The sequence below is a fragment of the Protopterus annectens genome, chromosome 5.part0 (genome assembly GCF_019279795.1).
Source record: "Protopterus annectens isolate FY-2018-M chromosome 5.part0, PAN1.0, whole genome shotgun sequence".
NCBI classification, from domain to species: Eukaryota; Metazoa; Chordata; order Ceratodontiformes; family Protopteridae; genus Protopterus; species Protopterus annectens.
The window spans coordinates 107,289,201-107,361,289 of record NC_056735.1 but is presented as its reverse complement, the minus strand read 5'-3'; positions in this window follow the sequence as shown (position 1 = coordinate 107,361,289).

Sequence of the window (72,089 nt, the reverse complement as noted above, 5' to 3'; positions counted from 1 at the left end):
TGGGGAAGCTCTGCATACCTTAAGGGAGCATTTCCAATGGGAGAGTCTGGACTACCCTCAGTCTAAAAAGATTCTCAGGGAATTCCTAGATCTTCCACAACACAGACCCTTGGCCATCCCCCCAGTCCTGGATGTGGTGGATGATGTTTTCCTTGAATCCAGCTTGACTCCTGATGCCCTACCTCCTCCTCCTAGAAAATCAGATGGGTACTACAGAGTCCCTGACTCACACAAATATTTTTTAAAAATCCAACATCTGATCCTGAGATCATTTCTCAAGGGCCAAAAGGGATTAAAGCAACCTCTGCTAAGAATCCCACCCCCTCAGACAGGATTCCAGACCATTGGACAGATGAGGTAAAAAAGTATGCACCTCAGCTACTCTTGCTATCAGGGCAATAAATTATCAGTTCCATGTGCTTAAATATCAGCAACATACCTTAGAACTCCTTAAACAAAAAAATGTCTTCCTTTCCTGCTTGGGCAGAATTTAAAGATTTATAAGACTTCATTCATTCCGCAAATCAAGTAACTAAACACACTTTGCACTGTGGTTTTGATGCCCTAGAAGCTTCTTTCAGGGCAGCAGTCACTGGATCTGTCATTAGAAGACATGCATGGCTTAAGGAACAACCCCTGCCAGACCATGTCAAATCTAAATTTTTGGATGCCCCCATACACAAAGATAGCTTATTTGGCACTAAGGCAGAAGAGGTCTTAAAAAAGATGGAAGAAAAATCAAAATCTATGCAAACAGTTAAAGATTTCTTACAGGTCCAGCCCTTTAGGTTCAGCAGGCATTGACCCTCCAAGCACTGGTCCTTTCCTGCTCCGGGTAGACAGGCCCAGCCTAGGCCCCATCAAAACAGACCCCCCCAGACAGCAGCCCCATGGAATGCAGAGATCTAAGCAGTGGCCTACCTCCACTTCAAAACCAGGGAGTTCTAAGCCACTCCCTTATGGTAAGAACTCACAATGACTCACCTCCTCCCAACCTCCCCTCTGCCCACCTTCACTTACCCCTAGGAGGAAAACTCTCCTTTTACTCAAGCACCTGGAACACCATTACCAAAGACCAATGGGCTCTGAACATTGTGTTTCAGGGTTACAGTATCATTTTTCTGTATTTTCTTGCTGCCTTTAGCTAATTCCGCATAAAACACCGATTTTCTAGAGTTTCTGTGATTTAAAAAGCTTGTTTCAGCTACATAGTGTACTTATTTTACTGCCTGCACTTTAACAAAGTCATTTTTGTGTTTAAATTACCTGTTTAACTGTTGTAGGCTACACACTCAAGTGTGATAGCCATTTCTGTGCATTTAAGGTGTTTTTTTGATTGTTTCTGCTTTATTTTCTGAAAAAATATATATACTTGTTTTCCCGCCTTTCTAAGCTAGCTTGGTCCAGTTTTCAGGTTAGAGCTGAATTCAGGGCTGTGTTACAAGTTTCTGTGTTTGCCCATACCTTACTTGGATACAAGGAAGTTTCTCTCGTCATTGTGAGAGAGGGAGCTTTGAGCAGCCTATCTGTCCCTGGAGGAGTGGTTTCAGCCCAGAAATTAGTAGTTTATTGGCCATTTTGGGCTAATTTCTATCTCTTTCATTTCCCTGCTATAAAACCCACATTTGCAAGGTTTTTGTGCTAGCACACAGCTCAGAAAGCCTCTGCCTGGTGCCCTGCAGAGTTCTACAGCAGAGAGACAGAAGAGAGACTTTGGAGTGATTAAGTATCATTTTTCTGCATTTTCTTGCTGCCTTTAGCTAATTCCACCTAAAACACAGATTTTCTAGAGTTTCTGGATTTAAAAAGCTTGTTTCAGCTACATATTGCACTTATTTTACTGCCTGCACTTTAACAAAGTCATTTTTGTGTTTAAATTACCTGTTTAACAGTTGTAGGCTACACACCCAAGTGTGATAACCATTTATGAGCATTTAAAGTGTTTTTTTTTTATTGTACCTGCTTTATTTTCTGGAAAAAAAAAACAAATACTTGTTTTCCTGCCTTTCTAAGCTAGTTTAGTCCAGTTTTCAGGTTAGTGTTGAATTCAGGACTGTGTTACAAGTTTCTGTGTTTGCCCATACCTTACTTGGATAGAAGGAAGTTTCTCTGTTCTCTGTGAGAGAGGGAGCTTTGAGCAGCCTAACTGTCCCTGGAGGAGGGGTTTCAGCTCAGAAATTAGTAGTTTATTGGCCATTTTGGGCTCATTTCTATCTCTTTCATTTCCCTGCTATAAAACCTGCATTTGCAAGGTTTTTGTGCTAGTATACAGCTCAGCAAGCTCCTGCCTGGTGCCCTGCAGAGTTCTACAGCAGCAGAGAGACAAAAGAGAGACTTTGGAGTGATTAAGTATCATTTTTTCTGCATTTTCTTGCTGCCTTTAGCTAATTCCACCTAAAATGCCAATATTCTAGAGTTTCTGTGATTTAAAACGCTTGTTTCAACTACATATTGTACTTATTTTACTGCCTGAACTTTAACAAAGTTGTTTTTGTATTTCAATTACCTGCTTAACTGTTGTCGGCTACACACTCAAGTGTGATAGCCATTTCTGTGCATTTAAAGTGTTTTTTTTATTATATCTGCTTTGTTTTCCGAAGAAAAAAAAATACTTGTTTTCCTGTCTTTCTAAACTAGTTTAGTCCAGTTTTCAGGTTAGTGCTGAATTCAGGGCTGTGTTACAAGTTTCTGTGTTTGCCCATACTTTACTTGGATAGAAGGAAGTTTCTCTGTTCTCTGTGAGAGAGGGAGCTTTGAGCAGCCTATCTGTCCCTGGAGGAGCGGTTTCAGCCCAGAAATTAGTGGTTTATTGGCCATTTTGGGCTAATTTCTATCTCTTTCATTTCCCTGCTATAAAACCTGCATTTGAGTGGTTTTGCACGCCAGGCAGCACTGCTTAGCTAGGGTATATCTATTCCCGGCTCCACAAAGTCTACTCTTCAATTTTTACTTGGAACTAGACAAACTTTCAACTTAAGCACTCAGATCATTCACTTCTCATCCCGGCACTTGCCCAAAACCCATAGCAAGCACTAATAAACCTTAGCACTCAACCCCCCCTATACTGTAGAGAAGGACAAGGCTTTCTATTCGACCTTACAAGCCAATCAGTAAAACAGTTCACTGTACCTATCCAGGCATGTCCAAAGGGCAGTTTCAGGTGTACTCTCCAGTCCAACTGGTGAATCTGGGCATTTTGAGGCAATGTTACAATTGCCTCATGTACAGAGACAACCCTCTCCTCCTTCCACCAAGCACTAATACATGCAAGGGATGCAATTATACAGCCAAACTGGAGGCTAAGCTCTCTCAACCCAAGACTGGACCAGGCAGTCAAGAGGAGAAGAGAATTACTTGCTTCACACCACCAGGTTCACATAGACCTATGAAACCAGCACTGGCAAAAACACACATAAATACACTAAAACATACTCGGAGGCTCTAAATAAAAATCTGCAAAAGCAACAAAGACCTCCAAAGTAGACATCCAAGAAATCTCCACCGCCCAACACAAACCATGAAACACATACTTCACAAAACCAGTGTGTCACACAATCACAGCCCTTAAGGCAAAATAACATACCCAACACACTAGTAATAGGTGACTCTATAGTCAGGCATACTGACGTCCCACTCACTAGGCTGAACAAGGAGAAGGTTACTGTTAGTTGCCTGTTGGGTGCCAGGATCCGCCACATAACACAAGCACTCAGGTCACTCCAGAACAAGTACAAAAATGACTGTCATTGTCCTTGTTGGTGTGAATGACCTGAGCTGTACCTCCCTGGACTACATGAAAAGAGGCATGGAGGAGCTCTATGATCACGTAGCCCAGGCTGGTATGATCCTGACCCTGAGTAGCATCCTGCCCTCACCAAGAATTATACCATGGTATAGAGAAAAAAATATAAATTTCAACAATTGGCTAAGCTTCTGATGTCATTCAAAGGGGATCCAGTGTCTGTCAGCCTGGGAAGACATGCTCGACAAGCCACATTGCTTTGCTAGAGATGGCTTGCACCTGTCACCCTTAGGCTTTCAAATACTGGCCAAGGCTCTTGCCACCCCAGAGTGCCTTTTTTAGGCAAGGCTCAAAGGACAAACCCACCACTGTAAATAGCACAAGTAAAAAAAAACTGAGGGTAATGCTGCTCAATGCCAGAAGTCTAAACCTCAAAATGCACGCACTCAAGGCATTCCTCAGTATGGAGAAAATTGATATATGTGAAGTAACAGAAACCTGGTTTAAGGCTCCAGAGAGAACCACAGCACTACCAGGCTACAACTCATACCATACATTTTGACCACAAAACCCGGACCGAAATACAAAAGGCGGGGGAGTATCCATATTCATCAAGGATGCCCACACCTCCAGGTTAGTGGCACAGCACGATGCTTCAGAGATCATCCACGTGCAACTAACAAGGGGCAAAACTGCTATTTAATTTATAGCTTCCTACAGATCACCCACCATGTCTCAGGACCCCCACTCCACATTCCTGGAAACAGTGGGAAACATAAAGGTCCTACCAAACACCCTGATATTGGGTGATTTAAATTATACAAACATTGACTGGGAGAACTACTCAAGTAAGAACTCCCTGGCCCAACATTTCCTAGAATTTATAAACTCAAATGCCCTGGATCAACTGGTTACCAACCCCACCAGGGGTGACAACATACTGGACCTGGTCATCACCAACATGGGCGACCGGTGTTCCACAGCAGAGGTCAACCCCTCGCTGGTTAGATCTGACCATAAACTAATTACCCTGGATATCCACATTATGCCACCACCCCGGTCAAAGAAACCACCGTGAAAAACTTTTCAAAAGCAAACTTCACGTTACTTAAGACCAAGGTGGGAAGTTTCAAAGCCCCCATGCTAAAGGATAACGCTGCCCAAGCTGCAAAATCCTTTATTAATGCACTCTACGGGCAACTACAAGAATGCATGGATCATGCTATCCCAAACAAAACCAAGACTCACTCCTCCAAGAAAAGGAAACCAGTCTGGTGGACCCCTGCCATAAACAAGCTATACAATAGAAGGAGGAAACTAGTACAGAAAAGAGTAAAATCCCAAGAAGGGAAGACATCCCTGATCAGTATCAGCAAGAAACTATGTTCCCTCATAAAATCATCCAAGGCTAGCTTTGAAAGAAAAATTGCCATGGACTCCAAAGATAACCACAAGGCATTCTTTAGCTATGTCAAGAATCTAAGTGGCAATTCTCAGATCTGCTCGGAGTTAGTGCAGAATGGCACAAAATACACTGAGCCAACTGATATAGCCAACATTCTGGCTGACAGGTTCAGTGAAACTTCACCCCCCCCACCCCCAAAAGGGACCATAACTATACCAGAATAATGTAGTGCCCCTGAAATCACAGACACTCAGATTAAAACAGCCCTTTCCAAAGCCAAAAACACAGCATCAATGGGACCGGATGGTGTCCCAGGCTGCATCCTACACAAGCTCAAAGATGAACTAACCCTCACCTAAACACACTGTTTAAACTCAGCCTCTCCACAGGCTATGTGCCCAAAGAGTGGCGCACAGCAACGGATATTCCGCTCCACAAAGGTTGAGCCACAACAGAACCCGGGAACTATCGCCCTATAAGCCTGACTAGCTTGGTCTGCAAAGCTATGGAATGCATCATCATGGATGTAATTAACAGAGACACTGGAAACCTCCAAACACTGGACCCAACCCAGTTCAGCCTTGTTAAGGGCAGATCATGCCTCCTAAACCTCGTGGACTTCTTTGAGACAGTTACCAAGACTATAGATGAGGGAAAGGTGGTCCACACAGCCTACCTAGACCTCGCAAAGGCCTTTGACACTATTCCCTACTCAGGTATTATAGACAAGCTTACCAGCCTGAACATAAACCCCTACGTCACAAGATGGGTTGCCAACTGGCTCACGGACAGAACCCATATGGTAAGAGTTGTAGGAGCTAGGTCTGAATCTAAACCTGTTACAAGTGGCGCTCCCCAGGGCTCAGTCCCAGGACCCCTCATGTTCAGCATATACTTCTCAGAAGTACAGACAAGCAGAGGAGGACTATGGCTCACCAAGTTCGCAGATGACTGCAAACTAGGGGCTATAATTGACTCTCCAGCTGACACAGACATCCTCCAAAAGGGTCTCACTGAGACAGATACCTGGTGTCAAAACCATGGTCTCAAGCTAAATGACAAAAAGTGCATATTCATCCCCTTTGGAAAAAACAAAGTACCCACAAATGACCACATAGGTGGTAGCCCCCTAAATACGGAAGACATAATAAGGGATCGGAGGACCCAAGTAGATAGTACCCTCTCCTTTGATAATCACATTGCCAAAGTGGTTAGAAAATCATGCTATGTGGCCCACCTAATCATAAAAGGGTTTGCATCCAGATAGAAAGAGGTCATTGGGCCCCTCTATGCATCACTCATCAGACCCATCATAGAGTACAATGCCCCATTTGGGATGTACCTTACAAGACACCTGCAACAACTGGAAAGGCCATAGAAGTTCCTCACCAAGAGAATCACTGGCCTCAAGCAGATGCCCTATGCAGCTCGACTGAAGAAACTCCAGCTGTACCTGGTTGCATACCGTCTACTCAGAGGTGATCTCTGCTTGACATACAAGGCCATGTCCAACCCAGAATAGATGGACATGCTCCACCTAAAGAAAACCATATCCCCTCAAGCCACACGCTCCAGGGATCTAAACCTCACCACAACAATAAATAGGACGTGCTGGAGGGATAGATTCCTGTCCCAGAGACTTCCCATGCTCTGGAACAAGATTCCAATCTACATTAGGCAGAGCTCCTTGCTAACCCTCTTCAAGAGAAACCTTGACGAGTGGATGGGAAACAGAAAGTTTTCCCGAGGGATCACTTCAATGGCTCTGCAGGACAGAGGCACAGGGAACTAGTCTAAGGGGGTGGTGAAAGCCAACACATTCCAGCTAGGCTTATAAATGCCTTTGGGCAGATAGCCTAGTACCTACCTATGAACCTATAAACCTATGAACCTTCCACACCCTTCCAACCTCAAATGGGTTCTCAGATCTGCCACCAAATCAGTGGGCAGAGGCTCAAAAGCAAATCCATTCCCTTCTCTCTTTGAGGGAAGTAGAGCATGTTCCTGCAGAACAGGCAGGCCATGGCTTCTACTCCAGACTTTTTCTGGTGCCCAGAAAAGAGGACACCTGGTGCCCCATCCTCAGTCTATCCATTCTAATATCCTTCCTGGTGACCCCAAAATTTAAAATGCTCACTGTCCAGCAGCTGCTACCCATGCTCTCCAAGGACACTTGGCTAGTCACCCTAGAACTAAAAGAGACCTACCTCCACATTCCTATCAGGGAATCATGCTCAGGGCAGGATCTCAACACTCTCAGTTCTCTGTGCTTCCCTTTGAATTATCTACTGCTCCAAGAGTTTTCACAAAATGTCTGGCTCTGGCCATTGCCTTTGCAGACAAAGAAATATTCATATTTACCCCTACTTAGATGACTGCCTTATTCAAGCAGACTGCCAGGAAAAGCTGCTCAAGCATCTTGCCTTTATAAAGACCCTACTAACCTCCCTAGGGTACACAATCAACGAAAATAAATCAAAACAGGTGCCCAATCAAAGGATAATTTTCCTGGGAGCAAGTCTGGACACAGCATCCCAGATGGCATAGCTTACACCAGAGAAACACATTTTCACTGGCCACCAGGCCCCAGCTTTCTGCAAGGAAGATCCTGCAAGCTCTGTGGTTCATGGCATCTTGCATACTACTCATTCCATGTGCCAGACTACATATGAGGAGACTTCAATTGTACCTAAAGAGCCTTTGTGCCAACACTCTCAAGACCTGGAAACTCTTCTACCTATAATTCATTGCCTCAGAAAGGAATTTCTTTGGTGGGCAACAGCATACTCCCACAACAAGGGACTGTCATTCTCCCCACCCCCACCACCCAGACCCTCACCACAGACACATCAGACTATGCTTGGGGTGCACACCTGGATGGCAGGTGCATACAGGGCCAATGGAACCCACAGCAAATCCCACTGCACATCAATCAAAAAGAGATGATGGCTGTGCAGCATGCCTTGATAGCTTTCAAACCACTTCTCTCTCCAGGGGTCCTCCTGGTCAAAACAGACAACATCATTGTGATGTGGTACATCAACAAGCAGGGAGAGACTCACTCCTACTCTCTGTGCAGGCTGGCCATGATCCTTTGGCTCACAGCCTCTTCCATGCAACTACACCTGTTAGCACAATACCTACCAGGCTCTCTCAACTCCCTGGCAGACTAATTAAGAAGAAACCTTCTGGACCCACACAAGTGGCAAATCAACAGAAGTAACTTCACCATAATAAATCAGAAATGGGGAACCCTGGAGGTCGACCTCTTTTTCTCCCACATCAATCATCAGCTCAGCAAATTCTGCACAAGGGAGCATCACTGCATGGCTTGGAAAATGGATACCTCTCAACCTGGAAACATCAAAAATCTGGACAAGGCCCATGAAAAATAGGTACAAATCTGTATGCTGATTAACATAAAATGTGCATACATAATTAAACAACCCCACCCACTCCAATGGAATTGTGGGATACCAACTTTGAAACGCAAAGTGTAAAACAGAACCAAAATATAACACCAGAGTCACCCTGCAGCAATTCCAATGTCCAATTACCTGGCTAGTTCACCCCATTTACCATAAACACTAATGTGTGCATACTGCTTTGCTTCTACAATGATTATTTGGATTTTAGTTTTTTTAGATTTTATAGCACAATGCGCAAACACTAATAGATATCTGCTAAACAAAACTATACTGTCTAACAATGAAAACAGACTTGGCATTAAAACTTCTCTCATGTTCATTGAAACAGCATTGAAACCCACACCACATCCAAAGAAAATGCATCTGGCCAGTGGTGGATAAAGATTACCTTTGGACTGTTTTCAAATCAGAGGCCTCTTGCACACAAAACAAGAAACATACATGCATTCTTTGATACACCTTCCTGACTTTATTAAATTATATTGCTTGTATAATACAGCACACTTGTTAGACTTAAGTTAAAGCGCATTTTAAATTCATTGTTTAAACATTTTTCCAGTAAGCAATGAAACAGAAATGCATGAACCAATGACAAAACTGCCCTAGTCAAAACATTTCCATGACAACAGTCTACTTCCACACACAATATATATATATATATATATATATATATATATATATATATATATATATATATATATATATATATATATATGGGTCTACTTTCATAGACCGAAGCGCCACGTCACCGACACCCGGAAGACCGAGACGGAATGACCGAACAGGTAGGTTACCGAAAACGCGAAATCCCGACGGCTGAGAGACCGACAATGGCAGAGTGTGAGCGCGATACGGTAAGTGTGCGAAAGTGAAAGATGTAGTATTGGGGAGCGGACAGGTAAGTGTACGATAGTGAGGGATATTAGGATAGGGTGTGGGAAAGGTGAGTGTGCGGTGCTGTCGGACTAAGGGTTCCGGTGAGGTAAGTGTGTGGAAGTGACGTAGAGCAGTGTAGGGTAGTGTTAAGTGTGTCAGGGTTAGAATGCGGGTGGAGTGAGTGTGCGATAGTGACGGGCTGAATGTTTTAGGGTGGGTTAAGTGAGTTAGGGTTAGGGTGCAGGTAGGGTAAGTGCGGTAGTGACTGTGTTGAGGTTTAGGGGTGGGTTAAGTGAGTTAGGGTTAGGGTGCAGGTAGGGTGAGTGTGCGATAGTGACGGTGTTGAGGTGTAGGGGTGTGTTAAGTGAGTTAGGGTTAGGGTGTGGGTTGGGTAAGTGTGCGGTAGTGTCGGACGTTAGGGTTAGGGTTTAGGTTAAGGTTAGTGGATATGTTGTTGTGTGCAATGTGTACTTGGCGTTTTTTGTGTCGGTGTTATGGTGTTCGGTATGTTGAGTTGTTGGTGTGGTGTGTTTTCGGTTGTTTGGGGTCGGGAACATGTGTGTCGGCGATTCGTACGTTCGGTCTATGAAAGTAGACCCATATATATATATATATATATATATATATATATATATAGAATCACAGTACTGTAAGCCATAGGCATGTTGCACAGCTTATTGCACTTATTTCCAATGGGGGGGGGGGGCAAAAGGCCAAAAAACAGGGACACATTTTAAACATTGCTTTTATAATTTTGGAAAGTTGCTTGCATAAAATGTCTTACCACCATGCATTTCACTGCCAAGTCTTGAACCCAGAACCATGTACACTCCAGTCATAGTAACATACCACCAAGCTAAATCAGCAGTTGCCTGAAAGACAGGAAGACAAACTTAAATGGCTATCATTTGGTGAATTCAGTTCTCACTTCTCCCCATAGTTCTCAACCTCTAAGCAGAAAAATACATAAAGCCAATAATGGGGGAATACAGCCCCAAAATAGGGACACATTTCAAATACTAATCTTATAAAATGAAAGGTTTTGTTTTACCACTCCTGAAAACCAGAGATTTAATGAGAAACAGAACAAAAATGCGAGACATAAATTCATAAGTGATGATGGCTAGGGACTTTAGGCCAAATGTCTACTTAAAAAGCAAAGACATGTTGCTACTTGGACCACTGATTTTTAAACTGCTCAGACTAGATTCTTTCCTATTATTTGCTTGTTGCCTCACCATTCAAAACTTCTAAGACCAAATCCCTCCACAGGACCTTCCTAACAATCACCTCTCCCCAACTATGTCAAGTCCATTACAGTGACTTTTTTGCATTATACCCTTTAGCTTTGGTCTTATTTTCAGCCTCAAAGAAACCATTCTCATAACTAAATGCCAGCAACAATTGAAGAATTACATATCAAAACACATTAAATGAAAGAAACAATTATCTTGACCTTACTACACTAACAGCTACAGCCGCATTATATTAAAATAAGGTTTGCATTAAACATGCACCCTGACCAAATACATCTTGGCTCACAGTACAGCTGCTTCATCATCTTGACAATACATCTCCCATTTCCTTTCTTATTACACTAACCTCTGTTCCTCTCAGACTGCTTTTTCTCTTTTTTCCTGTATAAATAAATATTTTTTGTTATGATCATATTTAGCTTTTGTCTTACCACAGACAATAAAATGTACATATAGTATTGTAATCATTTACTTCTGTTGTACTTAATAAGAGACTACAGAAATGTTTGTTATTTTGTAGAAGACTAACCACATTTTTAACAATAACATTTGTTGTAGTTTTTTTGCACATTATCTAACCTACCTACTCCATATGCCCCTGGATCAGCCTGTGAAATTTCCCGGGGATCAGTGCTGTATTCCACTTATAGAAAAATAAAGTATAATTTCTAGTGAATATCTTATACAATGAAGGGCATATTGTGCTTAGATGCAGAGCTTGCTATGATTAGTAAGGGTTTCATAACTTTTCAGTACAGCTATGAATAGCTATTAACTGCCAAATAAAATATGACTTGCTCTATGAAGCTCTGTATAAAAGAGAATCAGATGCAAATGTGTTCAAAAATTAATCCATGCCTTTGAATTTGGCATGTAACAGATTCTGGAAGTCAGACAGCCCAGGTGAGCAAAGGGGACAGGCTGTCTGTGCTGGCAAAGTGTCTGATTTCTGCATATTTTGCTTGGCTGTGTGCAGTCACAAAAAAGAGCATACATGCAGCGGTTGCACTCAAGTGTTCTGCCCAATTAAGAAGCAGACATAAAACTGAGATATTATTTTCCATAACACAGTCCTACAGATAAAGCCATCTGGCTTTTTATGGACTCCAGAAGGATTCTTATAAGGCGTTTCTACTTAAAGAAAAGAAGTCTAAGTAAGAGCGGAATCTTATTCCAAAATAAATGTGTACTAAGATTTCACCTCATCACATGTTGGCTCCTAAACAATGTCCTTCTTTGTTGGGATTCACAGAGCCTTCTGAAAATGTTTACAGAGAAAACAGACCATAAGAAAATACACACACACACACACACACACACACACACACACACACACACACACACACACACACACACACACACACACCTACCTTCCTTAGCGCTCAGCAGGTAAAAGTGCATTTGCTGAAGTCCGACATAGTAAATTCTGTGTTCTGACCGAACAACAGAAGTACATCTTAGATGCATGTGGCTGGCTTGGTAAAATCTTCCCCCTTTGATAGAAACAACAGTCCTCTTCCCAAATGGCAGAAAGTAAAGCAAATCCTATGTTCTGTAAATCCATCTTAGATGCATGGTGGCTCCTATTCAAACACACACACGGAATGCTGAAGGAGCTGATGTCATCGTGCACGTGATGATGTCACCTCCAAAAGTGCAAAATTTTAAAAAATAGATCTGAAAAATTGGAAATAATGGGGTACCACTTGGGAATCGTGGCACCCCATTATTGGGACCCCAAAACTCAGTAAAAACTGAGTTATTCAGGACAGTTGAGAGGTATGCCTGTCCTTCCCCTGGGTCAACCTCTCAGTCTATGCCTTTCCACCCCTACCTCTCATCCCCAGGGTACTGCTCAATATAAGGGAGGAAAAGCCAAGGATCATTCTTATAACTCCAGACTGGCCCCAACAAAACTGGTATCCCTTGCTGCACAGCCTGTCCCCACTGCATCCATGGCATCTTCCTCAGATTCCAAACCTCCTAACCCAAAGGGAAGGGGAATTCATGCATCCCCAATTGCAGACACTGAGTTTGGCAGCTTGAATTATTCCTTAACCCCGAACCAATCTGCCATCCTCTGTAAACAGGTTCTGGATGTTATCCATGAGGTCAGACGCCCTAGCACCAGAAAGTCTTATGCAGATAAATGGAAAAGGTTCAGCACCTGGATCCAGGCTAAGGGGGCCAATATGGCACAGCCCTCCATCCCTCTCATCCTGGATTACTTAGCTGACCTACTACACAGTAGTCTCTCTTTCTCCAATATAAAAATTCATGCCTCTGCTATTTCTGCTCATTTTCCCACTGAACAGCCCCTCTTCTCCCACCCTTTGATCAAACAGTTCCACAGAGGGGCTAGCAACTTGAGGCCCTCCAGAAAGGCACCAACACTAGCTTGGGACCTTAACTTTGTCTTGGAAAAGCTCACCCTGCCTCCTTTTGAACCAGCTTCTTCTGCAGAGCTAAAATTTCTCTCCTGGAAGACAGCATTCCTTCTGGCCATCACTTCAGCCACAAGAGTCTCTGAGCTGCAAACACTTATGGCTGTGAAACCCTTCATCATCTTCCTTGCAGACCAAGTATCCCTCAAAACTAACCCATCCTTCATGCCCAAGGTGGTGTCCAGTGTGGCTCTTGACTAATCATTTAATTTGCCCACCTTCTTTTCTAATCCCCAGAACAAGGAGGAAAGGATTCTTCACTCTCTAGATGTGCACAGACAGCTCAGATACTATCTGGACAGGACTAAATCCTTCAGAAAGTCTGATCAATTGCTGGTTAGCTTTGCTACAGGAGCATAAGGCAAAACCATCTCCAAGCAAACCATTTCCAAATAGATAGCACGCTGCATACATTTCTGCTACAAACAGCATGGTAAGCCTCCCTCCAAAGGGGTCAGGACACACTCCATCAGAGCAACCTCCACCTCTGCAGCTTTCCCCAGAGGAGTCCCCACCAGAGACATCCTGGAGGCTGCCACCTAGACATCTGCTCACACTTTTACCAAACATTACCACCTGCCTCTCTTCTCCAAATCCAGGGCAGGGTTTGCCTCTGCAGTCTTGCAGGACATCCTAGCCAGCCCTAGCTTCCTTAACTGCCTCCACCCATTTTCTCAGCTTTGGGAATCTACCAAATGTGGTGACTGCAACAGTGAAACACGAAGAACATAGTACAGTTGTGTACACTTACCATAAATGTAGATGTTCGAGTGTATTCACTGTTGCAGTCCTGGTTTCCCTGCCTCCACCCCCATTTTTTCTCTTTCTCCTTCTGTTACCATTTTTCTTTGTTGTTCTCCTTTACTTACAAGGGACATATTGGTATTTATTTTCCACTGGTGGGGTTCTTCCACCAGAATTTGGCTCCTGACATTTGGGGCAAGAAAAACTGATGTAATGGCATCGGCTGCCTTACTTTACACTACTGATGACTTGACATCAGTCCTTAAGCGACAGCAACCAACATAGAAATACTAAGTCTCTGGTATTCTGGCCGGCCAAGGGCTACCCTGACAGGGATAGCCCAAATGTGATGACTGCAACAGTGAATACACTCAAACATCTATATTTATGGTAAGTGAACACATCTGTACTTTTTTTACCTTGGAGAGCTTGGATATGACCTGCTCTTTGGAGATACTAGGAAGAGGACTGGCGTTGGTTATGCTTTGGGGTATGGCTGTTGGAAAAGGGGGGGGTTTGCACCAAATCTGTCAGTTAGTAGGTTGGCAATTTCCTCAGGTTCAGTATGAGAGGTACCATCCACTAAAAGTTCAGCACATAGTTGGGCATTCCCTTTTAGATTTTGGACGTAGCTAAAGACTGCTTTATGATTATCCTTAGTTAGGGATGCAAATTTGACTTCATAACTAGTTTTATAGGACTTAAAAAGATATTTGATTTGCTTGTTCAAGCTGTGGAGTGTATTCTTCTTTTGCTGAATAAGTCCCATCTTGTTCTTAGACATCAGCTAATTCCTTTTTTTATATAACATATTTATATTTGAGGTCCACCAGGGTGGCCTGCTTTTTCATGAGGATCTGTTTTTTATCTGGTCAGGTACAGCCGAGTCTATACAATTGTTCAGGCGGTTATACAGAGCATTTGTGTAATCCTCTACATAGCAGTGACTGTTGCCTGTGTTAGCAGGGGGTTTGAAACTTTTTATACCATCGCCTAGCAGGCTGTAGTTTGCTTTGGAGAAATGTTTTCATTTTTCTGCTCCTGTGGGGGTGTCAGATCTGACTGTTACTTCAAATTAACAGATTTATGGTCTGACCTTCAGGGCATAGTGCACTGACCCCCCCCCCCCCATGTTGGTGGGTACTAAGTCTAGGACATTTGAGCTCCTACTGAGTGTACAAACTAGCTTTTCCAGGGTATTTGTAATGACCATGTCTAGGAATCTCAGAGAATACATGTTTGTGGTTGTGTATGTCACCTAATTGATGGAAGAATAGTTGAAATCTCCCATGACCAAAGTGTTTGGATGAATAGTGAGTTACTCTAGTAAGTCCAGTAGGCGGTGTGCTTCTCTTAGTTTGTGGTTGGTGACCTGTAGCTAACAATGATGTGGTAGGGTGTTTTACATATAGTTAGTTGGATCTGGAGTAGCTCAAGAGAGCCATACTGTTTAAACAGTCTCTAGGTGTATTTGGCTTTAATGAAGATGGATACACCACCATTTGTGCTGCTTTCACACTCTTTTTGGGGTTTGAACATGTGGAAGGCAGTGTAGCCTTGCACAGCCAGGCTGCTCTCTGCAGCCTGGATCCATGTCTCAGTGACTGCACAGACATCAGCATCTTCTAAGGTTCCTGTTTAGGATCCTAGCATTAAGCAACATAACCTTGAGTTTGTCTCAAGTGAAATTTTTTACATCAGAAATTTTGTTGTTTTGACATTGCCTAAAAAAGCACTATAGGGGAGGCAAGTGCCTTTGCCAGTATCTGAAACCTAGACTAGACAGGTGAAGACCATCTCTGGCAAAGCAGTGTGGTCTGTCAACAATATCTTCCCAGGCTAACAGATACTGGATCCCCTGGACTGACACCAGAAGCTAAGACAATTGTTGAAATAAATCAGTTTTGTCTATATTGTGGCATCATCTTGAGTGAAGGTAAAATGCTGCTTAGGACACATAATCTGAGAGTTCCATCATGTCTGTCTTCATATAGTCCAGAAAGGTATGTCTCAAATCATTCACCCTAACATGTACTATGACAGAGTCATAACTGTAATTGTTGCTGAGTGACGAATGTGTGCATGATTTGACAGATCTTGGCACCTAACAGGCAGATGACTGTGAGATTCTCTTTGTCCAGCCTGGTGAGGGGGACATCTGTGTGTCTCACTACGGAGTCACCTATGACATGGACATTTGTTTTGAGGTGTTTTGCCTTACAATGTTATTTTCTGAGACACTGATGTGTGTGTTGTTATGTGTAGTGGATTCTATTTGCCTTGTAGTGTGTGCAAGTGGTTTATGGTTGGGAGGTCTCTGATCTATTCATAGGCTTCTATTGAGTATCTCTGTATATGGTTGTAACCTTGTTTTGTATGAGAGGTGATGTGTGTGTGCTGACAACATATTTGATGTACGGTTTATTGTTATGTGAGAGAAGTGATTTCAAATTCTTACTGTAATTGCATCTCTCACATATTGTATTTGTTTTGCAGCAATGCTAAATTAAACTACAAGACTTTGGCCCAGCAGGGGTTAAAATGCAAACACATAGCTTTTACAAGTAATTCTACTTGTGGAAATAGAAGTACAGAATAATGCAGAAACAATCTTCTCACAACTGCTAATTAAAATACAAGACTATGGTTTTAGAACAATCTAAAAATGTAATCACACGGAACAGAACAGAAAAGTAAAAAATTGTATTACCACAAAGGCTTGTTATTTAAGCATTTGTATATGATTATATCTGTGCAATCTGTATAGCTTTGTTTTGACACTCTCTCAAAAGTTCTTGAGAATAACCACATAGAATTACTCTATCAAATACCTGTTTAGAGATAAAAGATCTTCCCTGAGCCCTACTGGTATTTCTTTTTCCAGACACAAATTCTTCATAGGAAAGTGAATGTAACAAATGCAAATAAGGCATACTGCAAACAGTAAGCAAGTCATTTACTGCAGAATCTTTATATGATGATGGATGTGTTCAGTTCAAAACCGTCATGCAAACATGCGTCCAAAAATCATAGTGGTTTGCTGTCAACATGTTAAATAAAAGTAAACTAAACCTGCTAAGTTGTAAAGAATTAAAGAATATATCAAAATCTGACACAACTATTACAAATTAATAGTGCATTGTGTATAACATCCAAATAGATTATGCACACATTGAAAAAATTAGACAAATAAATACATAACTGCTAAAAATAAAGCATGAAATATAAGCGTAAAATTAAATAAAGCATTCTCCCATTGCTTGGAAAATGACAAAAAATTCTAAACATGACCTGGATATGCTCCAAAAATAATTATTTATTCACAAATAAGGTAAGCGCTTTCATACAGGATAGGACCTGTATTTCTTCAGACAAAACAATACTGAATGCAAGACCTTATATACACCCTCCCAGAATGTAAATCTAATGAGCTCTATCACATGGTCAATTAAACATTAATTACATTAAATAAAAGAGCTAGCTTGGAATAATATAAGAAACTCATTAAAAAATACATTGAAAAATACATTTCAAAATATCTCAGAAGTCTACATTACATGTGTATTGGAAAAGTAGCCACTAACACCTGGTAAAATGTTAAATAACACTTATAAAACTGTAAAATGAATAAATATTAATAAATAAGATAAGAAATACATAAAAAATGGATAAAAATGACTGTTAAAAACATTCTTATGCACCATAAGGATGTTAAAAATACATCTGTTTGAATATAAATACCTTGTAAAGATGGTAACATAGATGGATGCACAAAATAAACAATTTAAACTATCTAAAATTCTGGAAAAAAAAAAATATATATATATATATATATATATATATATATATATATATATATATAGATATACACACCATGGAAAATGAAGGCCTTTTTCTTATATGGCTCCTCAGTTTAAGTATGCAAGCTATGGAGCACATTTCATTAATCCCTGGGTGCCTAAATGCATCACATCTTAGCGGCCAAAACAATTTACATTTCTCCAATCTCAGAGAGGTAGGACCACCTCTAATATTTGTGTCAATGGTATCAATAACTCTGAATTCAAAATGTTCTGGTGAATTGATAATGTGTTTAGCCAATACATTCTCCATCATTTTGTTCCTGATAGCATAAAGGTGTTCATACATCCTGTCTCTTAGTCTTCTGTCAGATTTTCCTATGTAAAAGACAGGACACATTTTGCACTGGGCCAGGTATATAATGCTAATAATGTTGCAATTGTATCTACCCTTGCATGAAAATCTCATATTCCTGATTTCAAAAGAGAGTCCTGTGCTCACATGTTTATAGTAGGAGCAGTTTTCACATTTGAACATTCCTTTGATCCTAGGATTTTCTATTCTTCTCTGCTCCAACATGGCTTTTAGATAAATACCCTTCGTGAATATGAGTCGAGGTTTACTTGGTAAACTAACTCTTAAGTTTGTATCAGCTACAATTAAGTCCCAATTCTTGTGTATTATATGTTTAATAATGTATGCCTCATTACTAATGGGGTCACAAATGTGATGGAAAAATCCATAAATGGATCTACAGAGGAATGCATAGTGAGTCTATTATTATGTAGACTGAAAGAGCTATGGTCATTCCCATTCACAAGTAAGGAATCATTTAAAATGGCTTTATAAAACCCTGTTGCTCTCTTACATGTGAGCTCCTTTATGATGCCCACTAATAGGGGCTGTGAGTAACCACGTTTAAGAAACATCTCTTTTAGGAACTGGCATTCACTTAAAAAGTCATGATACTTGGATACCATTCTGGCCACTCTAACTAGCTGTCCTTTGACCACTGACTTCTGGTGGTCAGGATGAGAGCTAGTATAATGCAGAAAGGAATTTATTATACGTTTCCTTTCTGAAGATAGTGGCCACGTAACATTGTTTGACATTATCTTTACTCAAATTGATATCCAAGTAAGATATGGTTTCCCTGTAGAACTCACAAGTGAATTTGAGAAAGTCTGTAGTGGTATTGATGAAAGTCATGAATTCTGTGAAAATAGATGTGTTGCCCTTGAAAATGATAAAAATATTATCAAGATAATGTGTGTAGTAATGAATATATTCCTGGAAAGGGTTGTTCTTGAAAATATATTCCTTTACCCAATACACCATGACCAGATTAGAGAAACTGGCCCCACACGGTGAACCCATGGTGACCCCCCTTGGTCTGCAAATAATAAGATTTTTCAAACAAAAATAAATTATTTGTGACAATTAGATTTAAAATTCTTACATTAAGTACAGATCATAATCACTGATGCCTTTCTTGACTAACAGCTGGCTAATCCAGTCAATACCTAGTTCACGAGGGATCACCGTGTATAAGTCCTTGACATCCACTGTAACAAAATTATAATCCTCAGTATAATCCAACCCATTGATTTAGCCAAAAAGGACCAAGAGTCCTTGCAGACTTGTATTTCTTCTGTTAAAAATTTCTTAAGAAAATCATCCACAAATTTGGCCATAGGGTAATTAAATTACATCCATTAAGAATAGGGTGTAAGGGAGGATTGTGAAGATTTTTATGAATCTTAAGTGTTCCAAATATGATTGGAATCTGTGGTGCTGGGACTGTGAGGTAGTTAAACATCTCTAAAGTAATACGTGATTCTATGAATATATCATTAAGGAATGTTCTGATCTTCCTATAGGCCCCATTGAGCTCATTCAAAGATACTAGTTTAGAACTATCTGTTTCTAACATACATTGAATTTTCATTTTATAGAAGTCATAATCAAAACTCATAATGCCTCCACCCTTATTTGGTTGCGAGATTCTTAAACCACTTGTAGTTAAGTTGGTTATAAGGTTTCTTTCATTAACATTCAAATTATAACAGTTAGTTGTGCTCATGGAAGATCTAAACATTTTAATATTCCATAAATCAAACTCACAAATTTGTTCAAAAGCTGCTAAAGTGGGATTAAGAACAGGATTATAAGTGCTATACACATGAAATTCATTGTTACAATTAACAGTGTGTGTACCCAAAAGAAGTTTTAAATTCAGCTTCCTGACAAAAATTTTCAAGTCAATAATGCTGTTTGGTAGATCTAAACTTCTGGAGGGTACAAAAGTCATCCATTTAACATGAATGTCTACTAAATTACTGTCCACAGGGAAGGAAGAAAAGTTGAAAACATTAAAGTCACCCATTGTATTATGAATTATGTTCATTAGTCTCTCCTCAGGGTACATTAAAGTAGGATTATCATCCAAGGGAGGGAAACAGGTTCACTTATGTAAAGTAAGCTGCTGTTCCTCCTGCAGTCAGTGCTAATGTGTACAAAATCTGATTCAAACCCCAAATTAGGAACAGAGTTACTATTATGCCTGGGAGAAAGAGAAATATACTCACCAGTAGTAGATAAACTGATGTCAATTATCTCTGAACCTGTTGTTTGTTTCTGCAGTTCTTTTATCTGTTGTTTCTGCAGTTCAGATTCCCCTGTGCAGAGTTCTGGTTCCCCTGAAAATTGTGATCATTAATGCTGTTATTCCGATGTAATCCATTTGTAGAATTCCGTCCATTATGGTTAAATCTTTGGTTTTGAATCCGTTCACTATGTCTGGGTGCTTCAGCTGGTTGTAAAGCAGCATCTCCTTCCTCGGGCATGTTAAAATGTGTGAAGTCATCATCACTCATTATTCTAGGCATCTGTTTGGACGGACGATCTGTCAATCCCCATTGCTGAGACTCGGGGGGGCAGGGATAGGCACTTTTCTTGCTGTATTCAATTTCATCCCTGTTAAGCTTTTCAAGCTTGGTAGCATGTAATTTGTGCATTTGTGCATCTATACTAGTAAAGATGCGGTCGTAATCAAACTTATACCTGTGAAAATCACTGTTATTTTTAATAGTTTCATCCAAAACACATATACTCTCTTCTAAAGATTTAATCTGTTCATTGAAGTTCTTAATAAAGCATTCCATCAACTGGATGCCTTGCTGACTTGAATAACTGTATGAGCTCTAAATGTGAAGAAGAATCAGGAATTACCCCAGTAGGATAGCACCATGCTCAGGAATTACCCCAATAGGATAGCACCATGCTCAGGAATTACCCCAGTAGGATAGCACCATGCTCAGGAATTACCCCAGTAGGATAGCACCATGTTCTTAAGCCTTTCAGCACAATAGCTCTACTAATGCATTCCCAGAAGTATAATACTTCCAGTTGTAGTTTTTTCATTTTAAATGAATAAGTATCCAAAGTCCTAAGGTTGGTGCTAATATCAGGTGGTATATTAGAGACAGAAATGTTAGCTGGGTTGGTAGTGTTAAAGTTGAAATGGGGCGTGTAGGCTGCAACCATCTAGACAAACTGTCCACAGTATCAGAATAGGAATGAGAAGCTACATTTGCACTGGACATCAATGAGAGCGGGCGTTGTAAAGCAGAAACATTGTCAGTAACATTACCATTCAGGTTAGCAGTCCCATGGGTAGTAGGTACATTCAAGTACTGTGATGTCCCTCACATTTCTGAATTCTCCTCTCTGTGTCTAGAGATATTGGAAGTCCCCGGACCAGGCATAGAAGCAGCTGTAGGGGAGGGCAGCTAAGATGTGAGGCATTTAGGCGCCCAGGGATTAATGAAATATGCTATACAGCTTGCATACTTAAACTGAGGAGCCTTATAAGATAAATGCCTTCATTTTCCTTGGTGTATATATATATATATATATATATATATATATATATATATGGGTTCCATACACTAGATCAAATTTTCACTAATTCGAAATAGTGCATGGAATGCTCACTGCAGTGAAAGTGCACTTATGCAAAGTTCATTACAATGAACGGGTGTTGTACTGAACTTCCGTGCAGTACTCACAGACCTTAGGATTAGTGCAGGGGTCATAACCATGACCCGTGCCCTAACCCTAAGGTCTGTGACGACTGCAGTGCAGTGAAGGACATAGCAATGTCCTCCACTATGGTGCGATAATGACGAACCTTAGGTTAGGGCATGGGTTAGGGTAAGGGGATAGCTTTACTAACTATCCCCTTACCCTAACCCGTGCCCTAACCCTAAGGTCCATGACTATTGCACTATAGTGGAGGACATAACTTGTTTTTTATGTCCTCCACTGTGCTGTGGTGTTTTTCGTGAAGTGCACTTACGAAAAGATCATTTTCGTTAAAGTGAACTTTCGCAGAAGTGAGGCTTCCTATTACAAGTTCGAAGTAGTGAACTTTCGTTCTTGTAATAGGAATCCATATATATATATATATATATATATATATATATATATATATATATATATATATATATTTCAGAATTTTAGATAGTTTAAATTGTTTATTTTGTGCACCCATCTATGTTACCATCTTTACAAGGTATTTATATTCAAACAGATACATTTTTAACATCCTTATGGTGCATAAGAATGTTTTTAACAGTCATTTTTATCCATTTTTATGTGTTTCTTATCTAATTTATTAATATTTATTCATTTTACAGTTTTATAAGTGTTATTTAACATTTTACCAGGTGTTAGTGGCTACTTTTCCAATACACATGTAATGTAGACTTCTGAGATATTTTGAAATGTATTTTTCAATGTATTTTCTAATGATTTTCTTATATTATTCCAAGCTAGCTCTTTTATTTAATGTAATTAATGTTTAATTGACCATGTGGTAGAGCTCATTAGATTTACATTCTGGGAGGGTGTATATAAGGTCTTGCATTCAGTATTGTTTTGTCTGAAGAAATACAGGTCCTATCCTATACGAAAGCGCTTACCTTATTTGTGAATAAATAATTATTTCTGGAGTGTATCCAGGTCATGTTCATACTTTTTTGTTGTTTTCCAAGTTTGTTTCATGGTTTCATTCTCCCATTGCTACAATGGTTTGCTGTTAAAATATTCCCCACTAAAATAAAAGTAATTCTAAGACAGAAATACACTGGTGACATAACTCACATATGGACCTAGTTTCCCTTTCTATCCGGTACTGATGAAAAATATTAATGTACTGAGCACCAACAGCCCAACTCTCCAAGTAAAATAATTATTTGTAAGTAATATTCACCAATTAAGGTAAAACATTGTTAATTTCACTGATATATGATAGACATACATCTCAACCTCTTATTGCAAGAAATCTGGACAAAGACAGAAATAATGAGGCAACAATGGCCCAAAACAGGGACTGATTTTAAATATTGATCTTAATAAACTTAGAACATTGCTAGAATAACAGAATTTATGTTAACATGCATTTTCTGAAAAATATGAAGTTTGAAACTCAAATGCATGTCATTATTTACTGACTTCAGTCCTCAGTAATTTGCCAGAAAATCACAAATTTTATGAGGGACAGACTAGAAATATTAGGGACAATCTGGACATTCTGCAAAACTCTGGACAGTTGAGAGATAGTGACATGTCTCATTTTAACCATCTCTAATATTCTTTACATTTAACTCAAAGGATAATTAATATCTACCATAGTCTAGAGATATAGCTAGGGTGGGGAGATGGGGCAGCCACCCCAGGTACAAAGTGTTAGGGGTGCAATCAACAGATCCCAATGAGTCTTCAGTGCAAAGTGTTAGGGGGTGCAATCAACAGATCCCAAATAATCCAAAGAAGAGAATACACTGCAGGGGTAAAGTGCCTCCACACAACAGCAAAAATGACGAAAAAATAGAATGAAAGGCACAGCACGACAATCGAAGCTAACCTTAAGTAAATTCTAAATCTTTATTTATCAGTAAGCGCTTTCATGTCTTATCCTAATAGTTATCTATGTTAATTAGTCCAGTGATATTATTGGTTCTTACTGATAGTGAATGAGATGACTAGTACTATTAAATGACTGTTTGTGAGTTTGATTTTAAAGTCTGAAGAAGCGTCAAATAAGATGTGAAAGCGCTTACTGATAAATAAAGATTTAGATCCCAAATAATCTTCATTGTAAAGTATTAGGGGATGTAATCCACACATCCCAATCTGTCTTCAGTGCATTGCAAGCATTCATTTCATGATTATGTTGCATTTATGTTAAAAACAAAGAGCTATACACTCTGTGGGTGGCATAAACTGTATCAGCAAGTTTGTTGCTATACTTTAAAAAGAGAGAAGAGCTTTTCTTTCTTTTTTATTTGTTCCTCACCATAAAGTTGAGGGGGACACCAGATCAGTGGAAAGCACCATCCAGATAAATATCTATGTAAACCTCGACTATAGTCTTCCCTCTTTTAAACAAGTATTGGCTTCAGTATATGTTTCTCTGTTCATCTTTGTCATGTTCATATTTCTCATCTTTCTATCCTACTACTAACTAAAATAGCTGCTTTTAACATACCTCTTCCCCTACTCTACTAAGCTTAACCAAGTTACTTTCTGCAGCATCCTTCTATCTTCCTTGTTGTTCTTTCAGGAATCATACAATTTGTATATATGTAAATATGCATACATGACCTGTTATATGTAGTAACTTTTTTCTGTGAAAAATTCATTTCTGAAAATGGTTTCTTTTAGATCAGTCAGGTGATCCAAAGAATTGGAATAAATAAATAAACAAATAAACAAGTAAATAAATAAATAACAATAATTTGTGAGTCACATACATGCTGGGTGCAGAAGCATTTCTTACACAGCTGTATAATGGCAAATTGCAGGGTTGTAATAGAGCAGTATAAATGGAACCTGAGCAACAATGTAACAGGAGTCACTATATGTGATGGTAACAATGTAATAAGAGACACTTTGTAAAGCAGATGAACTAAGTAATTTTTAAAAGTTGTTATTAGATTTCAAATAAACAAATTGATTGTGACAATAATTGTATTTAGAAAATTTTAAGCATAAAAAGAAAAAGTATGAATATGAACAAACAAGAACAACTATTTACAAGAGTGTCTATAACAATGGAAATTCTGAAAAAAGTCATATATTTTCCAATTGATATTCAGATAGCTATTTTTGTTTATCAAGCAGTTCCTTGAAATTTGTCCACATATTATAGTAGGAGGTGATTCTGGCAGATCTTGATTTAATGGTGATAATTTCCAGATGAAATACTTTTGTTGCAATATTTGTGAATTCTTTGAAAGAGGAAGCAGCTGCATTCTTCCAATTTTTGGTTATAACTTTCCTCACAATTGATAAAAATGGACCATAAACGTGGGTATTTCCTTCTTTTAACAGAAACAGGAATGGGAGTATTAAAAATAATTAATGATTTAGATAAAACAAAATTGTCCCCAAATAAAGCCTGTAAAAAGATTAATGTTATTCCAATAAGTTGCAAGTACAACACAGTCAAATAACGTGTGTTGCCAAACTGCTTTAATCTCCTGTTTACATCTCCAACAAACTTGCTTCATTTTAAACATTAATTCACTTTTATGAAGTGTGAAGAAGGATTTACAGAAGAATTTCCAAGTTAAATGTTTCCATCTAAGAGAGGAAATTATCTGTTTGGAAGATATTATTTTTGTATTCTTTTCATCTGGAGGTCTGTCATTAATGTAAGTAAAATAGTTTGAATAATTGTCATTGCAAATTTTTGTTTCTTTCCTCACCACACTATATAATTTGGATAGAAAACCCTCTCCCAATGTGTTTTATTGTATTAAAAATGTAATTCATTTTGGGATGCATTAACTTAATTTTATCTTCTGTATATTATCTGCAAGATTGTATATCCATCCACATATCTTTGCATAAATCATATTTGCTTATGATATAATCGACAGAATGTAGTTTTCATTATTCATTAATTAAGACAAATATATATAATTTATTTCTTTAAATGTAATCATTGTGTCTAACTTTGAAGTGAAAAATATTATTTTGAGTCCATGCTATACGACAAATAAGAAAATTCCATGCCTTATATGTTGGATTTCTATAAATTACATTTCTAAAGTTATTTAATATAACAGAAATAAAATAAAAAGTCAGTTGTATGGGGACTCCTTTCTGAAAAATAATCTTTTAGCAACCAATGTAAACCATTGTGTAGTATACAATTATGATCAGAGTTTATGTTATGTTTAAATTTTATGAAAAGGCATCCTAGAAACTCTTTCCACCTGGTTATCTAAATATTATTTATCCAAAGAGAAATTGTTTTCATAATTGATGATAATATAATTCTAGATCTGGTAGTCTACTCCCTCCTGTTGTCCAGTCTCTTATATGATGATTTAAGGCAATTCTTGGTTTGTTGGGGAACCAAAGAAATTTTAAATTGACGGTATTAAATTCTTTAATACATGTTTTAGATGGAGGTAAAGATAATTATTGAAAAACATGTAAGAGCTTTGGTAAAATAATCATTTTGATTACAGATAGTCTCTCTTCCATTGTGAAGAAAACTTGGTTCCACTTATTCAGATGAACTAAGTGCTGAATTCTCTAGACAGTTTGTGTAATGATGGTCACATTATCCAAAGAGTCCAGTTGCATGCATCTAGCATAGTCCTAACAGTGCTTGCTCAGACATGAAACAACATACCACTATGAGCACAGCTGAGAACCCTAATATGGGCTTTACAGGAAAGGCTTATGTATTTCTAGCCTACCTCTGTCCTGTACTCCTAAAAGTTAAAGTTACATTAAATACTAAAATAAAAAAGCCAAACTCAACCAGGCATCCAAATCTGCCACTGAAAAATATAATTTATTCTTAAGCACTTTAATCTAACAAGCAGTAGACTTCCTCAGAACATTTAATAAATAATAAATGAATATAAATCCACTAAATAAATACTCAAGTCCCCACAATCATGTGATCAAGAACAATAGAATTAGCTAATTATATCAGATTTACTTTTCAAAGCACTAATATTAAAAATAGAATCATTTAAAAACTTTATCAATCATTTAAACCCTGAAATTGCCAATCATACTCACAATTCAATAAATGATTTAACCAATCACCCCATCAATCACATACAGAATGTTTTCCAAAATAAAAAAAAATGTAAATTTATTAAAATCCTAACAACTCCCCAAAGGTAGCATTTTTCATTTGATAGAATTAACGTGATGGTTTATTCATTCGTTTTGCCACATAACAACTGTGCACGAAGAACATAGGACTATATAAACAATAGCTGTCATAGGGTCCCTATTATATCATCAAAAATTCAGTTCAGCAAATGGAATTTTCAGTGCACTTACATCTAACATGCCATTCATCTAACTGTTCATAGTTAGATTGTGGTGCAGTGAAGATCAGAAAATTTGCCCTTTCCTCACTGTAGTGTGATCTCAAAGTTGGTATATATAATTAGCAGGGGTGTGGGGGGCACAGCCTCCCCACAAGAGCGGAATTAGATGAATGGCATTTTTAATGAAATGCCATTTGCTGAAGAGAGTTTTTAATGATGGAATATAGGCCTTTTGTCATATTACAATAAAAATGACCATTGCTATTAATAACATCTAGACCCACTATAATAAACTTTTCAACATGAATAAATCCACAAAACTTGCAAGCACCGCATTTAAACAAAACATCTACCCTATCACACACTGAAATTTTAATATTTTCTAGTCTACTCTTCATTTTAATCCATCCCTTGTAAATAAAAATGCTAGGTCCAATTTTTTTTCAATAATATCACCACTATTTTTAAACATATTCCAATGGCTTTATATAACATACCAGTTGCACTTATTGTCACATGAAAATGGTAAACGAGTGGCATGTCTAAATCTACCAGATGCAGAATTTCTAGCTGTAATCTGTTTCCTCAAAATGAGAGCAAAAACATCAGAACATTTACTACCGACCTCAGCTGTAACGCCATCTATAACGGTGGTCCCTTTCCATTAACAACGTCTTCAAATGTTGGGCCTCAAACTGAAATGCTTCCACAAAGATCAAATGTGAAAGTATGAAAAATTTGTCTTTAACAATGCTCCTTTTCATCCATCGGGGTGTTTGCTAATACAGTGTAAGTAAGAATTACTAAAAATTGATTTATAATTAATATTGGACTCAAACTTATTAATAGCATTAGTTTTAATAACAGGAATATTTATATAATTTATACATTTAGCAGCATATGCATATTATTTATTTTTTTTAAATTCAGTTGTTTAGAAATATTTAAAAATATTTTCCAAAAGATTGTCACCCTTCGACATTATAAACAAATCATCCAATACAGAGCATAAAATGTACTTTTTCAAAATGTACATATTGCATCACCCAAAAACACAAAACTAAATTGGCAAAAATGGGGGCTGCTAACATTGCCATTGCCACATTGGATTTCTTCTGAAAATACTTACTCTCAAAAATGTAAAATTGCTTTTAAGAATGACATTCATAAAATCACACATCATGTCTATCTGACCAGGTGTTATAAAAGCTGTAACCAATTAAATATATATCAACCATTCTAAATTGAAATTGTGGGATTTCACCATAAATAAATCCCCTACTGTCATCTGTAACTAAAAGAGCCCCTTATGACCTGTGAAAATAAACTTAAATTATATTTTAATATAGAATCCACACACACAGTTAATGGTTCAGTTTTATTACCATTAGCAGAGAGGACAGGTCTTAAAGGGAGATCTTGAATATCTTTGTGAATTTTGAGAATACCAAAAATATATGGAATTATTGACTTTGAAACACTGAAAAAGTGAAAATCAATTCAGAATGGTCTCCACTAAAAATAAGTTTCTAAGATTTACATCTATAGTATTATAAGCAATGAACACCTGATTTTTGGAAGCAATATTGTTACAATCGATATTATATAACATTTGAAGCATTTTTGAATTATATGTTTTATTATCCATGATGAAAACCCCATCCTATTTATCCAGTTTCATAATACGTATGTTTTTTGTCATTAGATAACTTACTAAGTAAATCAAATTCATTGGATGTGAGATTAAAATATCTTCTATCCATTTTGCCTGTTAACAATTTACATATATCCTCCTGTAGTACCCTTTCAAACAGAGATATAATAGGGGCTAAGGGCAGATTGAGAATGGCTTGGGCATAGAAATTATCCACAAATGTGGTATCATGCAGTGAAGGGGAAACTAAACTTCATCAGGCCATTAGCTGGATTAGGTTTTCTTAATGTAGTCTCTAAAGGCACAGGGAGTTTGGGATAAGTTAGGTTTTACCCTCAGAGTGACAATTACCAAAAGGGGATCAGAGCTGAACAGTGATGACAAAACTGTAGGTATTAAGTATGGGATGGCTATAGTAGTGAGAATTGAGTTCAATATTTTTGAACTGGTAGATGGGAATTGAACAAGTTGATCTAGGGACCTAGCATTAATGAAATCCAGGAATCTTTGAATGTATATATTTGAAGTGGTTTAGGTTGCCTAGTTAAGAAAGGAATAGTTGCTGTCTCCCAAGATTGTAGTGCTAGGCTTGATTAGAAGGGTTGTTGGTTTGTTTAGATATGCATCATACCCATCAGGTGATGTGTATGGGGTACAGTAGCTGGTCATTATAGGGTACAGAGTTCTATTTACCATGGAAAGGACAATATAGCATGCCACCTGCTTGATGTAAAACACAGCAAATTTTGGGTAGTATATGGTATATAGATCAATTCAGAGCCTAACTTCCCATATTAAGTCTAAACAGTCATGCTTCTGTGTCAGAGGCAATTGCATCAACAGCAATAATCAGGATGTGTGTAGCCAGCAAAATATGAGGTACTCAGTAGTAACTAACTTAAGGATGGACACACTGACATTTTTGTCATCTGCAGTACAACAGGGGGTATCAATATCATCCATGTAGTGTTTAATTCTTTGAAGTGCAAACATCTTGCACCAGTAATCCCAAGATTGTGGTTCACAGGATCCTAGGCTCATAGAAAACTAATAGGCAAGCCAGTCTTCAGATCATTACCAGCCTAGCTGTTAAACCATATTTGAAAGTTCCCACAGGCTCAAGGTGAATCTGAGGATGCCCATCTAATAATCCAGGTTTAACATGAAGGTACAAGGATGCTACTCTGCTTGACAGATAGGGAAATTCCTCCCAGAGGAGGAGCTATGTAAGGATACAAGTCTATTATGCCAACATGCTTTATTTATCTGTTGATACAGGTTTAAGTCCTTTAACATGAATTTGAAAAGAGGAAACATACTATTTACAAAGAGGAAACAGAATGTTGCTCTTCTAAATTACATAATGCTAATGATCAAAGTTGTATAATTCATATTGCTCAGAAGGCATGCATTGCAAGGATCACCAGGGGCACTGTCTAAGTCACACAGTAGGTAAGTGCAGAAAGAAAGTATCATACCCTGCAAACATTACTATATCATACCCTGCACCCATTACTGTATCATACCCTGCACACATGACTGTATCATACCCTGCATCATTGATTGTATCTTACCCTGCACACATGACTGTATCATACCATGCACCCATAACTGTATCATGCCAATGCACCCATGAGTGTATCATACCATGCACCCATGACTGTATCATACCATGCACCCATGACTGTATCATGCCAATGCACTCATGAGTGTATCATACCATGCACCCATGAATGTATCATGCCATGCACCCATGACAGTATCATACACTGTACCCATGACTGTATCATGCCAGTGAACCCATGACTGTATCATACCCTGCACCCATGCCTGTATCATACCCTGCACACTTGACTGTATCATACCCCACATCCATGATTGTATCATACCCTGCACCCATGACTGTATCATGCCAATGCACCCATGATTGTATCATGCCCTGCACCCATGACTGTATCATACCCTGCACCCATGCGTGTATCATACCCTGCACCCTTGACTACAGGAATCAACTAATGAAGAGAACAGAGCCTTAAATTTTTGCACCAACTACCAGACCTTCATTGACTGTTTCATCTTTTTATAGGTCACACAACATCATTGCCAGTCAGTAATGCTAGTTATTAGTGTTTCTTTCTTATTGTTTTTGATCAGAAAAAAGCACGTTAATGTTACCATGCTGTTCTATTACGGTTTTAAGTGATCTGGTTGTCCTCCTTTTATCTCTTTCTGACAGGTTCACAGTTAGTACAGAGGACTCAAGCTCTGATGTATTGATAAGATGCTTCCTGTGCCACTGGTATAGAGTTAGAATCTTTTCACCTTTATTTGTCTGTAGTGTCACCTTGACCAAATCACTTAACTAGATGGTACTTTGAGGCAAGTGGGGGTTTGGGCTGGACTCCTTGCCTAGTGGAACCCATTTTGCAGAATATCTTTTCTTTTTGTCCTTCATTAAATTATTTTACCTCCTGGTAAATTACTGAGCATTACAGTCAGTCAGCAATGCCATGTCATCAGAATTTTATATTGTTATTGTTCAGAAAATGCATGTCTGTGGAACATGTGCTGTTCTGCTAATATTTTAAAGTATTATAGTTCTCCTGTATTTATGGTTTTGAGCTGTTAATGAACTGTTTTCTGTAGATTATATAAATTCTTCCATTTGCCAACTATACAACTTTGAGAAAGTCATTTAACCAGAAAGTGCTCCTGTGTCACCTCTGAAAATAAAACTTTGCCCAGTGGATTTAACTAGTTAAAACAGAAAATGCTTGGTTCCCATCCCCTAATTATTTTTGACTTTGTCCAGAATTTTTTGTGCAAAGAAAGCAAGTGATATTTTGATCTGTTCCTTGTAAAATATGTGAATTTCTGAAAAAATGTTTTTGACTGCAGTCCCAACATAATGATAGGCATGTGAGTTTCTGACTTTGTATCCTTCATAAAATGCTCGCTAATGCAAATATTGTCATTCTAGCAACTTCCTAAGTATATACAAGAAATATTTAAAATATTTTCCTGATTTAACGTCTTTGTCTCTGATCCTTGAGTTATATGTTTTGAAGGGCATGGGGGTGCAATGGGATGCACTGTGTGATTCTCACCACACTGAGCTAACATACAGTTCTATGTCATTATTTATGTATTTACAAGGGGCTGTAGATGAAAGTGCAGGGTTTGAATTCTTCAATTTGCAAACTATACAACTTTGAGAAAGTCACTTAACCAGAAAGTTCTCCTGTGTCACCTTTGAAAATAAAACTTTTCCCAGTGGATTTAACTAGTTAAAACAGAAAATGATTGGTTCCCATCCCCTAATTATTTTTGACTTTATCGGGAATAGGGATAAACATCCCTATCCTTGAACATATACTCTTTTTTATAAACAACTCCATCCCTTAGGAAACCATCATTCTTGAAGATGTTAATATAGATTGAAACTCCCTTACTGGTCATTCACCCCAACATTTCATTAACCTGTGTGGATTCTCACAACTGATCACTACCCCTACCCACTACAGTAAAAACACTACTGGTTCCACAATTGACTGGATCTTGAACAACTCTCCTAATAACTATTGTAACCCTTCTACCTTCCCTGAAACTATTAGTGACCATTCTCACAGGCACTCTCCTCATCTCTCTAAGCTCCATCTCTACAGAGTTTGTAGGAAACTGGATAACTTTTCCCCTGAAACCTTTAACTATAGACTCTCTGCCATCAACTGGTCTTTCCTAAAATCTCTCCTGCTCAATGATGCTGTTACTAAATTCAACCACATTTTTCTTGATGTCCTAAACTCTCTTGCCCCAGCTAGCAAAATCAGAACCAAAATTTCGCCCGCTGGGTCTCCAAAGCTACTCCTGCTTTGATGCATGAAAGAGATGCTCTGTGAAAAACATGGAAAACCACTAAAACTCCCACCTTTCTCCAAGGTTATAAGCAACTCGGAAGTCATGTAAAAATGTATTGTTTTAGATAAACACCAATATTTCACTAAATATCAAAGCTCTCATCCAAATGACCTCAAAACAATTTGGGTTACTATCAACTCCCTGCTCCAAACTGGTTCTCCTACCACCCCTAATGCTTTCATCTACCACTCTCCCTCTGAAGCTGCAGGCGTACTCAACAAACACTTCATAGACAGCAACTCTAAACTCCTACCCTTTGATAACTCTGCTCATCCCAACTCTTCTGTGTCACCCTCACCTCCCCCTAAACCTCTCTGTTCCTCTTTCTTTCAGACTTTTACCTTGCAACCTGTTTCTACTAAATACATCAAATCCCTGCTTCTTAAACTAAAACCATGCCCTCCCTCCACTGATAAATTTCCCCCTCAATTTCTGAAAATTACTGCTAACTCTATTGCATATCCTGTATCTATCTTAATCAACCACTCCATTCAGGAATCTACCTTATCAGAAATATGGAAATCCTTCTATACCACTCCTCTGCACAAAGGTGGCAACTCTGTTGAACCCTGTAACTATAGACCAATCGCTATTCTCTCAATGCTGTCTAAGATCCTTGAAAAATGTATACATACTCAACTACTGTTCTAGCTCAGTCACGAAAATCTCTTCACCCTCTTGCAACATGGTTTCTGTCCTAAACACAGTACTGCGACTGCCTTACTATCCTTTACTCAAAAGGTTGAAGAAGCTAGGGACAACAACCTCCTCATCTCCCATCTATTCCTTGATCTCTCTAAAGCCTTTGACACTGTGTCTCATCCCATTCTTCTTAAACTCTCAGATCTAAACCTCTCTCCTTCTGCTCTTGGCTGGTTCCAATCCTACCTTACTGGCAGAAAACAATCTGTTAGATGGCAGCAGGCTTTCTCACCCTTCCTTGCTGTTCAAAACAGGAGTACCCCAAGGCTCCATACTTGGACCGCTCCTTTTCAACATTTTTACCAACAACCTAAATTCATCCTGCAGTCTCTCATCTCTAATACAGTACGCAGATGACTCTGCTCTCTTTTCTATCTCCAATACTATCTCTGAACTACACACACTAACACAGACTTCCTTTATCTCAGTTGAAAAATGGCTCAGTAACAATCAACTAATCCTTAACCCTAAGAAAATGCAACTCCTTTTCTTCCTACCTCAGACACTCTCTCACCTTAAATCCAACTTTTCTCTTTCTGACCTAGATGGCACCACTATCCTTAGGGTAATAATTGATGACCAACTAAAATTTGACTTGCACATACAACAAGCCATCAAAAAAAACCCACCAAAAACTTGGGACTACTTTATAGGAACAAAAAATTCATCACTACTGCCAGTAAACGCACTCTTGCGCAGGCATTTCTTTTACCCAGTCTTCTATATGCTTCCCTCATCCTTATCAATATCCAAACTACCTCAATGCAGAAACTGGAATAAACGTACAACAAAATTGCCAGATTTATTCTAAACCAACCACTCTCTTCACATCACTGCCTCTCACTAAACAAACTTCAATGGCTGGAATTTCCGCACCTTCTCCTACAATCGCAACTCCACACTACCTTTTTCATACTCAACAACCCCTCTGCCTGCCCTGCTCTCACTTCCTATGTTACTCCCTACTCCCCCCCCCAGCCTCTCTGGAGTGCTGATCAGCATCTTCTCTCAGTTTATAAACCCAAAAGGAATATTGCCAAACTACTTTACAAACACTCTGTCTCACTAAATTGGAACAAACCCCCTCTCCATATTAGATCCAATCTTTCCTTTCCCTGTTTTAAAAATGAGCTTAAATCCCACCTACTAAACTTGATATTATGCCGTTGCATTGATGACACGTAGCCTTAGTCTCTCCCATTGTATAACCTGTTGCATCTCTTAACCTTCTTTCTCTGTTAGTAACTTCTGCTTAAACTAACCTCCTAAACTCTCAGCTCTACTACTATAGCGCTACTTATAGCCCCTTCCTATTCTCCACACTATTTATCTCCCACCCACTTCCTATCACTGTCTATACATTGTCCTTCTTTTGAACAATGATTATCTTTTTGTTTTTTACTCTCATATGTGTTAAATTTTAGGCCACTACTATCAGTGCAACCCTTAATGTTCATATTTTTTTCTTTTGTTTTTCTCTTTATAATTAATTTTGTATTTGCAGTGTTTTTAATAGTTTTTGTCCTGTATGTTTATCTTTGCTTATGTTTGCTGGGGCTCTTTCCCCTTGGGTCTCCACTGAAAATGGGTTGCTTACTATCAATACAATGTAAATAGTTAATAACTTTTTCTTTTTTACAATTATTTTGTATTGTGATTGGTATTTAAAATTTGTATATTGTCATTTAATTTTTACTTATGTTTGCTGGAGCTTTTTCCCTCGGGTCTCCACTAAAAATGGGTTGGTTTGCAAACTCAGTTGGACTAACTCAGTTAACAAATGTGAAATAAATAAATAAATAGATAAAGTGATGGTGACATGTATGTGTATAAAGAATAAGTTATTGTATCCTAGAACAGCTGTGGTGTAAGGGAAGGAATTGATTGTAGCAAACAGCAGTATCACCATATGAGCCCTGATCTTTGGGTTTGATCCTTGGTTTCCTTGTTTTGGTCACTGTTGGCAGTGTATTTACTATATGGTTGTGAATACACTGGAAAGCATGAAGCCTACCAATTTAATGGTCATATTTTAACTATAAATACATTTAATTTAACTTGTTTTTGTAGACATGTGGGTGCAGAATATACTGTGCTGTGTTGCAGCGATTTGCCCGATACTTTTTGCTTACTCGTATGAATAAAATCTCTAATGATCTGCTTCCGATAGTTTAGGATTTGATTCCTCCAGACATCTTTTATCCACTTCATCAGACAGTGCTCCTGGCTGTCCATGAAAAGGGGTGCTTACATTTAGTGAGTCCTCCCAGGCTGTTAGAAATTGCATTATACATTCACCTTTTGAATTCCTGCACCTTTCCTGTAGCTGCTAATTAATGTTTCATTATATGCTATTTGATTATGAATACAAGCATATTTCTTGTAGTTTAGCAGGTTGCCAGATGCATTTTCAATAGATGTGAGTTTCAAGGGAAGAGAAATTTAATGTTGCTTAAGCTAAGTCTGCTTTTAATGTGAAAGTGAAATGGCTGTAAATGTTTTCAGTGTAACATTTGAAATGTAAGTTTTAAATTAAATCCAAATCAGTGATTATTAAAAAAACAAATAGTTTGTGTAATGACAGGTTTGAACTGTGTTTTATGGTAACTGGGGAGAAACAACAAAGTAAAAAGATACTGTATGGATGGCAGAACTGTCAATTAACCTGTCAAGTTCCCCAACTGATCTTAATCCAGCTGTCCATCATATATTAGTGAAATTGGACTGTCATACAACACCAGCATTGTGTTACTTCTTTCCCATGTGGTACATGGAAACCATAGGTTCAAAGGTCTTTTTAAGCCTAGCCATGCATCCCAGATCCCAGACAAGTTCTGGTACCCTTGATAAGTGTATGCAGGGGCTTGGGAGATGAAACACTTACAAGCAGGAGACTGGGAGAGGAACCATTTACAGGCTGCCTGTGCCTATTAGAGACACATTTGTCAAACCAGGGATGAATTTCCTGTTCCCTTCAAACTGTCCAAGTGGAATTGGGTTAGGGAGGCACTCTGCTTTACATGGATGGGTGCCTGTTCAGAGAGTCTCTGGGATACATGCCTGTCTCTCCAGCAGATCCTATTTATATCACAGGCAAGGTTTAAGTCTTTAGCATGGACACTTGTAGTGCTGTTTGTTTTGCAGATATGCATAAGTTACATCACAATGGGGTCTGACAATGCCCTGTATGCCAGGCAAAAATTTCCCCTCAACAGCCTGTAGTAGACAGAATACAGGAATAGGGCCTTGAGGTGGTCTGCATAGTGAGGAACCTCTGTGGATACTCCAATTGTTCGATATGCCTGGTTAAGTACATACCAAAAAGGACACTGCACTCAGTGATAGGTCTGTTGAATGCAGAGCACAGTGGAACAATGACTTCCTTGGATGCAGATGCCATACCTTTGTTTATAAATTGCACATCATAGAGTGGGGTCTGACAATGCCCTGTATGCCAGGCACAGATCTCCCCTCAACAGCCTGTTGGAGACACAATACAGGGATACAGCCTTGAGGTGGTCTGCATAGGACATTTTACTTTTGCCCTGTATTCTTTTAGTGAGGAACCTCTGTAGTTGTTCCACTTTTTGGATATGCCTGGTTAGGTAGATACCAAAGAAGGCATTGTACTCGATAGGTCTGACGAATGCCATTTACAGTGGAACAATGACTTCCTTGGACCAAAATGCCATACCTTGTTTATAAGTTGTACAACATAGAATGATTTCCTCACTACAGCAGACACATGATGGTCAAAGGCTAGATTACTGTCTGTGTGTGTCCCTAAGTCCCTAACTACTGGATTAACTCTAAGGGGTGTGTTGTCAATATGATAGCTACCAGGGGATGTTGACTTCCTGAAGGATACTATTATGCATTTCTTGGCATTTAGTTTTGGTCAATGGCTCTGACACCAGTTGTTTGTCTGTGTCAGCCCTTCCTGGGGTACATTTATGTCAGTGGAGATTTCAATGACATCTCCTAACTTGCAACCATCTGCAAATTTAATCAGCCAAAGAACACTGACATTGGCCTTAACTTCAGAAAAGTAAATGCCAAAATGGAGTGGTCCAAGGATGGATCCCTGAGAGACTCCAGTTGTGATTGGTCTCTTTCCAGAGGTAGACTCCCCAGTTCTAATTTCCTGGGTCTTGTCTGTCAGGTAGTTAGCTATCCACCAGGTGATATATGGGTTTGTACCTAACCTCCTGAGTTTGTCAGCAATGCCTAAGTGGGGTATTGTGTCAAATGCTTTGGTCAGGCCAAGGTAGGCAGTGTGAACCATTTTTCCCTCATCCATTGTTTAGATGACTTTCTCAAAGAAGTCCACCAGGCCGAGTAAGCATGACCTGCCCTTGACAAAGCCAAACTGGGTTGGGTCCAGTGTCTGGAGGTTTCCTTTGACATTATTGTCCTGACATTACTTTATATACTCACTCCAACTGCCTAATCAATAAAAAAGGGTCTGTAGCCATGGATATGAACTTTCCCAATAGATCCATTACCAGCTTGGTGGATATAGGCATCCTGAGACAATATAGAAATTGCCTCATGTTTAATGGCAATCAGTTAATTCTCAAGAAAACTGATATGGTACAAGAGAGATATATTTAAATAATGTCACTGGAGGCAAAGCTCTCACATAAAAACACTCCTAATGTCAATCAGATTATCAATAGCCCACATGCTGCACTTATAACACACACAGTTCAAAGCAGACACATAGACCCACATATGTTGAGGCACTTAAATGTCATCTTCCTAATCCCCAAAGACCTCCTGGATGAAATACACATAACAAATACCCTCAGCAACCTGGATGCACTCTTTCAAAACAACAATCACATTAACACATGTAACCATATCTCATGGCCCCAATACTTCTAAGCCCATAAGGCAAGCCACCACACAATCTAACATTCTGGTCATTGCAGACTCCATTGTGAGACATACTGATGCCCTCTCACCAGACTGATTAAGGATAAAGTCACAGTCAGTTGTTTAGCAGGGGCAAGGATCCACCACATTATGCATGCACTCAGGTCACCGGGCCACAAGTACCAGTATGACTCAGTCATAGTTCATGTGTGTGTAAATGACCAGAGATATACCTCCCTAAACTATATTAAGAGAGACATCATGGAGCTCTCACAATATGTGTCCCAAGTTGGTATGAGCCTAGCATTAAGCAGAATTCTATCTTCTCCAAGGATGATGCCAAATATGTACAGAAGATGACTGACTTTAAAAATTGGATTAGTTTCTGGTGTCATTCTAAGGGGATGCATTATCTGTCAACATGGAACAAGATGGTCAACAGACCACACTGCTTTGCTAGGGACTGTCTTTACCTTTCCCCTCTAGGCTTTCAAATAGTAGCTAACATTGTTTTTTAGGCAATAACAAACTGAAAGTACTTCCAACCTAGCAAATCAAAACCAAGAAACTCTAATGTGGTACTGCTCAATGCTAAGAGTCTAAACAAAAAGTCAACTCCCCAGAAGTTCTCCTCACCTGAGAGAATGCTGGTGTCTGTGTGGTCACTGAGACATGGTTTAGACCATGGAGAAGCACATCAGCAGTGCAATGCTATAATGCCTTTCACACATTTAGACCAGCTATGATACAGACTGGGACCAAAGGTGGAGGTGTCTTGATTTACATCAGATACAAATATACCTCAAGGGTGATCAAACAGGGCAATGCACATAAACTTCTCCATGTTCAAATAACCCTATAACTTCATAGCAAGCTACAGGTCCCTCTCTATGACCCAGAAAATCCATAACAGGTATTTAAACTTACTGGAAATACTTACCATCCAACCCAATACCATATTCATGGGTAACCTTAATTACCCCACTATTAACTGGAAATTATATATAACACCAAATGTATGGGCACAGAGATTCCTGGATTTTGTAAACACAAACTCCTTGGACCAGACTGTCAATACACCAACCAGGGGTGCAAACAGACTGGATCTTGCCCTTATTAATATGGAGAGTCCTGCATGTCCCCTAGTGTAATGTCTTCTCTGGTAAGATCAGGCCACATTATGGTCTCCTTTGAAATAAAAATAAAACCTGGAACCCCAGCTAAACCTGGAATATTCAGGAAGTCCTCAAAGGCTAACTTTCTACTACTAAGTGATAACCTGGGAAAATTTCAAGACCGCATAAACCCTGAGAACACTGTCACCTATGTGGAACTGTTCACAGCATCCTAGTACAAGAATATTAATAGCTGCATAGAGGCAGCTGAACCTTCCAGAAGGAAGTAAAGAACTAAGTCAAAAGACAAGCCATCATGGCGGAATCACAACATCAGTAAGCTGTTTGGCAGAAGGAAGAAAATCATGTCGATAATTAGGAGGTGCAGCACCCGGCAGGATAAAATCACTCTCCTCAAACTAAACAAGCAACTCAGCAGAAAAATAAAGTCTACCAAAGCCAAATTTGAGGTAAATTTGGCCATCCAGGCCAAGGCCAACTACAAGGCACCCTTTAGCTATGTCCGAAACCTCAAAGGCAATATGCAATTTTGTGCAGAGCTCATTTTTAATGGATCCACCTATACTGAGTCAGAAGATTATCAAACCTACTGGCTGACAAAGGCAGCTCCAACTTTATCCCTCTCTTTCTCCAACCTTCCCTCAAGAAATACCATCAAATATCACTCCCTGCTATTACTATGGAACAGGTCCTTAATGCTTTCCCTAAGGCCAAAAACACTGCATCAGTGGGCCCAGACAATATTCCAGAATGTCTTCTCAATAGCATGAAACATGACCTATCTGTCCATCTGGAATTGCTGTTTAGCTGTAGCCACCAAACAGGCTTCATGTAGTATTTGTTTAACCGATTCCTGGTATATACCCATTATGTCCCCAGACAGTCAGTCTAAGGTCACTGTGGCAAGGACTGTCAAATCTATACATATTCTGTTGTCCACAGGTGTGGGTATTTCACAAATTCCATGTGCCTGCATATGAGGCATATGTGTAACCACTCCTATACAGTGTGTCAGTACACATGACTCTGCTACTTTCATGTCATGGTGATTATGGAAAGTTAGGTGTGACTGGATCCTTTGGAGGGGTGGAGGGTGAGGATTTGTATTTTAGTAGCTAATGGCTGTGAGGGAGGCCTAAACCATGTGTATTTCTGCTAATTCTGCTGCTACACCTAACATTATAGTGCTACCTCTGTCTCTCTTCTCCAGGATTTTATGACATGCATAAGTCCATATGTAGTTACTAGGCTTGCAGTCCAGGGAATGAATGAAAAACAGCTCAAATTGTTATTTGTTCTAAGCAATGTCTGGCTATCAAACTCAGGAACTTCAGCTCACAGCCTTAACCCCCTGTACCAGCTGCTAGACAAATATTGCAGGGGCTGTGAGCATTGTTAATGCTTTACAAACATTGTTTATTCATTTATTTATTCTTTGTTGACCAGGTTAGTCCCATTAAGCTAGTAGCCAGTTTAGATCCAGGGGTGTATATATACTACCTGGGGAAAGTTAGACAGGGCATCAGATAGCTTCCCCTACTCTATTCGATAGGTGCAGTAGGATTTTTTACATCCACCTGATCTACTACCAACTCAAGTGAATGGGATCTCAGTTTAACATCTCATCCAAAGGACAACACCCTCAGCTCTGCAGCACCACCTTATGCTACACTACTGAGTCAGTGATCAATCAACCTGCTGTGAGAATAGAACCCACAGCCTTCTGCATCAAAGGTGAGTATGCTACGTGTTGCACCACTGACACTGCTAAAGGACAAGCAGAAGCCCTGATTAGATGGTGTTCTAACTCCTGAGGTCAAGTCATGTGTAGCTTTGCTGGTTGTTCTGCTCACTGCTCAGTTTATATACATTTGTGAAACACGCTGTGATGCTATTTATCCATGCATGTGTATCACTGACATCATTATTATAATGTTGAATAGTGCCCATTTCCATCTCATTATATGGCCATTTGCATACCATGTTGACCAGTGACCACGGTATTCTGTGCCCATTTCCATCTCATTATATGGCCATTTGCATACCATGTTGACCAGTGACCACGGTATTCTGTGCCCATTTCCTTCTCATTATATGGCCATTTGCATACCATGTTGACCAGTGACCACGGTATTCTGTGCCCATTTCCATCTCATTATATGGCCATTTGCATACCATGTTGACCAGTGACCACGGTATTCTGTGGCAGTGCACTGCCAATCTGTGGTTTGGATTTGGTAAGAGCAAAGCATGACTAGTAAGCCAACACGAATGGTCAACTGGTCACTGACACCCCCTCTGATTCAGAGACAGGCCCACCTCAATAATTTTGCATGGTCTGTGGAATGACCATGGTAGGCCATCTTCTCAGCCATGCTACATGCTAACAAGGCATTCTGGGGTGAACTGCTAAAGCTAAATAGCTGTGTGCTCTACCATGGAAATGCCTTTGGGAAGGGATTAATGCAGTCAAGTGAGTCTGCCTAAATTAGCATCGCATACCGCATTCACCCTTTATTTCTAGTCGGAGAGACCATTTTGCAGGTAAGTGGGAAGGTATGAAAGTGTGTGTGTGTGTGTGTGTGTGTGTGTGTGTGTGTGTGTGTGTGTGTGTGTGTGTGTGTGTGTGTGTGTGTGTGTGTGTGTGTGTGTGTGTGTGTGTGTGTGTGTGTGTGTGTGTGTGTGTGTGTGTGTGTGTGTGTGTGTGTGTGTGTGTGTGTGTGTGTGTGTAAATGATGTCCAATGTGTGTGTAGCACCTGCCCTCTGCCTAGTATTTCCAAGGAGCTGGTCTTAAACACTCTCTGCAAAGTCAAAAACACAGCCTCTATGGGACCTAATAATATCTTAGGCTGCATTCTAAATGGATTAAAACAGGAATTAGCTGCACCACTGGGTACCCCTTTTAACCACAGCCTAAGCACTAGTTTTGTTCCTGCTGAATGGAAAACAGCAACCATCATCCCATTACATAAAGAAGGAATCTCAACTGACCCTGGGAATTATAGACCAATAAGCCTGACCAGCTTAATCTGCAAGGCTATGGAAAGAATAATCATGGACCTTATCGACAAATATATAGGAAACCTCCAAATGCTCAATTCGACCCACTTTGGTTATTTATTTATTTAACATTTGTTTATCAGGAAAGTCCAACTGGACATAGGTCCATTTTCAGAGAAGGCCTGGTGAGAAAAGCTTCAGATAAAATACATAAATCAAAGAGGAACTCAGTGACTGCATCCAGTTTGCAATCATCAGCAAACTTTGTCAGTCATAGGCCTTTTGTTTTAGCCTATCCCTTTAACTTTGTATTTGTTAAAGGAAGATCCTGCTTCTTGATTTTGGTGGACTTCTTTGAGATAGTCAGCAAAGCCCTGGATGAAAGCAAATCCATGCATGTGGCCTACCTGGACGTGGGAAAGGCCTTTGATACTATTCCCTACTCAGGCATCACTGATAAACTCACCCAGCTAGAGATCAACCTATATATTGTCAAGTGTTGCATATTCGATAGAATGCACACAGTCAAAATAGGTGACTCTACTTGCACCAGCAGACCTGTAATCAGTTGATGTTCCACAGAGATCAGTGATGGGGCCCATATTGTTTGAAATCTACTTCTCACAGGTGTAAACTAAAACAAAAGGACTATGGCTGACAAAGTTTGCTGATGATTGCAAACTGGGTGTAGTCACTGACTCCCCAAACAATGTCAACATCCTACAAGAGGGACTTACATCCTACAAGAGGGACTTACAAAAACAACTAACTGGTGCCAAAGTCATGAGATAAAACTCAACGCAAAAAATGTATTATGATTCCCTTCAGAAAGGGAAACATTCCAGCAGATTACCATATTAATAACAACACCCTAAGCATGCAATCAGTGGTGAGAAGTTTGGGGACACAGTCTGACAGTAATCTTTCCTTTGACTACCATGTCTCCACAGTGGTAAGAAAGCTACATCTACATCTACATCTATATATCTATATCTATATCTATATCTATATCTATATCTATAGCTACATCTAAATCTACATCTGCATTTACATCTACATCTGCATCCACATCTGTATCTGTATCTGTAACTATATCTAAATCTATATCTGGATCCCCTTCCGAAGCTCAAAGTTTCAAATATACAAACTTCAAACAGCCAAGTCCATAAGATTGAAGTTTTGAAACTTTAAACATTTTGAACAGAGATTGCCATACAGCTTGGAATAGGATATTTACCATTTTCCACACTGTAGAATGATCTCAGAGTTGGCATATTTATTTAGCATGGGGATCCGGGGTTGCAGGGCGGCTTGCCCTCTGCAAAACCTTTAAAAATTTTTTTTCTTTTTTCTTTTATTTCATTTTTGAAGTATTAAATCTTTGATCTTCTGATCACTGTCATTTGAAGTTCAAAGTGTTGAAATGTCAAGCTTTTATCTATATTTATATCTATAGCCACATCTACATATATGTGCTTTAGAAGTAGATCCCTCTATCTATATTTATATGTATATCCACATCTACATCTATGTGCTTTAGAAGTAGATCCCTCTATCTACATGTATATCTATATCCACATCTACATTTGTGTGTATATTTATCTCTACATTGAGAGGCATAATAGTTGAGGTGTTTACCTCATAGCCACAAGGTATAAGGTTTGATTCTCATCTTTGAAGGTAAATTGGCTAGGCTTAAAATGGCCTGCAAGGGCAGATAATCTACTACTTATCTATAACTATATCAATATATATCTTTTTTGTCACATGGGAATTTTTTTGTGTGTGTGTGCTTTACAACATTGAACATGTCATGATTTTTTCTAAATTTTACATGGTTTGTTTGCATGAGACAATTATTCATAAAAGACACATTATATTATATTCAACAGACAATAAAAACTGCTGTGACTGAAAGCTGTCAAATAAGTTGTACCAACACTTGAGCAGTGTAGGTAGAATGAATAAACCAACATTAAATCTGCAATAGAACACTGTTACCTAGACTGGCTAAGAATAAAGGTCATAGATATTAACCAAATGGATGCATTAAGTACCTGAATATCAAAACTGTAAACATATGTTAGAAAAGTCATAGTCTGTGGTAAGAATATATTGCATAATTTCAAATACAAAAGATTTATTACATTCTATGTATAAAATACTAAAAACCTCATTAGTAAAGTATGAATAATATGTACAGAACTACATAAATTGAGAAACATGTCTTAACAAGAGGAACAGCAAGCATTTTAACACTGAGGAAGCTGAAATAATTCTGTGATATTTGAATCAAACATTCAGACTAGGTGTATCAAGGCGTGAGAGGAAAATAAGTGAGGGTTTAACCCAAGATGGTGCAGTACTAGTTAATAATAGTGAAGGGAGTCAGTAGCCCATTGATATAATAGTCACATGTGATTACATCTGAAAAACATCTCCCTGAATGGAGTGCCTAGCAATGGGAGCATTAGTCTAGACCCAACTGTTCACAGCAATCAGTGTAGAGGATCTACTTTAAGGCCTTCGCATCTAAGTTGCCCTGGTATTCAGGCAGTTGAAACTTATCATGATAGAATTTATCCACTACAAACCAGGATTCAGCTGGAGTGAGAGGGTGAGTGGATTTCCATTTTTGAATGATAGCTTTTTGGCAGCCAATACTCCTATTAAAAAAGAGAATATATTTAGAATATTTAATTGAGGGAGACATTTGTAAGACTAGTTTGTCTTAATCCCAGACGCAGAAGGAAAGGAAAAGGTTTTGCCACACCATCAACAGGTGTGCACAACAACCTGAAGATACCAATCTAAGTATTCTGGGGTGTAAAAGGAAACAGCAGAGACTCTTCCAAGAAAACAGTCATGATTTAGAAGCAGCAGTAGTCTGATGCCACCCCACAGTATTAATGCCAAGCAAGAATCACTTAGTTTGGACTGCACATTGCTGCCATACAATTTAAGTACAATTTGACCCAGGTCACAGAGCTGTAAAATGATAGATGAATATTATTTGGATAACTTCTGGAAGAATCAAAGTTTATTTTTTTCTTGGTTGTGTCTTTTATCAGCTAAAAGAGATAAAGGAGCTGAAGAATTTGAAGGGGCTGTGAGTGTTTGTTTTTAAGGAAATTAAGCTGACAGAGGAAATATTGAGCCGCATGCTGTTTGGCAAAGGTTTTGGCAAAGGGAGTGCAGAGCTATTCAAAAGGTTAAGTTTGTTTCTAGACAATAAATGAAACTAGAAACCAAAGGATTTTTTCTATCATTCTGTAGTGAGAAATGCATCTAGAGAGAATGGGGAGCCTGGAAGGACATCCATGGGAAAGAGAAGAAAAGTCCATAGTATAAAGGGGTCTGCAACATTAAAATAAGTCCTTAGTATAAAGGGGTCTGCAACATTAAAATACATTTTTTAAAAAGTTAGTGCTGATAGATTTATGTAGTTTGACCAGTCAGTCTTCAATTAAGTAAGACTGTAGATGCATGAAATGAACGCCAGGGTGGAGTGCCACTGTCTTACCACCTGTGGAGAAAGATTGTATAAAGTACAATTTGAAGGGAAGAATGCAGATTTAGTATCTCAAATCCAACTCAAATTTGGAGCAAAATAGATTTGGGAAATAAATTATGAACAAACAGGTTTCCTCTTACAGACAGATTCAAGGCAATACCAAAAATAACATTAAAATAATTATAGCCCTATTGGATTATGTTAACAATAAAATCAATAGTTCTTATAATTCAAGATATAAAAACTATTTTGATACACTAGAGTGAACTTATTTATTTATTTATTTACAGCTTAAGAATACTTTAACTTTCCTCTGGAATTCATTAATTAGAAAGATTTTTCTTGGGTGGCAAAAACCAGGGTGCCATTTGGCTAGGCTTATATAGGCCCTAGGGCCAATAGCCTAGTACCTACCTATGAATCTATTTATAGTAATAATATGGCATATTTTAAACTGGGCTCAAATCTATAGCTATCCCTAGACATTGAAAATGGTATAAAATAAAAAGGATGTCCCTATCACCCATATTCTTTGCCTAGCAGTGGAGCCTTTAGCTTCAGCAATAAGACAGGATCATACTACCAAAGGAATTAAAGCAGGCATTAAATATGATTTGAAAATCTTACTCTTTGCATGATATTTTGCTGTTTCACAAATCAATACATTAGTTACTCTCTCAAGCATTTTAATTAAAACTTTCAAATAATCACAGTTGTCTTTTAGCAGTAACAAATGAAAAACAGTTATAGTTAGCCAAATAGTCAGCACTGAGATGCCATATGTATTTAACGTAAAATATGTTAAGGAAGTAAAATACCTAGGAATAGTACTACAACCTAAATTAGAAAAGGTAAAGGTAATTATGAAAGAAGTATTAATGACATCAATAATCTTATGATTCTGTAGGCAATCTATTGCACCCTGGTCTAACCTGCTCCACTTGGACTCACCGTGCTCCCCTACCCAACCCCCAATGCCCACCCACCCCTTCTTCCTCTACATTAATACTTACCACATCCCCTCCCCTTTCCATGTACTATCCAATCCTACATACTCTACTCCCCTTTCAATATTTTACCTACTCTAACATACACTTATATCTTTCTCAAAATTACACCTAGTTTGACAACCGACCCTAAAATATTATCCTTTTAATATTAAATCTATACATTTCTCTTAACTTAAACACATTTTCCTTTTTAACTACACATGTCTTTTCTTCTTCAGCTTAACATATTCCACCACCATGATTTATGCTAAACTTGTCCTACTCCTATTCACTCCTCTAATTTTATCTTTCTTCTAACACTTCTAACACATATTACGTAATTCAAACTCTATATATGCTTTAATATCTATAACATCCATCACAGTCTTTGAAATACAAATAGATAATTTCTCTAGCATGTCATCCGGCCTCTATGACTTAAGTGTACTACTACATGCTAAGTATAAAATTCAACCAGCCTCTGTTAAACTCAAACCTCTTCTACTTTTAAAACTAAGCAATTTTATAAAACTTATTTACCATTGCCACCAGTTTACCCTCTGCTCTGATTTATCTCAGTGCAGGGACATCCACTCTCCCAGGATCTACCTCTATTCCTACCTCTTTTAAAAATTCTTCCCTTAAAAATTTATTTTTAGTCACTCTTAATCTATTCAGTATCTGCAACAAAATAACATAATTTCATGCTTGGCTATCTCAGTACTCCCCCAGCATACTTGCAGTTACTGAAACAGGGCTTAAGCCACACATCCAAGGTACAGAACTGCTACCATCAGGCTATAACATAATAACAGTAGACTAAACTCAAAACTAAAGGAGGAGGGGTAGCCTTAATCTATCTCAACTCACTCACAATCCTTCCTTACCCCAGAACCATACCCTCTTTTTCTACAGTTGAAATTCTTATATCCCACCTAAAAATGAACAATACTAAGCAACTATGTATTGTAGTTCTATATATCCCATCTGACAATACGATTCCAATTCTAGAAGAAATCCTATTCAATTCTAGAAAAAATCCTATCCTGGATTTCTCAAAATATATACAATGAAATAATTATCATGGGTGACACTAACATTTACTGGCAAATCTTAAATTAAGACTCCCCAGAAAATTGCATAAACTTTTATGGATTCAATCAACTAATCTCCACACTTACTATGTTTCATTAAAATAGTATCACAATATCTATTCTCATCTGGATCCTGGTTCCAGATCCCCATAAATAATCCAACTCCATTATCTTCTAGACATTTTAAGTGACCCACTTCCCACTTATACTTACAGAACTGCAACACACTTATCCAAAAGCCATAACTACAAAACCTCCCATAACTTATCCAACTTTAACCAAGAAATCATTATCAGTCAAGATACTTAAATCATTTAACTGGCCAAACTAAAAAATCTACCCTCAGATGATGCTGTCAACCACTTTAACAAATTATTTCTTGATATCCTCAATAACATAGCTTCACTGTGTACAAAAAGAACAAAAAACAAAAATCCATCATTCACCATGGCTAACCAAATCAACTAAAAATCTTCCTAGTAATGTGGGATATATCCTGGATGGAATGGCAAAAGACCAAAAATGATATTAACTTGCAAAACTATAACCATCTACAAAACCAAGCAAAAAAAAAATAATAAATAAAGATAAGAAGCAGTACTTCTCACAACAATCAACCTCCCACAAAAACAATCCAAAACATTTTGGCACACCATTTCTTTACTCCTCACCCCAGACATCACAAATAACCCATCTCCTGCCACAGATAAAGCCTCATCCACAATTGCTGATGCTTGTAATGCCCATTTTATAGAAAGCATACTTACATTAGTCAATGATCCCACTAAACCAACAAATTCAAACTCTACAAACAATTGTAGCCCATTTCCTTCTCAAACAACGTCCATGCTCTCCTCATCTTCTTCCCTCCCACCACAAGACATTCCTATGGCCAACACTCATCTTCCTCTCCTACCACTACAACAAGTTCCCACTAGCTCCATATACAAACTACTTATTAAATTAAAACCCTGTTCTCCCTTGGCTGACAGCCTCCCCTCTGATTACTTGAAACTTGCTGCAGATGCTATTGTATATCCAGTTAGCATTCTATTAGGTTCATAGGTTCAGGCGTGCTGAATTTAGCATTGTTTGTGTAACTTGAGCACTAATCCAGGCCATTTTTTGGAGAAGGTTCTCCTGCACCCTAGTGGCAGGAGTGTGCAGTTAGAACTTGTCTGATAGAAGACTGCTGGAACAGGGCTCAGTTTTGAGCTTTTTTACTGGTTAATTGGGTAATTTGTTTAAATGTTTGCTCGTTTTCTCTTGTTATATAAAAATGAACTTTATTCATCTGCTTTTACTGTATTTGTGTTTCTTCCTACTTTATTGTATTTATTCTGCTGCATTTATTACTGCTTGTCAGTAGCCTGATTAAATTGTAACTGTTATTCTAAGCCTTTGGTTGAAGCACATGGGCTTCAGACCAGTTGTTTTATATTAAGAAGGGTTGTGGTCTGCACTGTTGTGGCAGGACAGGTAGCTTACATCCTTATAAGTTGGGAGTTTCTGATTAAAGGCTTAGTATCTGTTATTCTAAGAGTGTATTAGTTCTGATTTAAGCACTTGGTCTTTGTGCCAGTTATTTTACATTAAGAAGGTGTGGTCTGCACTCTTGTAGGAGGAGAGGGTAGATTCTGCCCTTCTGAGCTGGGAGTTTCTAGTTAAAGGCTTATTGTGCCTCTTATTTGAACTGATTCTTTCTGAAATTGGTACGCTTGTTTGCTGGAGCATAGACTAAATTTAGACCTGCTGAATCTAGCTTTGTTTGTATAATGAGCATTAATCCAAACCATCTTTTTTGGAGACGGTTGCCCTGCACCCTAGTGGCAGGAGTGTGTAGTTAGAACTTGTCTGATCAAAGACTGCTGGAATGGGGCTCTGATTTTAGCCTTTTATTGGTTAATTTGTTTAAATCAGTTTGCTCATTTGCTGCTGTTATATAAAAAAAATACACTTTATGCATCGCCGCTTAGTTAGGGTTAAACTATTCCTGGCGCCATAAAGTCTGCCCTTCAAATTTTCCCTTAGAATTAGCCAGTTTTTTGGTTTTAGCACTCAAATCTGTTTCTTTGGGTTCAGCACTTGTTCAGAACTCATTGTAAGCAAGAAATAAGCTACAAATTACTACAGCACTCAACTTTCCTCACTTGTCAAGAAGAAAACAGTTTTTAGTACTTAATAAATAATCACCTATCCAGGCATAAATTGTAAATGTAAATGAGTACTGTGCAAGACTCACCCAGGCAGTTTTTGAGTTCCAAGCATAAACTATGCTGCAAATGTCTGTTCAGACCAATATTCCAACAGAAGCAGTTTCCTTTCCAAAAAAGCAAAGTTGCTTTTAAAACACAAGCATAAACTATGCTACAAATGTCTATTCAAACCAATATTCCAACGACATCAATTTCTTTTACAAGAAAACAAAGTTGTAGAAAGATATATAAAAGACTGCTTTTTATTAATAATAACAAGGAGGTGAGCGCTTTCGCTTTCCAGCTTCTTCAGACCATGATAAAACTGAGAAAAACTTCACTTTTATATACACACTCATAAATAATTAATCAAACAATTAAACAATTAATTCTGTTAGTAAAAAATCAGTTTGTGAAAATGAAGCCATTCACATAGACTGCAGTGAATTCTGTGACTTCAATAAAATGTTTACATTCATATAAAATCATATAACAGAACTGATATATAAAATTAGTATAAAGTTTACACAAACATATATGAATTATTGATATATTAATCTGTATAACTTCCTTTTTGTAGACACACCTGTCACTCCGGTCATCCAAGGATTACCGAAAGTACATAAAAATTCAGAGAATCCTCCAATGAGACCTATTGTCTCAGGTCAAGGATGGGTGACAGAGCATTTATCAGTGTACGTTGAGAAGACATTAAGACCCATAGTTAATCTAAATACCTTTATTTTGAGGGATTCTAAACAATTTTTGTTGGATTTTTATGATATAACTACAAAATTAAAGAACAATGAGTTAGTTACAATGGTGACAATGGATGTCACCTCACTGTTTACAAATATACCCAATGATATAGGTGTTAGGAATATTAGAACTTATTTAGAAAGACATTGTAGTTTAAATACAACCAAAAGAGAATTACTTTGCTTATTTCTTGAACTGGTATTAGACAATAATATTTTTTTGTTTGAGGATTCTCTATACTTACAGAAGGATGGCGTAGCTATGGGCACTCCTTGTGCCAATAGCTACGCCAACCTAGTGATGGCTTCATGGGAAGATGAAAAACTCTTTCAACTTGAAACATTTAAGAAATTTGTTTGTTTTTATAGGAGGTTCGTGGACATTTTGTTTTTTCTGTGGGTTGGTACAGCAGAAGATCTGCGTTTATTTTATGATGAAGTAAATTCTTTAACCCCTTTCTTAAAATTTACCATGACTACTTCTAAGGACAGTATAGCCTTTTTGGATGTAACTATACAACGCATGCATGATGGAGCTTTTAATACAGGCGTACATAGGAAAGACTGCTATAAAAATACATTACTGCACAGAAATAGTATGCACCCCCAACATGTCTTTAGAAACATTATTACAGGACAGGCTATAAGAGCATCTAGATTGAACCCTAGGCAGAATAATTTTGAAAAGGAACTTGAGGTTTTAAGTAATAGATTAACTACACATAGCTATAATCATAAAGAAGTAGAAGCTTGCTTTACTAATGTTGTGCAGAGGAGAGAAAATGGAGCATGTCCCTACTTCTCTGATAAGGGCAAAAATTACTATAGAAACCCAGATAGAACAGAGGACACAGCTGATAGTGGACAACAGAAAATAACTTTATTCTACACCCAAGATGTAGGTTTGGTTAAGGATGTACTAAATAAACATTGGGATATTCTTACCACAAACCCTGATATAAAGGAGCTAGTGGGAGAACACCCATGATATACATTTAGAAACAAAAAGAATTTACATCGGCTATTATGTTTTCCAGATAGCACCATACCAAACACACAAAGTTTTAGAGGCACTGCAGCTTGTGGAAAATGTAATTTTTGTAAATATATAGACAGCAGTAACATGTCCGTACATCCTGTAACCTCAAGACTCTATACATTCAAGGTTACTGGTTCATGTTATACAGAACATTTAGTTTATTTAGCTATCTGCCTGGAATGTAGTGGTTTTTATGTAGGAAAAACAGATAGACAGTTGAGGAACAGAATCAGGGAGCATTTGTACCAAATTAAAATAAAATCAGAAGTGAATACCTTGTCCAAGCATGTCTTAAAGGAAGGGGCCAAACATAGTTTTAAGTTTATGATTTTAGAAATTAATTTACCTAGCAGGAGAGGGGGAGATATAAGGAATCAAACTGAACAGTTAGAGGCAGATTGGATAATTAGATTGCAAGCACACATCCCCCCAGGATTGAATGACAAGATTCCTTTAAAACCCAAACTAAAAAGTAGAAAATTCAAATGCTAGATGGAAGACTATATCTCATATGAGATATATTTTATTTTCCATATATGTTTGTGTAAACTTTATACTAATTTTATATATCAGTTCTGTTATACGATTTTATATGAATGTAAACATTTTATTGGTCACAGAATTCACTGCAGTCTATGTGAATGGCTTCATTTTCACAAACTGATTTTTTACTAACAGAATTAATTGTTTAATTGTTTGATTAATTATTTATGTGTGTATATAAAAGTGAAGTTTTTCTCAGTTTTATCACGGTCTGAAGAAGCTGTAAAGCGAAAGCGCTCACCTCCTTGTTATTAATAATAAAAAGCAGTCTTTTATATATCTTTCTACAACTTTGTTTTCTTGTAAAAGAAATTGATGTCGTCGGAATATTGGTTTGAATAGACATTTGTAGCATAGTTTATGCTTGTGTTTTAAAAGCAACCTTGCTTTTTTGGAAAGGAAACTGCTTCTGTTGGAATATTGGTCTGAACAGACATTTGCAGCATAGTTTATGCTTGGAACTTAAAAACTGCCTGGGTGAGTCCTGCACAGTACTCGTTTACATTTACAATTTATGACATGTTTATTGGAACTGTGCAGGCACCTTTGCTTTATCGTGGTGTTTTTCGTTACTATTTATACCTATCCAGGCATGTCTAAGGGTCAGCTCCCAGTGTTCTCTCCTGTCTGCCTGATGAATCTGAGCATCTTGGGGCAATGCAGCAATTGCCTCATTTACACAGACAACCCTCTCCTCCTACCACCCAATACTGCAACCTGTGAGAGATGCATTTATATAGCCAAACTGGAAGAAAAGCTCTCTTCACCCAAGATTGGACTAGACAGTCAAGAGGACAAGTTAAACACTTGCACCACACCACACTCATCACATAGTCCCTCAAAACCTACACCACCAAAATACACACATAGAAACACAAAACACACACCTACATTCACGGAGTCTCTCAATAAAAATCTGCTCAAGTAACAGAGACCTCCAAAGCAGAAACGCATGTAACCTCCACCCCCAACACACCCAAATGACACATAGCCCAAAAACTCAGTGTGCCACTCAACCACAGCTCATGATACATAACAATGTACCCAACACTCTAGTCATAGGTGATTCTATAGTCAGGCACACTGATGTTCCACACTCACCAGGCTAAACAAGGAGAAAGTTACTGTCAGGTGCCAAGATCCGCCACATAATGCATGAACTCAGGTCACTCCACAACAAGTACAAATATGACTCTGTCATTGTCCATGTTGGTGTGAATGACCTGAGACAAACCTCCCTGGACTACATGAAAAAAGATATGGAGGAGCTCTCCGATCTTGTAGCCCATGCAGGTATGATCCTAGTCCTAAGTAGCATCCTGCCATCACCCAGAATGATACCACAGTACAAGGACAAAATTATTGACTTCAAGAATTGGCTAAGCTTCTGGTGTCATTCTAAGGGGATCCAGTATCTGTCTGCCTGGGATGACATTATCGACAGACCATGATGCTTTGTAAATCAAAAGAAAAATGAGCTTAAAGAAACACTCAACCAAAATAAACATAAAATACTGATTTAATAATGTAAGCACACACTTTCGGAGGGCACAATGTCTCTCCTTCCTCAGACAAGAAATAAATGAATAAAACTTCAAAATCAACCAAGGTTAAATAACCAATCAATAAATTAACTAATCAACTAATATTAAAAACATATACCCAGTTAGTTTCATTACAATTGACACCAACGTTAAAGCTAAAATGCCCTACTACATTCTGAACAACATAACATACTGAATCAATATAAAACTAATGTAAACTAATCCAATTTAAACTTCTCTCGGATCTACTTAAGTATTTTAAAATAAATAGTGAAAGATCATTTAATTTACTTAAAAGTTCAATAATATAAATAATGCCAACACTTTTATCTGTTTAAAGAAAGCTTTTTGAGAATACAACTAATAGATACATGATCATTAAGGCCAGGGTGCATGTAGGCAACCGTATGGATCTGCCAAAAAAGCTCACAAACTTCAAGTTGACTCTGCCATGGGCCACCTCTAATGTCAAAATCAATTTTCGTCAAAACTGTGAACTTAAAGTGGTGGTCCGGGAACTCATTAATATGCTTTGCGAGAGCGCTGTTAAAATCAAATCTATTAATGGCGTAAACATGTTCGTAAATGCGCTGCTTAAGCTTCCTTTCGGTCTTACCAATGTAAAATGCTGTACAGCTCTGACAAATAGCGCCATAAACAACACTCCTGGTCTCGCAATTAAATTTCCCCTTCACGTTATATAGCTGGTCCCTCAACTTCACTCTCGGGTCAGTACACACGTACCTACATTGCCTACATGCACCACACTTGCTCATACCAGCATTGCGGGAACCTATGACCTTAGGCTTGGCCTCCAACAATGATTTCAAATTTTGACCTCTCCTAAATGTGATTTTTGGACCATCGCCAAATTTACTACGAAGGAGAGGATCATCAATTATAAGTAATCAGTTCTTCTCAAGGACCTTCCTAATATCCATATGGTTCAAGCTGAACGTACATAAAAATCTAGTGGGAAAGGGTACACCAATGTTACTGTTGTTGATCGAAACTTTATTGGGCAAAACCCCATCACCATTATAAATACTGATGCCCCCGGCCAAGATTGGTTTATAAAAACCAGAACACCTTTTGTCAATAACTTCAGACTTAAGGGTACCCTCTGCTCTCAAACATGACACTTAAGCACTCGCACTCAATCAAAAAGTCGTTTTCATCCAAAATCATCCTAGCCACCCTAACCATCTGACCCTTCACAACAGCCTTCTTCTGATGGTTAGGGTGGCAACTGGTGAAATGGAGAAACGCATTTGAATAGGTAGGTTTCCTGAAAATGACACTCTTAAATCTCTTATTAACGGAATCCTTAATTAAAAGAATGTCCAAAAAACGAATGCGCCATTCTTCCAAGTTATAAGTGAACTCTAAAAATTCTGTCATGTTAGAGATACTAGCAATAAAGGACGGAACATGAGATGGTGAACTCTTCCATAAAAGAAACATGTCATCCTGGTATCTTGTGTACCAGATGACGCATTCCTTAAAAAAAGCATTGATGAACAAATGGGTTTTCTCCCAATAAGCCAACACACAGTTGACAAAACTGCCACCACAAGGTGAACCCATTGCCAGCCCTGATTTCTGTAAAAAATATTGCCATCAAACAACATGAAATTGAAGTTCAAAACAATTTCCAGCAATGTTTCTACTAAATAGATAGGGTTATCACTGACATTCCTATTTCGAAGAAATTCGACAACCCATTGAATACCAAGACCCTGGGGAATAACAGTGTATAGATCTTTAATATCAATGGTTAAAAACCACCATTCCTCACAAAAGGGAATTTTTCCAATGTCTTGAAGAAAACTCCAAGAGTCTTTGCAAATCTGAGACTCATGGTCAAGCAAAGGTTTCAGAATAGTATCAATCAACTTTGCACATGCATATGTGATGGAACCACGCCCATCGACAATCGGTCGAAAGGGGGGGGGGGTCTGGAATAGATTTATGGATCTTATGAATGCCAAAAAGGACAGGGAGCTTAGGAGCCACTACTGTCAAATACTGATAAACCTCAATATCAATAACTCTTTCGAGGAACAAGTCCTCTATAATGCTTCGAATCTTAGAATAAGCTTGATTCACTTCATTAGTTGATACTAATGTGTAAAAATCAGTGTCCAAATGGTTGAACATTTTATTGGCATACAAAAAATGATCCATAAGTACAAGACCACCCCCTTTTTCGGGCTTCATAACCCTAATTTGGGAGTTCTGCAACAATTTAATGAACTCCCGCTGGAACTTTGTAATATTTAAGACCTGCCTGTGCAAATAATTTTTATTTTTATTTGCTACTAAAGCTCTAAAATCAAATTCACACATTCTCTCAAACAAACGCAAAGACTCATGTAAGGGAGGGTTAAATACACTGGGGGTTTTAAATTTGTTCACTGTAGAACATTTGTCATGCATCAAAATATCCAAATTCAATTTCCTCACAAACAGTTTAAGGTCGATGATAGTCTTGACTACATCAGAATGAGAATCAGGGACAAAAGACAAACCCCTTGTAAAAAGCTCAACCATGTCCGGACTAACCTTAAAACTAGTATAATTATAGATTGATTGATTCAGTATGTTATGTTGTTCAGAATGTAGTAGGGCATTTTAGCTTTAACGTTGGTGTCAATTGTAATGAAACTAAGTGAGTATATGTTTTTAATATTAGTTGATTAGTTAATTTATTGATTGGTTATTTAACCTTGGTTGATTTTGAATTTTTATTCATTTATTTGTTGTCTGAGGAAGGAGAGACATTGTGCCCTCCGAAAGCATGTGCTTACATTATTAAATCAGTATTTTACGTTTATTTTGGTCGAGTGTTTCTTTAAGCTCATTTTTCTTTTGATTTACATAGTTTGTGTTTTAGACCATGATGCTTTGCCAGAGATGGCCTGCACCTGTCACCCTTGGGATTCCGGATATTGGCTAAGTCTCTTGCCACCCCTATAGTGCCTTTTTAGGCAAGGTTCAAATGACAAGTTCACCACCGTAACAGGTACAAGCAAGCAAATTCTGAGGGTAATGCTACTCAATGCTAGAAGTCTAAACCTCAAAATGCACTCACTCGAGGCACTCCTTAAAATGGAGAACATCGACATCTGTGCAGTGACAGAGATCTGGTTCAAGGGTCCAGAGAGCACCCTTGCATTACCAGGCTATAATTCATAACACACCTTTCGGCCACCTAACCTGGACTGAAACACTAAAGGCGGAGGTGTGTCCATATTCATTAAGGTTATCCACACCTCCAGGCTAATTGTTCAGCATAATGCAGCCGAGATTACCCAAGTGCAACTAACTCTTGGCAAGACTGCAATCCAAACTGTATCTTGCTACAGATCCCCACCATGCCCCAGGATTCCCACTTCTCATTTCTTGATACACTGGAAAATATTAGGGTACAACCTAGCACCCAAATAATGGGTGATTTCAACTACCTCACCATTAACTGGGAAAACTACTCATGACCCAACTCTTTTGCTCAACGTTTTCTGAAATTCATAAATTCCAACGCTGTGGATCAACTTATCCACACCCCCACCAGGGGCAGCAATATCCTAAACCTGGTCATTACCAACATGGGAGACCAGTGTTCTACACCAGAGGTCAATTCCTCTTAGGTCATATCCAACCACAAGGTAATCAGCCTAGACATCCACACACCCCCACCTCCCATTAGGGAAAACACCGTAAAAAATGTCTCCAAAGCCAACTTCACGCTTCTTAAGACAGAAGTGGAAAATTTCACAACACCCATGCAGATGGACAATAGCGGTACGACTGCTGAATCCTACACAAATGCACTTTATAAGCACTTACACGAGTGCATGGATCGTGCAATCCCTAACAGAACCAAGATGCTATCCTCCAAAAAAAGGAAGCCAATCTGGTGTTCCCTTGCCATAAACAAACTCTACAACAGAAGAAAGAAACTATTGCAAAAAAGAGAAAAATCCCATTACTGGAAGAACTCCCTGGTCAGCCTCAGTAAGAAGCTGAGATTATGAAAACAAAATCGCCACTGTTTCTAAAAACAACTACAAAGCATTCTATAGCTATATCAAGAATCTCAATGGTAACACTCAGATCTGCGCTGAGTTACAGGACAATGCCACTAAATATACAGAACCAACTGATATTATGAACATCCTGACAGACAGGTTCAGTGCTAACTTTACTCCCCCTCACCCCCTAAAGGGCCCAACTCTATACCAGAAGAATGCAAAGATCCTGTAATCATGGCTGCACAGGTAAAAAACACACTCTCCAAAGCCAAGAACACAGCATCCATAGGACATAACAACATCTCAAGCTGCATTCTGCACGAATTACAGAATGAACTGGCACCCCACCTAAGTACCATGTTCAAGCATAACCTCACCTCAGGATTTGTGTCCACTGAATGGCACACAGTGACAGTTATCCTACTTCACAAAGGGGGAGCTGCCACGGACCCCGGGAACTACCGCCCCATTAGCTTAATAAGCCTGGTCTGCAAGGCCATGGAGTGTATCATCATGGAACTTATAAACAAAGACATTGGTAATCATCAAACTTTGGGCCCTACCCAGTTTGGGTTTGTAAAAGGCAGATCATGTCTACTAAACCTGACAGACTTCTTTTAAGCAGTCACCAAAGCCGTAGATGAGGGTAAGGTGGTTCACACAGCCTATCTAGATTATGCCAAGGCTTTTGACACCATCCCTCACTCTGGAATTATAGATAAACTCACTAAACTAGGTATAAATCCCTATGTCACAAGATGGGTTGCAGACTGGCTCACTGACAGAACCCACACTGTGAAAGTAGCAGACTCTAAATTCAACTCCAGACCAGTGACAAGTGGAGTACCATAGGGTTCAGTCCTGGGTCCTCTTCTGTTTGGTATCTACTTCTCTGAAGTACAGGCTAACACAGAAGGTCTTTGGCTAACAAAGTTCAGAGATGACTGCAAACTAAGAGCCATTATCAAAACTCCTAACGATGTGGACATCCTACAAAAGGGCCTCACTGAGACAGATGCCTGGTGTCAAAGCCATAGCCTCAAGCTCAGTGCCAAAAAATGCATTGTCATCCCTTTTGGTAAAACTTCTATACCCATGAACTACCGGTAGTCTACTTAACACTGAAAGTGTGATAAGAGACCTTGGGACACAGGTGGACAGTAGTCTCTCCTTTGATATTCACATCACCACAGTAGTCAGGAAATCCTTCTACATGGCACACCTCATCACAAAAGGTTTCTCATCCAGGAAAAAAAAGGTCATTGTTCCCCTTTACTCAGCACTCATTAGACCCATTATAGAGTACAACACCCCTTTTGGTATGTACCTCACAAGACATCTACAACAACTGGAAAGGATGCAGAAATACCGCACAAAGAGGATTACAGGCCTCAAACAGATGCCCTACCCAGACCGTCTCAAAAAACTCCAGCTTTACTCTGTCGCCTACTCAGAGGTGATCTCTACCCAACATACAAAACTATGTCAAACCTAGAGCTGTTGGACATGCTTCACTTAAGGAAATCCCAATCCATCAGAGCTACATGCTCTAGGGACCTAAACCTTGTCACCACAATAAACAGAACATGCTGGAGGGATAGATTCCTGTCCCAGAGACTTCCCATACTCTGGAACAAATTACCTAGCTATATCAAACAAAACTCCTCATTAGCACTCTTTAAGAAAAATCTTGATGATTGGATGGGAGATAGGAAATTCACCCTGGGGATCACTTCTGTCACTCAGCTCGACAAAGGCACAGGAAAATAATTTTCTTGGGTGGAAAAAGCCAGGGTACCATTTGGCTAGGCTTATATAGGCCCTAGGGCCAATAGCCTAGTACCTATCTATGAACCTATGTTGTTCCACTTTATTTATTTATTTTACATTTGTTGACCGGGATAGTCCATCTGGGTGTGAGCCCATTTTCAGTGAAGGCCCGGGGTGAAAACAGGTACAGTGTTGGTTTTACACAGAATTTAACAGAAATATCTAGAGTCAACAAAGAAAGTACAATATACAATAGGCACTTTACTGAAAAGGAGAAAGTTATTACAATATAGTAAAGTTATATATATATATATATATATATATATATATATATATATATATATATATATATATATATATATATATATATATATATATATATATATATATACACACACACACATATATATATATATATATATATATATATATATATATATATATATATATATATATATTTTTTTTTTTTTTTGAGGGCATGGGTTCATCTTTAGTTGATCAGTTGAGTATACTTTAATATGTGTACATATGTATACCCTTACAAAAGAAAATACATTATTAAATTATACTCTTATTGTAGGTAGCTGATAGGTGGTATTAACAAGTGGGAGTGGGGTATACATGAAGACTATACAATTTAGGGGATAAAATTTGATGTGAGCTTATGTGGTATTAGCCTGGCTTGGTGCAGGAGCAGACCCAGGTGTTAGTGAGGTGGTCTTTGTGCAGAGTTTTGAATTGGTGTAGGTTGGTAGCATTTAGGATGCATTGAGGGATTGAGTTCCAAAGTTTAGAAATGTGGTGGGCGTAGAGGGCTTAAAACCTTCATGGCTGGTTTGGCCTGTATATGTTGTATTATCAGTAACTTATAGCATTCCTGTATAGTGGACCAATAGTTTGATTTTACTGATGTACAGTACACGAATATAGGTAGGCATTATCTGTTCATTTCAGGTTCATCACATAGCTTTATTACTCTTGCTGACAACATCATAGGCTGAAGATGAGTATGTCTGATACTCACAGTAGCCAGCCAGTACATGAGTAAGAAAAGGTTAGTGAGTTTGAATGCATCACTGTTACTGTATGTGCTTAGCTGCTTCTATTTTTTTTATTATTTTTTTAAGTGCCATGGCATATTGTGTAAGCCTCCATCTGTCATTATCATCCCCAGCTGCAGGTCCTTATCTGACCCCTCATCTGCCTCTGCTGGCCCTGCTTGTGGTGCTGGGAACTGAAGACCCTGTCCAGGGGCACCCTGGTGTAACTCTTTTCTGAGTATGTTGTTATGTAAGATGGTACAGGCAGTTAGTATTTTGGCAGAGGTAGGAGGGTCATATTGCAGGGCACCTCCAGATGTATCCAGACAGCAGAGTCATGACTTAAACAGGTCAGGGACACATTCCATGATATTTTTAGCCTGTGTGAGTGCATTGTTGTAATCATGTTCAATGGGTTGTATGAGTTTCTCAAGGGAGTCATGAGTCAAGCTTCAGAATTTAGTGTTTTCCCACCAGAATTCATTTGGGTCCCTAAGGGACAATATTAACTTATTTGAAAAAAAAAAAATTTATAAAGTTACAAACCTTCAGCTTGAAAGAATGTTTGAAATGGCATAGTCCTAGTCTCTAAGGGTTTAAGAGTATACAAATTCCTGAACAGATTGAAATATGATAATAACACCTATAAAGAATTCACGGAGATGGTCAATTGGCATGGTTTGGAACTAACTGAATTCATTATTAAACATAATTCTAACATTGTAGCAGGATTATTGAAGGACATAGACTGTTTAAATAAGTCCATTAATGAGGATTTATTATTTAAACAGTATAGATCATTTTATAATGATGGGTTTTCTAGGATCAATCATAAATATGAGGCAAGCATGGATCATAAAATCAAAAACTTGATAGAGACTTAAAATATACAGGAATAAATTGCTTATCCACTCAAGTTGAATGGTGGTAAGATGGGAGATATGATGTCTGAGGATATGACTAATCCGTATCATACTGAGGACCTAAATAGGGAGGAAGTTGCAACTGTTATACCTCCATGCAATTTAAATTGTGAACAGGATTTTCCAGTCCTGAGAAGATCATAGCAAATAGCCTCCTGCAAACAACACCCACAAGAACTTGGTCCAAGTCCAGGTCCTCAGCCACCAGTGAATCACTATTATTCAAACAAGAAGGAAAAAAGAAAAGGGAAGGACATGAAATGGTCATAGTTCTGGGCATACCTCTCAACCTGTTAGTGCAATAAATCTGGACTAAGCCCAACCAAATAGGGGGGTGGGGGCAAAGCACCAAAAATAAGGACATATTTTAAATATTGCTCTTATAAACTTAGAAAGTTGCTAGAGTAACAGGGTTTGTTTTAACATAGATTTTTGTGAAGGATTTAAGGTCTGAAACTCAAATGTATGTGATTATTTAGTGACTTCAGTCCTCAGATCATACCAGTGATTTGCCAGAAATCCAAAACTTTTATGAGGAACAAATCAAAAATATGAGACAAAACTCTGGACATTCTGCGAAAATCAGGACAGTTGAGAGGTCTGGTTCTAGATACTGATCTGGACAGTTGACAGGTATGGTTCTAGATACTGATGGTATTATAACTAACATTACTTCAGCAGACTACCCATTTGTTTAGAAAAGTTTGTTCAACCCAACTATGCATCCTATGATGCAAGCATTTGAAAGAAAAGTGCATTTTAATGATTATTAAAAGCATGGCAATGAATGCAGATGGAGTAAGGAATCTAACCTAAAACCATTGGAAAAATAATTGTTAAATTTCCTGCAGAATGATGGATCAATACAGATCATGAGGCCTGATTAAGGGGGGGGGGTGGTACAGTTATCCTTGATGCCATGGATTAATCTGCAGCCATGCTAGGGTTTTATATGATTCAGATACATATTTACCAGTACTACAAAATGAAATTAATATTGTGCACAGTAATATTGATTTATTTATAAAAGAATTGTTACCTGATGGGAGAATTACAGAAGTATATACATCTTGGACTGTGAAAAGGCCTGTAATAACAACTTTATGTGGGATTCCCAAAATTCACAAAGGCATTCATAATTTGAAATGTAGACCAATTATTGCAGCCACTGTGTCGAAACAGATTTTCTTGTCGTATTTGTTGATAGGAAATGAAAACCAGCATTTAATACTAAATTCCACCCCCTCAAGGATTCTTGGGACTTTTTGGTGAGGTTGATTCCAACAGTATGGTCAGAAAATGTCAGTTTTCTGACCATTGATGTAGTAGATTTGTTCACTTCCATCCCAAAGGAAGAAGGATTGGGATTATTTCACGAGAGCTTGATTGGATGTCCATCTCTTTCTGCAAATGAGATCCATCTCCTTATGGATTTGATCACAATGGTTTTAACTAATAATTTTATTTGTTTTGAGGGGGAACTGTTTAAACAGATTAGGAGCATTGCAATGGGACCAGTTCATGCCCCTATTTATTCCAACTTCATATAACTTGCATAGGAGAAAGCTCATGTTTTTAATTCCGAATCTTATAAATACCACAAGTTATACCTGAGATATCTGGATGATATCTTTCTACTTTGGGAAGGTCTGGAAGAACTTATTAAGGAGTCCATTAATTATTTAGATAATGCAATTACATTTTGTAAATTTACTTGAAGTTATAGGAGCAAAAGTATTAATTATCTTGACACTTTAACATCTAATGATAAGGGTTTTGTTTCAAAAATGTACAGAAAACCTGCATATACTTACATTTTGATAGTTCTCATGCCATGAGCTATAAAAAGAGTGTAATAAAAGAGCAATGTATTCAAGTGACCATGATGACTTCAAATAAGGTAGAAATTCAAGATGAGATTACAAAGTTAGTAGGTATGTTCGTAGAGAGAGGTTACCCTTTAAATTTCATAAGCAACATTAGTGACTCAGTACTAGTGGCATTGGCTCAAATGATAAACCTCCACCTGGAGTAGGTTTAGAGGGTAATTGTGGCACTCTGTCTAAATAAATGGAGTATTTCTACACCTGCTACCATGATGGGTTATGATACAGCCCTTCTTCTTGAGTACAAAGAATGTGCAAATAAAATAAATGTATCGCTAATAATAATTGGAACATTTTATAAGCTTGTCCAACATTATTGGAAATCTTAGAGACTAACCCAGTTTTTGTGTTTAAAACAGCATCTAATTTTAAACAATTGTTGAGATGTACTAACAATTATAATAAATGTGTGGAAATATCCACTCATTCAGGCACTGCAAAATGTGCTGCATGTAAACAATGCTCATAAATGTTGGTTGAAGAGGGCATTGTTCTTGATAATAGCTTACAGAGTAAGATCAAGTTGGCTAAGGCAATTGTAGGCAAAGGGATTGGGATCCATTATTTTACAGGGTTTGAACCTATTCCAAGTTAGAATGTTGTATTTATAGTTTTTACTTGTATTTTTACCTGAATGTACTGATCTTTAATGATGTTTAGTGAGGTTCACTTTTATTTAAATATTATTTTAAATGGTGTTAGTTTGAAATGAGCACTAACTGAGTTTTTTATACTGAGATATATTGAGCTATTGAATAGTGGTAATAGATGGAGAAGTTCACAATAGGACACTGTATCTAAGTATTATCTATTTAAGGATGTGATGTACTCTAGGTCACTATTTTGAAGAAGTTCTAGGTTATGGAATGAAAGCACTAAATCTTTAAATAAATTGTTATGGCTTTCACATTGGTTTGGTTATTGATGCCTACAACTAGGTTGGCAATCCAGTGAGTGTCTACTGTCTGGCACTTCTCCACAGCATTTTTCTTTCTTGTTTCCTGGTGTGTTTGAATGCTATTTATCTGTGTGCTGTTATTAATTCTTGTTGCTTGTCCTGTGTCTATGGATAGATTTATGAGTCTTCAGTAAGAAGAAAAAGAAGTTTAATAAGCTTCAGTGGAATGGTGACTACAGTGACAACTGATTGCTTGGATTTATATTTAGCATAGCATTGTTGGCTTATCTGGCTATTTTATTAAATTTGTCCTGCTACTTTTATTGCAGTTTGTCATCTGAAATGTTAGACTCTAATCAGAGGATGTTGTCAGCACAGAACACAACATAAACTGATGGAAGATCTAGGGCAGGATTCACGATGGCTTGCACGGAGGCTAAGAGTAGTGTAAGACTCCATGCAGCCATCGCGATCCAGGAACAGCCAGATTGTGCGTGTAAGAGAGCACCTAAAATGGCTCTTACACTGGCAGGGCGTGGATATGCTAATTACCTCACTTGCAGCCGAAAGGCATGCAAATGAGGTAAATTTGCGATTCAGGAAGCAGAAACCTGCCCGTGTAAGAGCCGTGTTATCTGCAGAAATGTACTCAGTTGATAACTGAGTACCGTTCTGCAAATAACACAATGGAGCCATGTCAGCTCCAAATAAAGGTTGCAAATGTCGCAGGCAGCATGCCAATGGCTAAATATGTGGCCACTGGCAACATACCCTGATGCAAACATGAACTAAAAATATTTTTTTTTTTTGGCGATTGCCGATGTTTAAATGTAGCGCAGCGTCGCACAAACTGTCTGCGCTATAAAAAAACAAAAAATAAAAATATTAAAATCACAAATATGGGTTTATGCAAAGCATGAGTATACAATGGCAGGGAATAGCAGGGTAAAACAACATGGCCACTGAGTAGGGGTTGCTAAGGAGGAAGTGGAGTGTAAGACATGTAACTAAGCATTAGTAGGCAATTCTATGTAAATGAGTGGTAGGATAGTGAATCGCACTGTTGCATAGAAAATGAGCACAATCCGTGCAGTGTAGGAGTAGGATAAGGGGGATTAACAGAGTAGGAGATAGGTGACATCACAGGTGGGGAATGTATGAAAGGAATGCAGCTCATTGGAGCACAGTGGCATGTGAAAGCTGTCAGTCACACATCATGGAAAGAGGAGTGTCAACAAGTAGGCATGGGAAAAAGTCAAGAAATGGAAGGTGTACACGATGGATAACACCAAAGTTTCTTGCTGGGCATGCATGCGTGTGTGTGCACGCTGGTAGGCACGAGTAAGACAGAGTGCGCGCGTGTAAGCGTGAGTGTGCGCGTTTAAGGCAGAATAAGCATGTAAGAGCCTGTTTAAACATCTGTAAGCCTGTTTGTGCTGGTGTGCATGCATTTTAACCTGAATAAGCAGATTCTAGTCTGTCTAAGCATGTGTGCGCATGTGTTAGCCACTGTGAGCGTGTTTATGCTGATATGCATGTTGCTCCCCCCTGAGGAAACAGAAGTGAAAAAGGAAGCATGGGAAATAGTAGGAAGCTAGCAGAAATTACTGGCAGAGCTAGCAGGTGAAAACAATAAGAAGCAGGCAATTACACATGCAGAACAGCAGCCCAGCCCAGCACTTAAAACACTGCAAACAACAGTGCAGAATGTTTCTCTCAAGAGACACTGCAACAGAGGAGTAAGCTACTAGAAGTGAAAACTGAAAAAGCTTCACTCAGACCAAAAATGCTCGGGGCTGCCATAGCTGTTATAAGGAGACATATGCAACTTGCTGAGGGTGGTGACTATGCAAATGCTGCCAGACAACCCACAGTGAGGAGACGGAGAAGAGTGTACAGGCCCAGGGTCACCTATCAGGGGTTACATGAGCTGGAGATAGTGGAGCGCTATAGAGTGGACAGAAACCTCCTGCAGCAAATTGTTGAGCTGTGCAGGCCACCCCTCACACACAGAACCAACAGAGGGGAACCCATCCCAGTGGAAACCAAGGTATGTGTTGGCCTAAGAATACTAGCAACAGGTGCCTTCCAGAGACCAACTGGTGATATGATGGGGGATATCACAGGCATCAGCATCCAGGGTACTGCACCAGTTCCTGGACACCATGTCAGCACATGTCGGTAAGCATGTATATTTCTCCAAATTCCCGTGAGGTATTGGCCGGGAATATGCGTCTCTTCCAGCAAATAGCTGAATACCCTGAGGTAGTGGGTGCAATAGACTGCACGCATATACGCATCAAAGCACCAGCCGGTGAGCGGGGTAGGGCCTACATTAACCGCAAGGGCTTCCCCTCCATCAACTGCCAGGTCGTGTGTGATGCCCAGGGCATAATAATGAATGTGTGTGCTGGCTGCCCTGGAAGCTACCACGATTCACATATCTGGCATCTGATGCAGCTGTACCAGACATTTGCCAATGGGGACATCCCACATGGTCACTTAGTGGGGGATGCTGGCTATGCACTGGAGCCATGGCTGATGACACCCATCAGAAATGCACTCACACCTGAACAAGAACGTCATAATGAGGCACACGCACAAACACGAAATGTAATTAAGCATGTGTTTGGGCTGCTCAAGTCACGGTTCTGGTGCCTGGACACATCTGGTGGAGCCTTGCAGTACTCACCAACTACATGTAGCCAAATTGTCATGCTATGTGCTATGCTACATAATATGATTCTGTGAAACCAGCTGCAGCAGGACCATCATAGGGCTGGGCCAAACAGCCCCCCACCATTGCCAAGCCAATCACAGGCAGAGTGTGACTAAGAGGAGGAACAACCTGAGCCTGCCCCAGTAGGCAGAAGGAGGTGTGCCCAGTATGCCTTGGCCTTGGCAAAGCGGCAACGTCTAGCACATACACTGGCTCAGTAGGAACCCAGGAAATGATACCTCTGTCTGACTCACGCATATAGTAAAAGGGATGCCTAAGTTGACACAACCTGCTATCAAACATGTACAGGGAGTGTAGTATGTGCATCCAACATAGACAGCCCTGCAGCACCACCTTAGGCATGATTGCCGTGTGTTAAGCAATGTAACACCATGTAGTATATGCAAACATGATGACCCTGACTAACATCCTACCCTCACCAAGCATGATGCCAGAATATGAAGACAAGATGATCAATTACAATAATTGGCTTAAGTATTGCCATTAGTCAAAGGGGATCCAATGCATGCCAGCCTGGGATGACATGCTGAGCAAGGCACGATGCTCCACTTCCATGGGTATCACAAGGGATAATAACCTAGATGTAATGCTACCCAATGCCAGATGTCCAAACTGAAAGATGCATGCAGTCTAAACTCCCCTCAGCATGGAGAATGTTGATATCTGTCCTGTAACAGAAAACTGGGTTAAGCCTCACAAGAGCACCATAACACTACATGGTTACACCTCATACTGTGCTTTACAGCCCCAAAACATGGAACAAACTACAAAAGGAGGGTGAGTAGCAATAATTGTCAAGGATAACCACACCCCCATATTGGTACCACAACAAGAAGCAGCGTGGAGTATCCATGCTCAAGTAACAGTGGCTAAGACTGCCTGCCAGTTTGTAGCCTGCTACAGACTACCCTCCAAATGCCAGGAACTGCACTTGGCCTACGTTGGAACACATGGAAATATCAAGCTCTCCAAACAACATTATATTGGGTGACTGAAAATACTCAAACATAGACTGGGAGCATTATTCCAGCTCCAACACCCTAGGCCAAAGGTTCCTAGAATCCATAAACCAAAATGCTCAGGAACAACGTACCACTCCCACAAGAGGGGTAAGCATACTGGATGTGATAATCAGCAACATGGGTACTCTATGGCCAGATGAGAAGTACATTCCTCACTGGTAAGATCAGACCATAGAGTAATCATACTGGATATTCACAGCCGGACCACAGTCCCTGTCCAGAAAACCATAGTGAAAAACATGTGTTAAGGAAATGTTGCACTCCTCCAAACTGATGTGGAATCCATTAAAGGCTCTGTGCCTGTGGAAAATATGGGCCACACCTCAGAACCCTTTATAAATGCATTCTATGAACACAGTCAGGAATGCATGGATTATGCAATCCCAAATAAAACCAAGGCCCAATACCATACACACAGGCATCTGGCATGGTGGACCACAGCCATTACCAAACCATGCAAGATAATGAGGAAGTCACCACATGATAGAGCAAACCCAAAAAGGGAAGTAATCTCTGATCAGTATTCTGGCAATAAAATATGGCCAGTCATAAAATCCACTAAGGCCAGCTACAACAAGTTGAATCTGTGAATCTTGGGCAATGTTACACCTGCCCCATGTACACAGACAACCGCCTCCACCCCCTAAAAAATACAAATATATGTGAGAGATGCAAGCACGTCTCCAAACTGGAGGCTGAGCTCACTCAACTCAGTACTGTCTAAACTAGTCAGGAGGAGAAGGTAACCACACACACCACAAACCCACTCACATAGACCTATCACAACTGCAAACCAAATACATAAACACACAAAAACATTCCTGGACGCTATAATTAAAAACCACCAAATCAACAGAGGCCACCAAAGCAGACACCCAAGCAACCACTACCCTCAAACATAGCACATGCAACACATAGTACACAAAGTCGGTGTGCCAAACAGTCGCAGCCCGTAAGGACAAACAACATGCCCGATACACTTGTAATAGGTGACGCCATAGTCAGACACACTGATGTCCCACTCACCAGACTGAACAAGGAAAAGGGTACAGTAAGCTACCTGTAGGCTGCTACAATCTGCCACATAACACAATCATGCAGGTCACTCCAAAGCAAGTACAAATATGACTCAGTCATTGTCCATGCTGGTGTGAATGACCTGAGACATACCTCCCTGGACTACCATGTAAAGAGACATAGAGGAGCTCTCTGATTATGTAGGCCAGGCCGGTATGACTCTGACCCTGATCAGCATCCTACCCCCACCAAAAATGATGCCACAGTACAAACACAGAATGATCAGCTTTAACAATTGGCTCAATTACTGGTGTCAATCCAAGGGGATACAATGTGTGTCTGCTTGGGATGTCATGCTTGACAATCCACGCTGCTTTGCCAGGGATGGCTTGCACCTGTCACCCCTGTGTGTCTGGATATTGGCTAAGGCTCTTGCCACCTCCATAGTGACTTTTGTAGGCAAGGCTGAAAAGACAAACCCACCTCCCCAGAAAACATAAGTGGAAAAAACATGAGGGTAATGCTGCTCAATGCCAGATGTCTAAACCACAAGATGCACGCTCTCTAGGCCCTCCCCAGTATGGAGAACATCGATGTCTGTGCAGTGATGGAAACCTGCATCAAGGCTCCTGAGAGCACCCCAGCACTACCAGGTTATACCTCAAATCATGCTTTTCGGCCCCAAAACCTGGACCAAACAACAAAAGGAGGGGGAGAATCCATATTCAGCAAAGATACCCACACATCCAGGTTACTGACAATGCATGAAGCATCAGAGACCATCCATGTGCAACTAACTGTAGGCAAAACCGCTGTACAGTTTTCTAGCATGCTACAGACCACCCTCTCAGACCCAGGAACACCACTCAGCCTCCCTGAAGACACTGGAGCATATGAATGTCTCCCCAAATACCAAACAAGGTACTCACAAATCACCACATAGGTGGTAATCCCTTACGTATGGAAGAAGTAATCAGGGACCTAGGGACACAAGTGGAAAGTAACCCCACATGCAACACTCACTTTGCCAACATGGCTAGGAAGACCACCTATATTGGCCACCTTATCATGAAAGGAGTCACATCTACATCAAGAGAGGTCATTGTGCCCCTATACTCTTCTCTTATCAGGCCCATAAGTGAGTACAATGCGCCATTTGGGATGTACCATACCCAACACCTGCAGCAGTTAGAAAGACCTCAAACGTACCTGACAAAAAGGATATTGGGTGTCAAACATTCATCATATGCTGCCTGGCTGACAACACCCCAGCTGTATGCAGTCACATACTGCATACTCAGAGGCGATGTATGCCCGATGTACAAGGTCATATCCAATACAGAATTGATGGACATGCTCCACCTCAGAAAATCCAAAGCCATTAGAGCCGTGAGAGCGACATATGTCAACCTCAACACATAAATAAATCGGATGTGCTGGAGGGACAGATTCCTAACCCAGAGGCCTCCTACACTCTAGAACAGAACCCACTTCATGTTAGGCAGAGCCCCTCACGGACTCTCTTCAACAGGAATCTTGCCAAGTGGATGGGAGATCGTAGATTTACACTGGGGGTCTTCAGTGTGTCACATCTAGACAGAGGCAGAGTAAAGTAAACCCTAAATGGCCATAATATTCACATAGCAAGGGGTGGCGAAAGCCACACACACTTTCGCTAGGCTGATAAATGCCCTAGGGCAGATAGCCCAGTATGAACCTATGAACCTATGGAGATACAAATTGTACAGGACATTAAGGATAATCACAAGGCTGTCTTAACTGATCGTAGGAACCTTGTTGGGAATTCACAGATATGCTCTGAATTACCAAATATTACAAACAATACACCAAACCCACACACATTGCCAACATCCAACCTGACAGGTTCAGTGCAAACCCCCTCCCCCCCCCAAAATGACAGATATCTATCCCAACAGAGTGCTGGCCCCCTGGCATTGCAGATGCTGAGGTAACAGGCAGCATCTTCAACGCAAGACACACAGCATCAATGGTACGACATGGTGTCCTGGGCTGTGTCCAACATGAACTCCAAGAATGGAATGCCAAATAACACTACTGCTCAATTTCAGCCTTACCACAGGATATGTACCCAAAGAGCAGTGTACAGCAACAGTGGTCCCTCTCCACAAAGGTGGTGCCTCAACGGATACTGCAAACTATCACTCCAGAATCCTGACAAGCTTGGTCTGCACAGCTATGAAAATGATCATCATGGACCTCAGAAATAAAGATATTGGGGACCTACAGACACTGGACCCTACCCAGCGTGGCTTTCTTAAGGGCAGATCCTGCCCCTTAAACATGTCTGACTCATTTGAAACAGTCATCAAGGCCATTGTTGAGGGGAATGTGGTCCACACAGCCTATCTGGACCTTGCAAAAGCCTTCCATACAATACCCCACATGTTCATTATAGATAAGCTCACCAGCTTAAATATAAACCCCTATGTCAGTAGATGGGTTGCAAACCAGCCCAATGACAGAACTGACATGGTCAGACATGCTGCAGCCATGTCAGACTACAAACCAGCTACAAATGGCATCCCACAAGGCTCAGTCCTGGGACCTCCCTTACATGGTATATATTTCCCATAGGTACAGGCCAACATGGAAAGACTGTGTCTGAACAAGTTTGCAGAGGACTACAAACTGGGCACCTTATCTGACCCTCCAGCTGACACAAGCATCCTACAAAAGGGCCACATA